General features: G+C 40.1%; 4 protein-coding genes and 1 long non-coding RNA gene across 6 annotated transcripts in view; 4 read left to right on the top strand and 1 right to left on the bottom strand.

The window, feature by feature from the left end:
- Positions 1 to 1,247, bottom strand: part of LOC146442020 (uncharacterized) — a 6,581-nt gene extending 5,334 nt beyond the window's left edge. The window contains exon 1 of the long non-coding RNA XR_014849548.1: positions 1,170 to 1,247. This is a non-coding gene — a long non-coding RNA (uncharacterized LOC146442020). The remainder of the gene's footprint in view (positions 1 to 1,169) is intronic.
- A 6,588-nt stretch (positions 1,248 to 7,835) lies between these two features.
- LOC146442019 (epidermal retinol dehydrogenase 2-like) lies at positions 7,836 to 18,830 on the top strand. Its single transcript, XM_085052878.1, has 6 exons — positions 7,836 to 8,535; positions 12,150 to 12,281; positions 13,748 to 13,847; positions 15,803 to 15,947; positions 16,889 to 17,011; positions 17,516 to 18,830. Exons 1-6 carry the CDS (start codon positions 8,209 to 8,211, stop codon positions 17,607 to 17,609), a joined length of 921 nt encoding a protein of 306 aa, XP_084909004.1. The 5' UTR covers positions 7,836 to 8,208; the 3' UTR covers positions 17,610 to 18,830.
- Positions 18,831 to 24,999: 6,169 nt separating this feature from the next.
- LOC146442018 (epidermal retinol dehydrogenase 2-like) lies at positions 25,000 to 36,512 on the top strand. 2 transcript variants are annotated; one of them, XM_085052875.1, is made up of 6 exons: positions 25,000 to 25,445; positions 29,180 to 29,311; positions 30,769 to 30,868; positions 32,532 to 32,676; positions 33,648 to 33,770; positions 34,280 to 36,512. In XM_085052875.1, the coding sequence occupies exons 1-6, from the start codon at positions 25,119 to 25,121 to the stop codon at positions 34,371 to 34,373; spliced, it is 921 nt and encodes a 306-aa protein (XP_084909001.1). In that variant the 5' UTR covers positions 25,000 to 25,118; the 3' UTR covers positions 34,374 to 36,512. The 2 variants fall into 2 exon arrangements, with proteins under 2 accessions (XP_084909001.1, XP_084909002.1); XM_085052876.1 differs by having other exon boundaries at positions 25,000 to 25,450; positions 29,185 to 29,311.
- A 4,683-nt stretch (positions 36,513 to 41,195) lies between these two features.
- LOC146442017 (epidermal retinol dehydrogenase 2-like) lies at positions 41,196 to 52,160 on the top strand. The gene is made up of 6 exons (XM_085052874.1): positions 41,196 to 42,194; positions 46,003 to 46,134; positions 47,602 to 47,701; positions 49,352 to 49,496; positions 50,432 to 50,554; positions 51,098 to 52,160. The coding sequence occupies exons 1-6, from the start codon at positions 41,868 to 41,870 to the stop codon at positions 51,189 to 51,191; spliced, it is 921 nt and encodes a 306-aa protein (XP_084909000.1). The 5' UTR covers positions 41,196 to 41,867; the 3' UTR covers positions 51,192 to 52,160.
- A 6,535-nt stretch (positions 52,161 to 58,695) lies between these two features.
- LOC146442016 (epidermal retinol dehydrogenase 2-like) lies at positions 58,696 to 68,469 on the top strand. Its single transcript, XM_085049819.1, has 6 exons — positions 58,696 to 59,303; positions 63,155 to 63,286; positions 64,754 to 64,853; positions 66,523 to 66,667; positions 67,606 to 67,728; positions 68,258 to 68,469. The coding sequence occupies exons 1-6, from the start codon at positions 58,977 to 58,979 to the stop codon at positions 68,349 to 68,351; spliced, it is 921 nt and encodes a 306-aa protein (XP_084905945.1). The 5' UTR covers positions 58,696 to 58,976; the 3' UTR covers positions 68,352 to 68,469.
- Positions 68,470 to 71,169: the final 2,700 nt, after the last annotated feature.

Raw genomic sequence — 71,169 nt, 5'->3', positions numbered from 1 at the left:
GACTCAAGGAATTTCACCATCACTGTATAAAATGAATCTGTTCACAGCATCAGGATTATTCAGAACATGTGGGATCTGCAAATGCCTTTTAAACTCACTAGCTTCACTGTCCCAGCACCAATCCTTGCAGACCCTCAAAAGGATATGGTTACCAAAAAGGTGGCATCATGACAACAAATCTGAACTACCTTATTTGTGTGAGTCTGGATACCATCACCATCATCATTCAGTTTCTTGGTATCTGAATGAGAAGAGTAATTCAATCACTAAATTACCTTAACCTGAGGCAAAATAAATAGGCATAGCAGTAGGCAAAGATAAATTCTTAGAGGAAATCCTTTTCCGAATAATATCCCTCACTACTGAAAACATCTTCCCCTCCAATTCTCGCACTGTTTTGAGGTTTTTTGTGGTTTCCTGGCACTGTTAGGGTACTCCAGCTGTTCTGGTCTCGTGGTTGCATTTCTTCCTGGCATAGTTACTCTCTGGTTAGTGATTTTCAGACTATTTGATTATTCAAGTTCAGCAGGTGCATTGAGTCACACCTTGAGGAAACTTCAGCTTTCATAAAACAGCAATGTGTCAGTCTAGGTACCCAGACATCCATGAGTACATACCCTTTGCCTTCTGCTTTGCACTGTTGGAGTTTAGGGTCCCTAATCCAACACAATCCCTGATCTCAGCAAGTGGTCTCAGCAAAGGGATCCTTCCTGAGCAGGAATGCCATCTTTCCTTCCCCTTACTATTAGGTTGCACATCGCTACAGTTACTGCCTGATCACGATGATGTGCTGAGGCCTGAGCAGCAGGCCTCAGACAGAGCTGACTTACAAGATGGATCTGGGCACTGTGTGACTAACACCAGCAGTATTATTTAGCTAAAAATAAATTACAAAGACACTTATGCTAGGTCTTTTTTATATTGTGTAGTTATCTGCAAGAAATGTATCATATTAAGAAACTTTCCCAACTGACGGGAACAGACGCTTGTTTGTAGGTATTTTAGGGGCAAACCCTCCTAGTCAAGGCCTGGGCTCTGGCCAAGCCCTAGCCCTGGCTGCTATCAGATCCAGGAGTTTCTGTGCTAAAAATATCATCAAGTCACTTCAACTTGCTGATTTGGGCCTATAAAAGCTGGACCCACTTTCAGGTCAAGTTTAGAGACCTCACCTATGGGTGGACACTCTGCTTAGGATTTTCCCAATTGCCAGGAAGGATTCTCTAGGTCCTCCCTGCAAAACTGTGCTCCCCTGCGGCTGTGGACTATAGATGATGGTAAAGTATTTTAGGCAATTGGTGATATATCTTTCTCAATCACTATCCTTCCTCTCCTGTAGTACTGATAAGGTGCATTACCTTGCTTATTTTTGCTTGTTGCTAAAGCCAAGCACATAGTTTCATTGAATGTATCATTTTATTTTTGTGTTACCTTAATATTCATAATAAAATAAGACCACTCTTTCCATTGGTGTCTGTGCCCTTTAAATCACCCCTGTCAATTGGCAGAGCACACTATTAGGCTCTACAGCTGCACAGTGACACTGAATACTGTTTGGTCAGGCTAAAAAAGATCAGGTAACCCATTTCTGTAGTCCTCAGCACTACCATCACATAAATAAGAACTCATTTTTTCAGTATATAAGAAAAAATGTAAATTATTTATGAGTACATAAAAGTGCCATTATACCTACATGTAAATAAACAATCCATCCTGGTAAATAGCCTAAATACTTGTCATTCAAGTTGAAAAGTGTTAAAGGGGTTATTTCAGCCTTTCAATTAATTGGGAGGAAGGGAATACCATTTGACAGGAAGAACTGGTCAGACTACATACAAAACAACTTTGTATGTCTGACTAGCTTACAGAAGACATCGTTCTCTTCCCTGGCTTCTTTTGGGGAATATGATATTCCTGGGAAACAAAGCTAGTTTTCCACATACAAGAAAAAGCTTTATAGTTTTGTCTTCTCCTCATTTGTCTAAAATTGTCTCCAAGATACCTGCTCCTTCCTTGTGAGGAGCGGAGTCCTCCAGCAGCTTTTCCCAAATGCCACGCGTTTCTAGGGATGTGAGGTTCTGCAGCTTAAATTCTTAAGTCTCTTTAGACACAGTAATGACAGGCTCAGTGCTTTGTACCCTCTTTCTAGAGAATGGTACCATCAGCTGTGTGTTTTCATTGGAATGAAGCAGCAGACAAGCACTGGTGCCCTTACACCAGATATGACTGCACTTTCACAGATACCACACCTGGATGTGTGCCAGGTCACCTTTGTGCCAGGTCACAAAGCTGGAGCTGACAAGGCACATATTCCAAGCACTTTCCCAGTCACGGGGTGGAGTTGCCCTTTGACTGACATTGTAATTACCAATTGGCAGAACATTAAACACCTGCAGGGTTAGATGTGGATGCAGATAAGCAACATCTTTGAAGATGGATATGGCATGTACAGGCCTGCAGAGGGATCCCTGCATATCTACACAGCGTAGAGCTGCAGTGTCTCTGTAGGCTCAGTGTAGGATAAAATTCATTAGCTAAGGATTTTCTTTACAGTGTTGAACATTTTTCTTACGTGCCTATGAGAAGTCCAAACCCTCCCATAGCTGCAGTAGCATATAGCTATCTCCTGGATCATGCCCCAGCAGAATTACAACACCTATCTGATACAGCAACTACTAATTTTCAGTTCAGTGAAGATTAAATTAGTTTGGCTGACTGTGTCCTGAAGTGTATTGAACCAATTAGAAGGAAAAAAAATAAACATAGGAGAGGCAGTCCTCTGTTCTCCCTACTATTCCTTGGAAAGCAAGCAACTCATATTTTCATTCAGGATACAAGATCAAAGTTTTGTGAGCTGGAACTCCTTTTCTTCTTCATTTATAGAGTATACAGACACTTCCTACATCTCTCTCCTCAACTTCATCTTGAGATAGGACAATAGGTTCACTGCAGAGTGCATTGCCTCATGGGTGCTCCATTGTAGTCCTGAGTTTTGGCCAAAGCTGTTAAAAAGAATATGCATAGATACCAGGGATAAATTAAATTTGTGCTGAGGATTTTGTTTCCTTCTGATGAATTAATAAAACTGCTACTTGTATTTCATTTAACATAAATCAGAGCTATCTGGTGAGATTTCAGGCTGATGCCTTTGACCTCTATGGATCAGAAGCATGTTTTGACATATTTAGGAAATAATTGGAGTTTCTTTCTGCCCTTCTGAAAGTTAAAATTATTAAAATTGGACAGTTTAAATTATTTACACTGGGAGTGTTGCATATACTGTGTAGTAAGGGATTCCCACTTCTCATCTTGTATTCTGTGCTGGATTACTCTTAAAAGTCAATTACAAGACTAAATTCACTATTGTAAACAGACACTATATACTTCTATTTTGGGTACTTATAAACCTGGACATTTTATTTTAATAATATCAATTCAATAACTTCAACAAATACTAGTGACCTACAGAGAGCTGATTTCCTCACCAGTCTACACCAGTGTTAAATAGTTCACCTTTTGAGGAATTGTGTATATTTGTGGGGTTTTTTGCTTCCCCAAATATATGAATGAAAATTGCTGTATGATCTGAGCAGCTACATTAACTGTTAGCGCTGATATGGTATCAAACCATTTTGATTGTCAAATAAAATTCTTCCACAAAGTCAGCAGAGACCTAAAGAGCTGTCAGAGTCTGCAGATGTGGGTTTTGTTGGAAAATGTTAATTTATCAAAGCATATTTTTTCACATCTCTTTGCAGCGTATGAATGGCTTATATTAAATTTTAAAAAGAAAAACATAAGCCATTCAGCTGGCCAGTAAGATAATTATTCATCAAGCACTTTAATAAAGTAATCTCATTCTACTAAATCCATACTTTTCTTTTTGGCAGTAGAGTTTTAAGTTTTACATGCTGATAATACACGAATATCTTATTAATATATTGATAAATACGCAATTACCATTTATTAAAAGTGGTGGGATATAATAATTACTAGTAATTAATAACATATATGTAACTGCACCTATGGCAGCTCAGCAATGAAGATACTTTTCAACACCATTTACTTCGGCACCTTGCAAGTTATCATCTTCATATTTTTATTAACAAAAACTATTGGTCAATGTGTAATCCACCAGAAATATTCAAAAGGTCCAGCTGGCTTGAGGACAAGGGGTAATTCTCTAACTCTAATCTTTATTACCAATCAAAAGGCCAGTAAAATAAATTCTACTTACATTTACTATGCATGGCCTATAGCAGTTGAGACAATTTCATGTATCACAACAAGCATGTACTCACTGAAATACTGTCATCTCTATCACCTTGACAATTGCAAGTGTGCCAGAGTATATACACTGTGGGAAAACCTCAGCCAGATCCCTCACTATCTGGGTAGATTTTAGCATACATGTTTGACTGATTCTTAAGCACGCAAAAAAAGGATAGTGAATTATTGTAATAGATATGCTTGACAGACTTGATAGAATTCATTTGATATGCCTCTGTCCTAGTTTTGGCTAGGGTAGACCTAATTTCCCTCACGGTGGCTAGTATGGGGCTGTGTTTTGGATTTCTGCAGAACACAGAGTTGATAATGTAGAGATGGTTTTGTTACTGCTTGGCAGGACTTACACAGAGCCAAGACCTTTTCTGCTTCTCTTACTGCCATGTTGGCAAGGGAGATGGGAGTGAATGGCAGGCTGGGTGGAGAAACAGCCAGGACAGCAACCTCAACTGACCAAGGTGAAATTCCAGACCATATGCATCATGTGCAATATATAATATAGGGGGATAAAGGAGGAAAGAGACCTTTGGAGTGATGGTGTTTGTCTTCCCAAGTACCCATTACACATGATGGGGCCCTGCTCTCCTGGAAATGGCTGAACATGTGCCTGCCCATGGAGCAGTGAATTAATTCCATGTTTTACTTTGCTGGTGTGTGCAGCTTTTGTTTTCCCTGTAAACTGTCTCTATCTCACAAGTTTTCTAGTTATTGCACTCCCAGTTCTCTCCCTGATCCTACTGGTGGGGAGTGAGTGAGCAGCTGAGTGGTGCTTGGCTCCTAGCTGGGGTTAAACCACAACAGCCTCCTATGACATTTCTTAAATTCAAATAGCATGGAGTGTATACAAATTGCAGAGAGGTGAATAAAGATGCTGGTGAATTGTCATTTTCAGGCATTCTTAGTTGTGTGGTTATCCCTGCTCTTGATATTGTTAGTGATGTACTTTTAATTTTAAATTGATTTATCTGTGCTTTTGCCCTGTTTCCTACATTTAATAGATTTTTTCTGATTAAAAAAAGTGCCAGACATGTGAAGGTGAGTTACTGAAAGATCAATAATAAAAATACCACTCACAGAACTGTTTCTGTGGCTTCTCTTCCTGCAGCAGTTTTATTTGGGTTTTTTTCTTCAGTGCAGTCAATGATGAGGAGAATTTCATTCTTGTGTTTTTACTGTCACTTAGGAAATGGAGGAATGGCAGAAATTCAAAGTCAAGAGAAAGATAAATTTGGGGCTAGAGACTACTTACAGTGCATACATCAGTCAGGAGAATACCATTCTCTTTGACAGCAAAATTCGGTGTTTTGAAACACTGGGAAAAAACTGAGACAAAAAGCCACACAAATACTTAACTTCAAAATGCTACACAATTCTCTACAGGAATCATCAAATCTAGCTGGCAGTGAACAGAATGCAAGCTCTCCTAAATCACTGTGTGTCCCCAAAGACCTTGTCACTTCCCACATCCACTCTTTAACTAAAGATAGAAATGAGCTGTAACATTCCACTACCACACAGAAGCATCTAATTTAGGTATATAAATTCTTAATCATCATTGTTATTTTCATTACTTATACAATGACAGCTGGCTGCTCCTTTGGTCAGTTCTGCAAAAGAGCAGGGAAGTTACATATTTTCATACCTGCATAAGCACGTGCTTTAGAAACAGGCTGCTACTGTTTACTTAGAGCTGGCAAAGTTCTGGTTGCAACACCATTCCTCACTGATGTGGTTCACCTTGAAATGTCATCATAATAAACAAGCATCCTCTCTGGTTTGTTTCATAACCAGGAATTCATTGCTGAATCATTTCAGCTTCCCCTCACTGTAATCTGCTGCTTTTGCCACATAATTCCTGATTGCAGCATGGGACACTTGGAGTTAGGTTACCCACCTGTTTTGCATAGTTTGACACTTTGTTTGCAACCACAGCACATTGAGGCTTTTGAGATCTACCTTTGTCCTCAGTGGTTGTATTTCAGCTTCCCCTTTTGCTGGCACCTAAATAGAATGTTCAACAGTTAACTGTGCATAGAAGGATCTCCTTTCCCTACAAATATTCACACTGACAGTGTACTCTTTTCCACCATATTCCTGGGAGTAAATGACATCAAATTTTGTCATTCTGTCTATCGTTTTATTTTAGCTCAACTGAAAAATATCTTATGAATCCTCATAAACTGTAAACTGAATAGTGTATGCAATATGGATGTGTGGATAAGAGCACACTCTGAATTCCTTCCATTTCTTTCCTTTTATGATTGGCCAATAAACAAGACCATTAGTGTAACATTTGAAATGCAAAGTAAAGCAAATAAGTAATATTCTCTTTATTAATTTTTACATAAACAGTGTGTGGAAGATGTTACAGTGATGGAGACAAGCTGATGTCATAGGAAAAGCACATTCTTACAGTCCTAAGTAGGTGTGTGGCCTTCTAGTCAAACTTTGAAAAAAAATATTGAAAATACAGTGGTGCAGGAATGTAGTTTATAAGTCAGATAACACATGAATGGGAAACTGAGGACTCACAAATGCCATTTTAAAGTTGTAAATTGATAATCGGGAGATTCCCTGTTTTAGGGAGGCACATTTATGATTAGCATCTGCCTTTTTGCTCCCATCCCGCCAAACTGGAGAACAACAATTCAGGATAGAAACTAAGAAGTCTTTAACTTTGTACCTCCAGCGAAGTAGCAGCAGAGAGAGAAAAGAGCACACTTTCTCTCCGAGCCCTCGGCCGGGTGTTTGCCCAGGCGGGATGGAGCCTGCGGTGCCTCCCCGCTGGCAGGGCTGAAGGGGTGTGGGAGAGCCACGGATGTGGCAGCAGCAGCGGCAGCAGCAGCGGCAGGATGTCCCGCCGTGGCAGCGGGCGCTGCCGCCCACCAGGTGCCCTCGGGAAGCCACCCAGGCTCGGTGCCCTGTGCCGCAGAGCCGGCTGGCCCCGCTGGCATCCCGCAGCCGCCCGGCCGGGAAGCGCCGCCTGCCCAGCCCCGCAACCGCAGCTCCCCGGGCCGCCTCCGCACCCACCCCCGCCCCAGCAGGGAACCAAGCCCTCGGGGCAGGAAGGGCAGAGCCAGGCCAGTCCTGGTCTCTGCGTGCAGGAAGGTGTGGGGCAGTCGGGAGCCGGCGGTGAGCGTGCGGGGAGCGGGAGCAGGTAGGGGACGGAGATGTCACCACTGCGGCAGGGCCGGGAATGGACCAAGGGGCCGCAGGGACGGGGCGGGACGGGAGGGGACGGGGCGGGACGGATCTGCCGCGTCAGTGCGGGCACTTTTTCTCCTAAGCCTCTCCTGTCCCGTCCCAAGCACGGTACAGGGAGTGCTGCTGCCTAATGCAGGATGAAAACCAAGGCTCAGAACTGCCAGGCCAGGCTGTTCCCTGCAGCACGTCACTGGCTGGCAAATGGAAATACGTGCTGTGATTTCGGTCGGACGGCACTGGGAAATACCCATGTTGCGGGAATGTTCCGATTGCCTGCCTTCCAAAACAGGTCACAAAGTTTCCTGAGAAGGAGGTCACCTTCCTTCCTAAGCTTGCTATCACACCAGTGTGTTCAGTATTTTTTTGTTCACCTTGCATCACCTGGCTGTGAAAACAAAGAGCTCTACAGCTACTGTCGCAACATACCTGCCTAAAATGTATGTCACTTAGCCTCATTACAAAGCGAGATGGAAGCTGAGGCATCCGGGATGAAACGGGCCTGCAGGGTCTAGAGGAAGTCATTTGCTTTAATCCTACTAGTAAAGGCAGCTTTAAAAACCAAGTCTTTAATAATGTATTTTGTACCCACACAGAAGAACACTGCGAAAGAACTTGCTGTTTGAAGATCAACATCTTTTTTACAATCCAGATCTCAGTGTTGCAACGTATTGTGTTTCTGGGTTTACACAACAGAAGAGTGGTGCTTCTACCTGAAAAATCATGTGCAACTTCAGAGGCATCCAGAAATTACTGCAATACATGAAAAAAATTTTTGTTTTACTCATTGAGAGCATCTTCTCTATATTTTCTCTACGCAAAAAATCTTTTGCTGGTGAAATAGTACTTATTACTGGCTCTGCAAATGGGATCGGAAGGCAGGTTGCCTTAAAACTGGCGCCTTTGGGAGTAACCCTGGTTCTCTGGGACATCGATGATGAAGGCAACAAAGAAACAAGCAGATTAGCCCACCAGAAGGGAGCCAGCTGCGTGTTTGTGTACCATTGTGACTGCAGCAATAGGGAGGAGGTCTATGAACAGGCAGAGAAGGTAAGGTCTGACTTCTTGCTTCTTTTTAATAGAATACTGGATTGAATTTATTGCTTTTTTAGAAATCTGACTATTCCCTAGAGGGAAGTTATCACATTGGGCAATGCCTCTCTCTTTTTGACAAGTAGTTTCCAGATGGAACTTAAACTATGGTTGCTACAAAGTATCTGGGTTTAGTCAGTTCCGTTGAGATTTATCCATTTCCAATCGTCACTGTGAGATGATAAAGTTTAGATTAAGAGTATTGTAAAACACACAGCAGAGATTAATTTCCATATATCAGCTTATTCAGACTTTAAAATTTCTTTTAGATATCAATAAATAATTTGAAAATAAATAAATCAGTAAATATTGTAAAAGGAAGGTTATTTCCTTTGCCTATTTCTTTAGAAAACTGTAGTTCTTTAAGGTTGATGTGGGATGTAATGTTTTCAGAAATGTCATTTTGGATGTGGTTGGTCTCAAGTCAAAATGATGATTCATTTTCAGTTCATTTTCTGATTAATACAAGTAGAAAATAAGGTAGAGAAGAGATCCATTTTTTCTGAAATTCTTCTGCTGTTCTGACATATGGTTTTTAAAGTATTCTTTTTTTTTTATTATTATATTGTCAGAGTTCAGAAGTTGGACACTGAAGTAACATTATTAATTTTTACTTTTCCTTAAACTGCTTGAGAATACTTCCTAATATAACTTCATTTATAATCCAGATAGCTACTCTTTCACTTTATCCAAGTGAAAACTTCTGCTAAATTCTCAATGTATTTGCTTATATATTCATGCCTATCAAGTCACATCTTTGGCATTTTGTGTCTGAAGGCATACATCAGAGGAAACAGCTAAAATATTTCATGACATATGGATGTTGATAGATTGTTTTAGAATAGTCTTCAAATGTAACATTAACTTTCTACAAATTGTAAGTGGAAAGAGTAGTTAATTTTAACTAAATCAGATTAAGTCTTTCTGAGTGAGGTTATGAAGTTTGAAACACTTTTTTTGCTCAATAAACATCCCTGAGAAAAAGTACTTCTAACGAGTAAGTTGGATTCAGGATCTGTAAATATTTGGAACTGCAGTTCTCACACTTGCAGTCAGCAAGGGATTATTTTACCCATTCTCGTAATTATCATGTGGGGCACAGGTCACTAACACTGCACAGAAAAATATTCCACTTGGGGCCATTGGTGCTAGGTGTTGAGCACCACAGGTGGTATCCTGGAATTACCTGGGAAGTAGTAATGAGGATATATTTATTGTACCATAATAGTATGTCCGCAGAGATGAGCAAGATGCTGAGTGTTCAGTCCTGTGCTGACGCAATGTGCAGTGCTCAAGGATGAGGATCTTTGCCAGGGGCTTGGTCAGTACATGTGATGTGATCCTCTCACCTGGGTGAGACATTGATAATAACTGTGAAAAATTTGGAAGCAGTAATTTCAGCAATCTTAATATCTGTTATCGCTTTGCAGTGAGATAAAAATTCTATCTGAGCAAATTGTGGGCAGTACTTCATATGTGACTTTCGATCCTAATTTGGAATTGTACCATAAATCAAACAGATTTGCTTCTTGAAATTTCTTTTGGAAAGTACAAAAAAAAAAACTTATCCTACAATCTACCAAGATTAAATCTCTTTTAAAAAATTTAAATAGGCATTTAATGCCTATTTCCATAAATACTATCTCTTTCTTGCAAAGACATGCACCAAATGAGTAATTTACACTCATGTAGTTAATTTCTTTGTTGGACTTCATTATCCATACTGTACATTTTGAAATAGTTTCTTTGCCCTTATTTTAGCTCAGTATTAAAAGGTTTGTTTTGTGCCCTCAAGTAATTTTTGTCTCCAAACACATTGACCAAATCAGGTACTGGACTCCAGCCTTCAGAATCTGCTGTGCCCACATCAACAAACACTATTCTGAAGTGTGCAGACTGACCTGCCAACAGAAACTTAAAGAGCAGTTTACAATTTAAAAATTGATGTTAACAGATCAAATTATTGTTAACAATTCCAACATATTCATAGGTATTTGCATGTATTGATCAGTCATGGTGGAGACAGACATTAGATCAAGAGTTTTTCTATTATGGGCCTACTCTACTCTTGCAAATACCTGCAAAATTTTGATTGGCAATATGAAATGCCTTGAGCTTGGATACAGAAGAGAAAGCAATAGCAAGAAAGTTCAATTGAGTGTTTTAATTTGGTATACTCAGTGCAGAAAAACCTAGGTATTTTCCCATAACGTAAATTTTCTTTCTAGGAAACAAAAGAGTCCATTGAAGTCCCTAAAGAAGAGGTTTTAGAGTAAACTGGTCAAGTGAACAGCAACTAATTTCCAGGAACAGGCAGTATCAGTTTGGGAATTCTGACGGAAATCAGACATGGATTTGAGGGACTAGAAATGCAGGATATGTGTTTTGTTGTAACAGAGGATCAAGGAACAAAGCTCAGTAAATATGCCAAAGAGCAGTTGAGAGGTTACAAATTACAAACCTATCTTACACAAATTGGTAGAAATTACATTAATAGAAGAATTAACAGACACCTAAAAAAATGCATAATGTAGGATTATCAGCTTGACTTCTTCTAAATGGAAGCCAAGCTTCGAGTATATTTTGTAGTAGTGAGTAAACAGGACAAATGATGCCATGGTAAATTAAATGCTGTTAATGATTAAAATATAGTCTTTACTGAACTCTAAGCTTCTCTGAGAGAGCAAAAGGAACGTCAAATGTTTGGGCATCAGATCCAAGCACCTGTTTCCAGCACATGTGGGATTTTTATGTTTTGGTGATCATACTATAATTTTTGAGACCCCCAGATAACAATCCAAATTCAGCACAGAAATCTGTGAGACTGATTCTTCATACTATTAGTAAATCTTGACCATCTGTTTTGATATAACTCCAAATCATGGGACAAAAACTTTTGGAAAAGAGCCAAGTGGACCTAATGATCATTCTGTCTGTCTGTCTATCTATCTATCTATTTATTTCATGGTAGATGCTTTTGTACTCAGGGGATTGGTATCCCCTAGTTATCTGTGCTGAATTTTCCCCAGTTAATTAAAAATTACAGGGAAAAGGAGTTGAACAGCCTTGGCAGAGGAATTCAGGTTCTCACAATACCAAAACAGGGAACTGGAAATATTCTGATTGCAGTTAAAGCATGCTCACAGGGCCTGCTAAAGCTTTGTCAATTACTATCTCAGGTTTTTTTAGAAGCTAAAAGTATTCTGGAGTTCAGGGAGCAATTAGACAAATTCAGGGATGGGGCAGGGTGGAGAATCACTGTGAAATATTAAATAGAATGACACAGATATATTATAGCTCTCAAAAGATCCTAAGTTGCAGCACATCAAAAGTTAAGTACTCCAGAGACCTTAGAGCCTGGGTCCCTTTGTCATTGTTTTCCACCATGAGACAGGGGCAAGGGGGCCTTATGTAGACCTTTGATCTGATGCAATAGCAAAGTTCTTACATACTTGTGTTTACAGAAGAGATATCAATTATTGTAAATATTACCAAACATTTTCATAAATGAAGCACAAGAGGCAAGTCTACCTTCTAAAGTTTTCTGTTTATTCTTTTTTTTTTTAATTCAGGTTAGAAAAGAGGTTGGGGATGTTACTATTCTAATCAATAATGCTGGCATACTGATTGGGAAAAAGTTCTGTGAGCTTACAGATGAAGATTTTGAAAAGACCTTCAGAACCAACTTCTTCTCACAAGTCTGGGTAAAGTTTTTTGTGGTTTTTTCACTTCTGAGTAACCAAAGGGTACAGACAAGTATGTTGGTGTGAAAATCACCTTGGTTGCATCTACCTTAAAAACTCAGCTTGGAATAGGGATATGAAGGACCTCAGCTGGGGGAATATATGTTTTCATAATTATCCTGTAATTAGAGACACAGCACACTGACAGTCTCCCCAGGATGTCTCAGTAAGATTAGCACAAACCTGCCTGGGCACTCTGGTAAATCAAAGTTTGTGCAACTGTATCATGAAATATGCTCTACCTGTAGCAGCTGTGATTGAAGGTAGTGCTGATATGATGGCACATGACTTCCCTGCTCCTGATGTTTGCTGGCATCAGAAGGCTTTGCCTAACAGACTTGCAGCATTCAATGAGACATAGCCATGGTTTACTGGCAGACTTGGCAGTGTTACATTTAGAGGTGGACTCAATGATCTCTAAGGTCTTTTCCAGCCTAGATGATTCCATGGGTTTTATGTTGCACATGTTGGTGTCAGTCTTCAGGCTGTGCTTTCATTCCTAGTCACCATCTGATTAAATGAAATGACATCGAAAACTAATCTGGCTAGTAAGAATTTGTTTTGTTTTCTTACCTGTGAAAGAATTTGCTGTTATTTAGTATCTCAGTTGAATTTAGGAGGTTTTTTATGGGAAAGAGTGTTACTATTGCCCCCTCTTACACTTTTTGGTTACATGCCTGAGTGAACAGCCTGCATCAGGGAATAATATGGGATTACAAATCCTTTGTTAAAAGACAGTTCTCTATAGGAAATTATTGCTGAGAGAAGTTCTCTAAGCATTCCCCAGCCACACTGCATCATTCTTCCAAATACGTGAGGAAAATTAACTCACAAAGGTGTTTCTCCTGATAGGTCTGAAGAAACACAGGGCAGGAGGACAGTGAGGTGCTAGGCACTCACTTCTGGAGCTGAACAGGATTTCTCAGCTATTGAAAAGAAATTACTACTCTTGTCTCTTTTCCTTATCTTCCCCTTCATAAAACACCAGCATTTTTCCCAGCTAGTATCACCCACAGTGGTGTTCTGGAGGGCTGGAATTGCCAGTTCAGTTTGTAATATACAAGGCTCACAAACAGCTGAACACCCCTCCATGTGTTGACTTCTGGCTCCCTCTTGTGTATCAAACATTTGGCAACAGTCTCAAAGAGACAAACCGTGAGGAACCACGAAGCAGAGAAAATACAAACTTTGCTGCTTTGAATAAGATTATTTTAATGCTGTTGGATCTTGATATAGAGGACAGTCATTCATGGGAATGCTGTCTCTCATATAAAAATTCTTAGAGAGATAAAAGGTCAGTTGGACTTCATGTATAATGAAGGCCCAGAAAGCAAATCAGGTTGTGTAGCCTAATTCCGGAATGCAATATTTTTGTCATGCCTGTTTATAAAGGGGATTTTCAAATAAATATATTTCTATTCCTTTAGACTTGCAAGGCCTTTCTTCCAGCCATGGTGGCCTGCAACCGTGGGCATCTGGTTAGCACAGCCAGTGCAGCTGGATTAATTGGAAGCTACAGGGCATCAGGTCAGTATTGTTAACTGCCATTACAAATTAGATCTACATAAATAATCACTTTTCTCAGAGACCACATAAATGCTTGGCTTAAGCAGCCTGAACTGACAAGACCCTGTGCATGCCAAAGGTGGTGGTGTACTGAAGTGTGATGGTGTCACATTGCCTGACTGACACAGGGAGCTCTCTGCAGATTTTACAGTCTCATTTACAGAGTCTTTACTCCACAGAAGAAGGACAACACAGCTAATACATGAGAACGGGGAGGGAGCTTTGTATACAGGTTGTCTAACTCTTCCTCATGAGAGGTTTTCTACAGATGAATCCTCAGGGACCTGAGACCCACACATGTGTCACTGTTGAACCACTAGCAGAGAGAAAGAGTGAGGCTTCCAAATGTGGCAGAGTTCTAGTTTTATTAATTAATTCCAACTTTTATAAACTTTCAAAGATCACCCGGATTGGGCCAGTTCAAAACCTCCCCCTAAGCTGATTGGCTAGGCTTGAACTGCCTGTGTGTCCAGACACATTAATAACATTTCAATAACATCCAAACTTTATCTTTCTTTATAAAACACAGTAAGAAGAAGAGAAAAAAATCACACAGGAAAGAGTCTGTGCTTGCCACACACATGGGTATTACCAGGAACAATACATTTAGTTGGAGAATGGTTTTCAAATGCAGAAAGCATTTTGGCAGAATTTTCAATAAAATTAATTTGAATGAAGGTTGCTTTAAGCTATTTCACAGCTCAGTAATCTCAGGTGTTTCTCTCAGGAGAGCAGTCTGCTACAGTCCTGCCTATTTCATCAGTCTGGTTCTGCTGCCCAGTCTCTGCTCAAGCCTCTCTTACATGCTGATTGTATCTCTGAGGTCACTCTATGGGAATTCGAACCTGAGTGTAATAAGTGTCTCTTCCTTCTTCTGCTGATTGGTGGCATTACTGTAGTGTTTATTTGCCACCTCTTATTGAGGGCTTGTATTTGGTACTGATAATATGGGTCACGTTCAGCTGTCATCATGTAACTGTAAGGCTTATGGGAGAGGACCTGCCCATGCATGCATTATAACCTTTTACACCTTAGATATGTATTTTTAGGCTGTGTGATTCCATCATTCACTGGGGGTGAACTCCTGAAGAATAGCAAACTGCCTCTGGTGCCAGTCTCTGAAATCAGTCTTTTAGCAAAATTGGATTTTATTGTACCTAACAATTACTTTCATACAGGTTTGAAAAAGCCTAGGAAACCGCACATGAAGCACTGTATTAAAATACTTTCTTACAGTTGGAAAATTATAGAATAATTTGTGTTGGAAGCAATCTCTGAAGGTCATTTGCTCCATATCCCCATTTAAACAGGCCCAGCTTAGATCAGGTTGCACAGGGCTGTGTGAGGGCAAGTTTGGATCACCTCCAACAATGGAGTTCCATATGTTCATCAAACAAGAAAAATCAGACAAGATTCAGTCTTTCTGGGCAAACAAAATGGTATTGTAGTTGCAGCGCAAATCAGAAGTAATAGGCTGAAGCAGCATTTATAAGAAGGGTATCTCTACTTTAACATTAGAAATAGTCTTTTCTGAAAGGAAACCTGTAATATTAGAAGTTGAAGACATTCTGCACTGAAAGAATGCCTGGTTTGTATTTGAGTATCCGGAAATGCACAGAAGATGCTGAATAAGCTCATATTCCTATATCCCTTAACGGTGCACTGAAAAAAAACAAAAAAAACTTCTCTGTAAAGGATTCATTTTATCTTTAGGCAATTGTTCATCATTCATGAGAAGATCCAAGAATCTTCAGGTAGCATCACTAATATGGTTTAAATACTAATTACATGACTGCTAACGATAGAACTCAATAATACTGTCAGTCACATAGTATTACAACCAATTAAAATCTATATTGAGCTTTTACTGTGGTGCTTTTGACATTTTGCATTTTTCTTCTTCCTTCACTTTTCAGATTATTCTGCAACTAAGAGTGCAATCATTGGAATGATGGAAGCCATAAATTCAGAACTCTACCATGGAGGAAAATGTGGCATTAAAACCACAATCATTTGCCCTTATTTTATCAGTACTCGGTTAGCTAAAGGTTTCAAAAGCGCGTAAGTAAAGCTTAGGTCTGGTACTATTTCATATGTCAAAAATAATCAACACTCACCAGGTATATCCTATTTGGCTTCTGGCTGGTTGGTTTGATTTTCAGTTCAGTATTTTTTCCTTGTTGGCACAAACAACTATGTCTTTGACATAAGGAAATGCAAGTCTTGAATACAGTTAATAACAGAGACTATGTAATAACCTCCCAGCCAAGGAACAGTTAGGGATTCACAGCACTATTTAAGGGCTAAGGGAATCTTATTTGTCAGAGGAGTGGCCACTGCTGATGTTCTCTGCCCCAAGGGATTTTGGCAGTGTAATTACAGTTAGGGCTGTCAGGGTAGCCATGACCTGTCCTTATTAACTGTGCCCCACTGCCTGAACTAGCACATACTGTGCTTGGGAGTGACAATGGCTGTGGTGATGCTATCTGCTGGCTGCTCTGTGGCTGCAGTGATGGCAGAGGCTGCAAGCACTCAATGAGCCATTGCAAGAGTGCAGTACCTGTGATCTTGGCTTTTCAGTGCCCTGCTCCTGCTTCCACCATCCCTCATTGTGCAGCAGCAGATGTATGCAGAGCAGAGCCCTTCTCCTGCCTGCTGACAAGCCTGGTCCTCCTGTGTATTTAGCTGTCACCTCAGCATTTACTGTAGAAAAGAATCGCTGGAGCAACGATGCCTAGAATAACACAAAATATGGCTGAGCTCAGAAGTTTCCAAAGCTGCAATCACAGTCAGCTTACAAAAAAAGTCTTAAAACATAATATAATCAATGTGTTTTCAATTGATTTTGATGATAGCAGGAACAAAAAGATTTGGAGATTCCTTATCAAGACTACCTCAGGGGATGAGGGGATATGCATCAATCATTTAATTATGTATGTGTGTGTATTTATCTAAAAAATGAAGCTTTTATAATCTCATAAATATTTTTTCTTGTTTTACAGAAAACCCTGGTTGCTTCCTGTTTATGATCCAGAGTATGCAGCCTGCAGGATTGTGGATGCAATTAAAAAGGAAAAATTTTATCTAATCTTTCCTCCAGCTGTATACATTTATGGTGTGAAAATGTAAGCATGTGACTTGTCTTCTGACATTACCTTCTTTCCTTTGCTATATGCCTGTAAAATCAGCAGGAAAGTTTAGTCCAAACAGTCCTTTAGTTAGTATTCCTGCAGTCAATCCAGTAAGATATATCCAGTTTCAAAAAAACAGTGGGTTTGATTTTTTTAGTAACCTAGGTGAATAACATTCCTCTGGCCACTTCTGTGTCTAAGAAATGTAATAATCTACAGTTGGGTACAGAAAATTCAAAATTTTTCCTGAGACAGTACACTAGGAGCAATGCCTTGTCTAGCACTTTCTGCTTCCAGTCACTGCCTCCACTGCAGGCTGGGCTTTCACAAAATGTCTTAGTCTGTCATTTGTTTCCCTATTTATAACATTAAAGAACCAAATGTGTTATTGCCAGAAATTAGAAATAGTAAGCTCACACCATGTATTTGTCATTTCTTTATTCATAGGGTACTTTTTTTAAAAAAAATATTAGGCTAACTCAATTTTTGTCTCATCAGTTTCCTCCCTAGAATAGTGACACTACTCCTCGAGTCTTACGTTAAATTCCCTGAGAGCATGGACAAAGCCTTTGGTCAGAAGAAAAAGGATTGAAACCAAAAGTATTCTGAAGACTTCAAGTGCCATCTAATGGAACATTTTCAGTAAAAAAAGCACTTTTAATCATGTATATTCTTTGACAGAAAATCTACTTCTTTTATGCCATTTTACATTGGTCAGCACACCATTTAATTCTTCACAACTGTATTTTCTGTCTTCACTTATGGAAATTTTCTGAGTAATTTTTGAAAAAGCACTAAAATTTTAAATTACATAGGTATTATGTTAAGCCACCAAGCAACAACTTTACATGGACTGTAGTGTTTCCAGAAGGAAACTTCAATGAGGTGTCCTGTTTTTACTGTGGAAAAAGATACTGTTGCAAATCGTGGGAAACAAAATAAAGACAGGAAAAATAGCTCATGTATTCTAGGAAAATTAAGGGAAAAATCTCCTCTTATATTTGGAGAGAACTCACACCCATGACCTGGAACTGTCTTTAAATGAAATTACAACCTAAAGATCTTAAAGAACAAAAAAACTCCCCAACAACAGAAGTTCAGAGGTTAGTTACACAAAATATGTGCTTGTACTTAATGTAAGTTTTCAGAAAATGCTAACATAAAATGTTCATAATTGGCTTAATTTAAAAATAAATTAATTAACTGTAGAGCAGAATAGAGAATCTACAAACCTAGTTTATAAAACTCTGAGGAATTACAGAGAACATTTAACAACTGTCTACTGCCCACACTTGCCATCATATTTCAATTGTACTAAACTAAACCCATACTTACAGGCTCCCAGCAACAAATCCTTTTAAGAGTGCACACTGTTGAAACCCCAGTGTTTCCAGAGTATGCATGCATTCAATAAATTCTTTCAGGTATCTGTAGATATTACAGGGAAAACTTTAACTGACAGAAGGAGAACTCTAGCTGAAGTTTGGCTCTTCGAAAAGCAAGGCTTTATTGATTTATATTTTTTAAAACTCTCGAGGAGATGACTAATTGAAACATTATTTTCTTCCTGTAATGACACAGAAGCAAAGTCTAAATTGGCCCTTGCAGACAACCACGGTTTCCTCAATTGCAGGCAAATATGTTGAGTATTGGGATTTCCTTATTCTGCATGAATGTTACCGTTTGGCTATAGATCTATGATTGTTTTTAAATATGATTCCAGGAGTCAATGCAAATTGACATGACACTGTACATGTGAATGTACTGTGGGCCTGAATATCTTAATCCATAATTTCATTGCTGGTGCTGCAGAATTTAACAGGACTCATGAGGTGAGAGAAATACATTTTAAAATTACTTGTGAAATGAGACTCCCACTTGAAGTCATGTCACCTGCTAGTGACATTAATACATTGTTCAACTACCCATCATTTAAAATCTGAGGTTTCAGGATGAAATATTTGCAGCCAAGGAGCTCATTGTAAGGGCTCACTTTCCAGGATCCTTTTCTTATTTTCACCTTCTCTAAGTAAAATTTTTAAACCTTACCACCTACATCTGCAGTTGTAAATTCACCAACTGTATAGGCAGGACATGAGTAGATTAACAACAACATAAAGGAAATAATAGTCTTACTTTCTAAACTACATTTCACACCTCTTCTGCACAACAACCCTGCAAAACCTTATTCTGCATTGCTGCAACCTCAGCCAAGGGTATTCTTGCCTCTATCTTCTTGTCAGGCTAATCTGCTTGTCTCAAGAAGGAATTTGTAAAGCTTATACTTTCTAAGTCTCACACTGATTGGTTAGATCTTCTTATCAGTCCTAGAAATAATAACTCGTTCTTTTCCAGGAAAGTAGTTTCAGGGTTTGGGGTTGGTTGTTAGTGGTGGTGGTGTTATTTGGGGGGAGTAGTTTCTCTTTTTTGTACAGAACAGAAGTGTGATAGGTCCAGTAATAGTAAAATAAAATTGTAAGCCAAAACCTTCCTGGTAAAGCACAGAAGATGCATTTGGATGATGCTCCTGTTTTTCAATAGAAAATTATCTTCATATTTTGAAATACAGTGTGCCAATTAAAAAGTATCTGAGAGTTACCAACAACTCCTGAGAAATGTGTCCTTTCCTTCCTTGAGGTTTTCATCTTATTTGTATTTCCTCCATGACACAAACATTTTTCACAGGAGAAATTCTGTTACTTCAGAAGCTGCAAATCAGACTGGAATACAGTTTATCTTCATTTTTTCTCATTTGGCAGCACTCCTTGTTCTCTGCAAAACTGATGAAGAAGAGACCTGTGTTGTTGCACCGATAGTGAGATAATCTGTATGTCAGATACAATATGATTTCTTGCTCTTGTTTTATGCCCATTGGTACAATATCCCTCTTCAGAGCACATTTTTCTTATAAATGAAATTGTAGTATTGAATATCTGTTGAAAAGCATTAATGATATTCAAATTATAACCACTTTGATAAGGAACATTTGAATGATGCTGGATCACTTTGTAATCTAATATCTTTCAATAAACCTTAGAAGCATCTATATGAAAGTTTGATTTCTCATCAATTTCTGTAACCGCTGGGATATTTCAGTGCCACTCCATTCCTCTGACAGTACCTGAGCAACTAAGTGAGGGCTCATTTGGTTTGGTTTGTACATTGCTCCCTTGTGCCTCCTTAATACCCAGGGGATGAAGAAGAGAGAGGCTGATTGTAGCACCCTGTCCCATTAAGCCCCCTGACTGCATGGCTCAGTGTAGTTAATTTCCTGCCCTGTGTTAAAGTTCCTCCTGAAGGAAGAGCATTTTAAAGAATCTGCAGAAAGCAGAGAATGTCATATATATGATAAAAAGATATCATACACTGCACCATAGGCATCATGGTGTGATTCTTGGAGCTGTCCTGTGGAGGGCCAGGAGCTGGACTTTGATGATGCCTGTGGGTCCCTTCCAACCCACGATATTCTGTGATTCTATGAACATTATACAGCAGCCTTCCAGGTCCAGACCCAAAATATCTGCACTTCTTTCTGGGCAAACAATACACTGTCATAGCCAAACTGGCATCTGAAATATACAACTCTAGGGAAGACAGACACTACATGGACATGAAGATACGTTACATATATTCTCCTACATTTCTTAGTTTCTCTTTTACTTCAGACATGAGTGTTTCCCACAAATTCATAATGTGCTCCCCATAAGTCATTATTAAAGTTTCTCATTGTCTTGGTTTGTTAGACAGGTGTCTGCAAAGGAAGGTGGGAACCTCCCTTGGAATGGAAAATACGACCCTCTTCCCTCCGCGTTATTGTAACGTTGAAATTCAGGGGGCTTTCAGGCAAGATGTGGAAAAAAGGAATACCAGTTCTTTACTCGTATGTATATGTATAACAAGGCAAAAAACCAACACCAGCAGCAACAACAACAAACAAAACCGGAAACTCAGTAACAGCTTTCCCCGTCGGTGCAGTTACGGTCACTGCCGGCAGAGGCGCTGTTGGCTCCCGGCCGGGCAGGGCCGCTGCGATGCTTCCCCCGCGCCTGCAGGGGGCGCTGTGGCGCGAGATCAGTCGCGTCTCCCTCATGAGGGTAATGGCGGGCACAGCCGCAGAGCAGATGGAAAAAAGGCTTTCTTTACAAACTCACCGTGGGCAGGCGATCCCTGTGCCCCTCTGGAGAGCGAAAAAATGAGCCGTAGCAGGAACCCCGAGCAGCGGCTGGAACGGCAGGGGCTGGCTCACCCGGGGGTAACGAGCAAAATGTAGCAGAAACTGCGGGCCGTGCCCGAAGCTGTGGGGTGTCCTCGTGTCGGGTCACAGAGTAACCAGAAGCCCTGAAGCAGCGGCACAGAACAGCAGCACTGGGCAGGGGATCGCTGCCCTGGATAGCTCACCGGCTCTGGCAGCTCCCTGGGTCCGGGCTGTGCAGGGCAGAGGTGACCCCGGGCGGGGAACGGGCTGCTCCCAGTCCTGTGTCCCGGCGCGGCACGCACTGCCGCTGGGCTCCAAGCAGCACAGAAGCTGAGAAAGAAGGCAGTAAGCTCCAGTCACAGTGCCGAACGGCAAGGGAAAAAGGGGCAAAAGCCAAACGGTAACCGTACCTCTCCTCAGAGAGATCCCACCCCGTGCGTGGGCAGACCAAATCACCCCACCGGAAAAAAGCAATCGCCCCTCGCCCCCCATTACTCTGGCAGGAAATCCCAGACTGACTCTCACCCATCGCTGTACTCCCGGGGCCGGCTGGGGCAGGGGCACAGCAGCAACTACTCCGGACACAAAACAAACCCAAAAATGGATGTGGGATAAAAAGACCCATTCTCAAGACACTCATATGTGCGCAAATTCTTCATTCATATACTTAAGCATGTAACAAAAGCTTGGAGACACTGAGATGCAACTTGCAGCAAATCATGGAGAGACCTCGTCTTTCCCAGAAATTCTCATAGCCTGTTCTGCTTAATCACCTGAATTGCATTACCACATTACATTTTAAAACATTCCCAGGAAAAACTCAGTCCTTCTAAAGGTCTGATTACCCTCTATTATTTTAGAAGAACATCTTATACAGAAGACACTCTAAGAATACTCAAAGCTAATATGGGGCTAGTTTTATATACTAAAAGTGAAAAACATATTTCCAAATCCTGCAATGTTTTAAGTCTTTCCCATGGGTAACTTGTATTTTTTAAGCCTCTGACTGGAGAGATGTTTAGTTGACAGTTCCCACAGGTAATGGAACAATTGTGGAGGGATGGATTTGGCACTGGAAGTCAGGAAATCCCCTGTTTCCCAGTCACTACCTTTGTCTTTCACCTTACTTATGCCCTGAGAAACACAAAAAGTAGTGAAAGTTGCATAAATTCTGTCCCTGTTCCTCGTAGTTTCCTGTATCTGATGTTTAATAGATTTGTTATGATTAAAACAAATCCCAAACATGTGAATGTATGTCACTTGAAGATCATTAATATAAATACAACTGAGAGAAATGTTTCCCAAAAAGCCACACAAATACCGAATTTCAAAATGCTAAACAATTCTCTAAAGAAATCATCAAATCTAGCTGGCAGTGAACAGAATGCAAGCTCTCCTAAATCACTGTGTGTCCCCAAAGACCCTTGTCACTTCCCACATCCACTCTTTACCTAAAGATAGCAATGAGCTGTAACATTACACAGCACACAGAAGCATCTAATTTAGGTATATAAATTATTAATCATCATTGTCATTTCCATTACATATGGAATGATAGCTGGTTGCTCCTTTGGTCAGCTCTGCAAAAGAGCAAGCAAGTTATATCTTTTGATACCTGCATAAGCACATGCTTTGGGAACAGGCTCCTCCTATTAACTTAGAGCTGGCAAAGTTCTGGTTGCATCAGCATTCCTCACCGATGTTGTTCACCTTGAAATGTCATCATAATAAACAAGCATCCTCTCTGGTTTGTTTCATAACCAGGAATTCATTGCTGAATCATTTCAGCTTCCCCTCACTGTAATCTGCTGCTTTTGCCACATAATTCCTGATTGCAGCATGAGACACCTGGAGTTAGGTTACCCACCTGTTTTGCATAGTTTGACACTTTGTTTGCAACCACAGCACATTGAGGCTTTTGAGATCTACCGTTGACCTCAGTGGTTGTATTTCAGCTTCCCCTTTTGCTGGCACCTAAGTAGAATATTCAACAGTTAACTGTGCATAGAAGGATCTCCTTTCCCTACGACTATTCACACTGACAGTGTACTCTTTTCCACCATATTTCTTGGAGTAAATGACATCAAATTTTGTCATTCTGTCTATCGTTTTATTTTAGCACAACTGAAAAATATCTTATGAATCCTCATAAACTGTAGTCTGAATAGTGTATACAACATAGATGTGTGGATCAGAGCACACTCTGAATTCCTTCCATTTCTTTCCTTTTATGATTGGCCAATAAATAAGACCTTTAGTGTCACTTATTTGAAATGCAAAGTAAAGCAAATAAGTAATATTCTCTTCATTGCCTTTTTACATAAATAGTGAGTGGAAGATGTCACAGTGATGGAGACAAGCTGATATCACAGGAAAAGGACCTTCTTACAGACCTAAGTAGGTGTGTGGCTTTCTATTCAAACTTTGAAAAATAATATTGAAAATACAGTGGTGCAGGATTGTAGTTTATAAGTCAGATAATACATGAATGGGAAAAACTGAGGACCCACAAATGCCATTTTAATAGTGTGAAATGATAATCGGGAGATTCACTGTTTTAGGGAGGCACATTTATGATCAGCATCTGCCTTTTTGCTCCCATCCCGCCAAACTGGAGAACAATAATTCATGATAGAAATTAAGAAGTCTTTAACTTTGTACCTCCAGCGAAGTAGCAGCAGAGAGAAAAGAGCACACTTTCTCTCCGAGCCCTCGGCCGGGTGTTTGCCCAGGCGGGATGGAGCCTGCGGTGCCTCCCCGCTGGCAGGGCTGAAGGGGTGTGGGAGAGCCACGGATGTGGCAGCGGCAGCAGCAGCGGCAGCAGCAGCGGCAGGATGTCCCGCCGTGGCAGCGGGCGCTGCCGCCCAGCAGGTGCCCTCGGGAAGCCACCCAGGCTCGGTGCCCTGTGCCGCAGAGCCGGCTGGCCCCGCTGGCATCCCGCAGCCGCCCGGCCGGGAAGCGCCGCCTGCCCAGCCCCGCAACCGCAGCTCCCCGGGCCGCCCCCGCACTCGCCCCAGCACGGAGCCAAGCCCTCGGGGCAGGAAGGGCAGAGCCAGGCCAGTCCTGGTCTCTGCGTGCAGGAAGGTGTGGGGCAGTCGGGAGCCGGCGGTGAGCGCGGGGTGACCGGGAGCAGGTAGGGGACGGAGATGTCACCACTGCGGCAGGGCCGGGAATGGACCAAGGGGCCGCAGGGACGGGGCGGGACGGGACGGGAGGGGACGGGGCGGGACGGATCTGCCGCGTCAGTGCGGGCACTTTTTCTCCTAAGCCTCTCCTGTCCCGTCCCAAGCACGGTACAGGGAGTGCTGCTGCCTAATGCAGGATGAAAACCAAGGCTCAGAACTGCCAGGCCAGGCTGTTCCCTGCAGCACGTCACTGGCTGGCAAATGGAAATACGTGCTGTGATTTCGGTCGGACGGCACTGGGAAATACCCATGTTGCGGGAATGTTCCGATTGCCTGCCTTCCAAAACAGGTCACGACGTTTCCCGCGAAGGAGGTCACCTTCCTTCCTAAGCTTGCTATCACACCAGTGTGTTCAGTACTTTTTTGTTCACCTTGCAACACCTGGCTGTGAAAACAAAGAGCTCTACAGCTACTGTCGCAACATACCTGCCTAAAAGGTATGTCACTTAGCCTTATTACAAACAGAGATGGAAGCTGAGGCATCCGGGATGAAACAGGTCTGTAGAATCTAGAGGATGTCATTTGCTTTAATCCTACTAGTAAAGGCAGCTTTCAAAAAACAAATCTTTAATAATGTATTTTGTACCCACACAGAAGAACACTGCGAAAGAACTTGCTGTTTGAAGATCAACATCTTTTTTACAATCCAGATCTCAGTGTTTCAACGCATTGTGTTTCTGGGTTTACACAACAGAAGAGTGGTGCTTCTACCTGACAAATCATGTGCAACTTCAGATGCATCCGGAAACTCCTGCAATACCTGAAATTTACATTTTTTTTACTCATTGAGAACATCTTCTCTATATTTTCTCTACGCAAAAAATCTTTTGCTGGTGAAATAGTACTTATTACTGGCTCTGCAAATGGGATCGGAAGGCAGGTTGCCTTAAAACTGGCTCCTTTGGGAGTAACCCTGGTTCTCTGGGACATCGATGATGAAGGCAACAAAGAAACAAGCAGATTAGCCCACCAGAAGGGAGCCAGCTGCGTGTTTGTGTACCATTGTGACTGCAGCAATAGGGAGGAGGTCTATGAACAGGCAGAGAAGGTAAGGTCTGACTTCTTGCTTCTTTTTAATAGAATATCCGATTGAATTTATTGCTTTTTGGAAATCTGAATATTCCCTAGAGGGAAGTTATCACATAGGGCAATGCCTTTCTTTATTTGACAAGTAGTTTTCAGATGGAATATAAACTATGGTTTATATTCCATATGGCAATAAAGTATCTGGTTTTAATCAGGACTGTTGAGATTTATCCATTTCCAGTCTTCACTGTGAGATGATAATTTTAGATTAAGAGTATGGTAAAACACACAACAGAGAATAATGCCATATATCATCTAATTTGAGTTTTAAAATTTTGTAAGAAATCAATAAATAATTTGAAATTAAAACAACCTATCATTAGATATTATAAAAGGAAGGTTATTCCCTCTGCCTATATGTTCAGAAAACTGTAGTTCTTTCAGGTTGATGTAGGGTGTTATGTTTTCAGAAATGTCTTTAGGATGTGGTTGGTCTCAAGTCAAAATGATGATTCAGCTTCAGTTCATTTTTTCATCAATACAGATGGAAAATAAGGTAGAGAAATGATCCATTTTCAATGAAAGTCTTCTGCTGTTCTGACATATGCTTTTTAACCTATTCCTTCTTTATTTTTTTTTAATTGTCAGAGTTCAGAAGTTGGACATTGAAGTAACATTATTAATTTTTACTTTTCCTTAAACTGCCTGAAAATACTTCCCACTATAACTTCACTTATAATCCAGTTAGCTACATTTTCACTTTATCCAAGTGAAAACTTCTGCTCAATTCTCAATGTATGTGCTGATATATTCATGCCTATCAAGTCACATCTTTGGCATTTTGTGTCTGAAGGCATACATCAGAGGAAACAGCTAAAATATTTCATGACATATGGATGTTGATAGATTGTTTTAGAATAGTCTTCAAATGTAACATTAATCTTCTATAAATTGTAAGTGGAATGAGGAGTTGTAGGGGAGTTCGGCACTTCATTTTTCAGTTGTTGCTTTTAATCTTTAACCAAATCAGATTAAGTCTTTCTGAGCAACAATATGAAAGTTTGAAACACTTTCTTTGCCCAAGAAACATTCCTGAGGAAAAGTACTTCTAACAAGTAAGTTGGATTCAGGATCTGTAAGTATTTGGAACTGCAGTTCTCACGCTTGCAGTCAGCAAGGGATTATTTTACCCATTCTCGTAAATAGCATGTGGGGCACAGGTCATTACCATTGCACAGAAAAATATTCCACTTGAGGCCGTTGGTGCTAGTTGTTGAGCACCACAGGTGGTATCCTGGAATTACTTGGGCTGTGGTAATGAGGATATATTTATTGTACCATAATAGTATGTCTGCAGAGATGAGCAAAGTATTCAGTGTTCCATCCTGTGCTGACTCAACATGCAGGGCTTGAGGAAGATAATTTTGCCAGGGACTTGATCAGCATGGATGATATGATCCTCTCACCTGGGTGAGATATTGATAATGACTGTGAAAAATTTGGAAGCAGTAATTTCAGCAATCTTAATATCTAATATAACCTTACAGTGAGATAAAAATTCTATCTGAGCAAATTGTGGGCAGTACTTCATATGTGATGTTTGATCTTTATTTGGAATGGTACCATAAATCAAACAGCATTTCTTCTTGAATTTTCTTTTGGAAAGTACAAAAAAATACTTATCCTACAATTTATCAAGATCTAATCTCTGAAAAAAAAATTAAAAAACATTTTAAATAGGCATTAAATGCCTATTCCCACAAATACAATCTGCTTCTTGCAAAGACATGTACCAAAAAGAGTAATTTAAGCTTATGTAGTTAATTTCTTTGTGGCACTTCATTATACATATTGTACATTTTGAAATAGTTTCTTTGCTCTTATTTTAGCTCAGTATTAAAAGGTTTGTTTTGTGCCCTCCAGTAATTTTCAGTCTCCAAGCACATTAACCAAATCAGCCACAGGACTCCAGCCTTCAGAATTTGCTCTGCTGTGCCCACATCAACAAACACTATTCTGAAGTGTGCAGACTGACCTGCCAACAGAAACTTAAAGAGCAGTTTACAATTTAAAAATTGATGTTAACAGATCAAATTATTGTTAACAATTCCAACATATTCATAGGTATTTGCATGTATTGATCAGTCATGGTGGAGACAGACATTAGATCAAGAGTTTTTCTATTATGGGCCTACTCTACTCTTGCAAATACCTGCAAAATTTTGATTGGCAATATGAAATGCCTTGAGCTTGGATACAGAAGAGAAAGCAATAGCAGGAAAGTTCAATTGAGTGTTTTAATTTGGTATACTCACTGCAGAAAAACCTAGGTATTTTCCCCTAATGTAAATTTTCTTTCTAGGAAACAAAAGAGTCCATTGAAGTCCCTAAAGAAGAGGTTTTAGAGTAAACTGGTCAAGTGAACAGCAACTGATTTTCAGGAACAGGCAGTGTCAGTTTGGGAATTCTGACGGAAATCAGACATGGATTTGAGGGACTAGAAATGCAGGATATGTGTTTTGTTATAACAGAGGATCAAGGAACAAAGCTCAGTAAATATGCCAAAGAGCAGTTGAGAGGTTACAAATTACAAACCTATCTTACACAAATTGGTAGAAATTACATTAACAGAAGAATTAACAGACACCTAAAAAAATGCATAATGTAGAATTATCAGCTTGACTTCTTCTAAATGGAAGCCAAGCTTCAAGTGTATTTTGTAGTAGTGAGTAAACAGGACAAATGATGCCATGGTAAATTAAATGCTGTTAATGATGAAAATATAGTCTTTACTGAACTCTAAGCTTCTCTGAGAGAGCAAAAGGAACGTCAAATGTTTGGGCATCAGATCCAAGCACCTGTTTCCAAATTGCCATGTGGGCAATGTGGGATTGCAGCAGCTCATGTGGGATTTTTATGTTTTGGTGATCATACTATAATTTTTGAGACCCCCAGATAACAATCCAAATTCAGCACAGAAATCTGTGAGACTGATTCTTCTTACTGTAAGTAAAACTTAAATATCTCTTTTGATATAACTCCAAATCATGGGACAAAACTTTTGGAAAAGAGCCAAATGGACCTAATGATCATTCTGTCTGTCTATCTATCTATCTATCTATTTATTTCATGGTAGATGCTTTTGTACTCAGGGGATTGGTATCCCCTAGTTATCTGTGCTGAAATTTTTTCCAGTTCATTAAAAATTACAGGGAAAAGGAGTTGAACAGCCTTGGCAGAGGAATTCAGGTTCTCACAAAACCAAAACAGGGAACTGGAAATATTCTGATTGCAGTTAAAGCATGCTCACAGGGCCTGCTAAAGCTTTGTCAATTACTATCTCAGGTTTTTTTAGAAGCCAAAAGGATTCTGGAGTTCAGGGAGCAATTAGACAAATTCAGGGACGAGGCAGGGTGGAGAATCACTGTGAAATATTAAATACAATGACACAGATATATTATAGCTCTCAAAAGATCCTAAGCTGCAGCACGTGAAAATTTAAGTACTCCAGAGACCTTAGAGCCTGGGTCCCTTTGTCATTGCTTTCCACCATGAGACAGGGGCAAGGGGCCTTATGTAGACCTTTGATCTGATGCAATACCAAAGTTCTTACATAAGTATGCTTTCATACATATCAATTATTGCAAATATTACCAAACATTTTCATAAATGAAGCACAAGAGGCAAGTCTACCTGCTAAAATTTACTGTTTACCCTTCTAAAATTTACTGTTTATCCTTTTTTTTAATTATTCAGGTCAGAAAAGAAGTTGGGGATGTTACTATTCTAATCAATAATGCTGGCATACTGACTGGGAAAAAGTTCTGTGAGCTTACAGATGAAGATTTTGAAAAGACCTTCAGAACCAACTTCTTCTCACAAGTCTGGGTAAAGTTTTTTCTGGTTTTTTCACTTCTGAGTAACCAAAGGGTACAGACAAGTATGTTGGTGTGAAAATCACCAAAGTTGCATCTACCTTAAAAACTCAGCTTGGAATAGGGATATGAAGGACCTCAGCTGGGGGAATATATGTTTTCATAATTATCCTGTAATTGGAGACACAGCACACTGACAGTCTCCCCAGGATGTCTCAGTAAGATTAGCACAAACCTGCCTGGGCACTCTGGTAAATCAAAGTTTGTGCAACTCTATTGTGAAATATACTCTACCTGTAGCAGCTGTGATTGAAGGTGGTGCTGATATGATGGCACATGACTTCCCTGCTCCTGATGTTTGCTGGCATCAGAAGGCTTTGCCTAACAGACTTGCAGCATTCAATGAGACACAGCCATGGTTTACTGGCAGACTTGGCAGTGTTACATTTAGAGGTGAACTCAATGATCTCTATGGTCTTTTCCAGCCTAGATGATTCCATGTGTTTTATGCTGCACATGTTGGTGTCAGTCTTCAGGCTGTGCTTTCATTCCTAGTCACCATCTGATTAAAATATACAGAAAACTAATCTGGCTAGCAAAAATTTGGTTTTGCACCGCTGAAGGAATTTGCAGTCATTTGGGGTTTCAGTTGAATTTAGGAGGCTTATTATGGGAAAGAGTGTTATTATTGCCCCCTCTTGCACTTTTTGGTTATATGCCTGAGTGAACAGCCTGCATCAGGGAATAATATGGGATTACAAATCCTTTGTAAAAAGACAGTTCTCTATAGGAAATTATTGCTGAGAGAAGTTCTCTAAGCATTCCCCAGCCACGCTGCATCATTCTTGCAAATACGTGAGGAAAATTAACTCACAAAGGTGTTTCTCCTGATAGGTCTGAAGAAACACAGGGCAGGAGGACAGTGAGGTGCTAGGCACTCACTTCTGGAGCTGAACAGGATTTCTCAGCTATTGAAAAGAAATTACTACTCTTGTCTCTTTTCCTTATCTTCCCCTTCATAAAACACCAGCATTCTTCCCAGCTAGTATCACCCACTGTGGTGTTCTGGAGGGCTGGAATTGCCAGTTCAGTTTGTAATAAAAAGCGCTGACAAACAGCTGAACACCCCTCAAGATGTGTTGACTTCTGGCTCCCTCTTGTGTACCAAACATTTGGCAACAGTCTCAAAGAGACAAACCGTGAGGAACCAGGAAGCAGAGAAAATACAAACTTTGCTGCTTTGAATAGATTGTTTTAATGCTGTTGGATCTTGATATAGAGGACAGTCATTCAAGGGAATGCTGTCTCTCATATAAAAATTCTTAGAGAGATAAAAGGTCTGTTGGACTTCTTGTATATTGAAAGCCCAGAAAGCAAATCAGGTTGTGTAGCCTAATTCTGGAATGCAATATTTTTGTCATGCCTGTTTATAAAGGGGATTTTCAAATAAATATATTTCTATTCCTTTAGACTTGCAAGGCCTTTCTTCCAGCCATGGTGGCCTGCAACCGTGGGCATCTGGTTAGCACAGCCAGTGGAGCTGGATTAATTGGATTCTATAGGATGTCAGGTCAGTATTGTTAACTGCCATTACAAATTAGATCTACATAAATAATCACTTTTCTCAGAGACCACATAAATGCTTGGCTTAAGCAGCCTGAACTGACAAGACCCTGTGGATGCCAAAGGTGATGGTGTACTGAAGTGTGATGGTGTCACATTGTCTGAGTGACACAGGGAGCTCTCTGCAGATTTTACAGTCTGATTACAGACTGTTTTTCTTCACATGAGAAGGACAACAGAGCTCATACATGTGCATGGGGAGGGAGCCCTGCATACAGATTGTCTAACTCTTTCCCATGACAGGTTTTCTGCAGGTGAATGATCAGAGATTTGAGACCCACACACGGGATATACCTGGAACAACAGGTTTACTTGGGAAATGGTTTTCAAGTGCAGAAAGCATTTTGGCAGAATTTTCAATAAAATTAATTTGAATGAAGGTTGCTTTAAGCTATTTCACAGCTCAGTAATCTCGGGTGTTTCTCTCAGGAGAGCAGTCTGCTACAGTCCTTCCTATTTCATCAGTCTGGTTCTGCTGCCCAGTCTCTCCTCAAGCCTCTCTTACATGCTGATTGTATCTCTCAGGTCACTCTATGGGAATTCGAACCTGAGTGTAATAAGTGCCTCTTCCTTCTTCTGCTGATTGGTGGCATTACTGTAGTGTTTATTTGCTACCTCTTATTGAGGGCTTGTATTTGGTACTGATAATATGGGTCACGTTCAGCTGTCATCATGTAACTGTAAGGCTTATGGGAGAGGACCTGCCCATGCATGCATTATAACCTTTTACACCTTAGATATGTATTTTTAGGCTGTGTGATTCCATCATTCACTGGGGGTGAACTCCTGAAGAATAAGAAACTACCTCTGATGCCAGTCCTTGAAATCAGCCTTTTAGCAAAATTGGATTTTATTGTACCAAACAACTACTTTCATACAGGTTTGAAAAAGCCTAGGAAACCACACATAAAACACTATACTAAAATACTTGCTTACAATTGGAAAATTGTAGAATAATTTGTGTTCGAAGCAATCTCTGAATTTAAGTTGGTCCATAACCCCAAATTAAACAGGCCCAGCTTAGGCCACAATGCACAGGGCTGTGTGAGGCAAGTTTGGATCATCTCCAACAATGGAGTTCCATATGTTCATCAAACAATAAAAATCAGACAAGATTCAGTCTTTCTGGGCAAACAAAATGGTATTGTAGTTGCAGCGCAAATCAGAAGTAAAAGGCTGAAGCAGCATTTATAAGAAGGGTATTTCCATTTTACCACTAAAATAGTTCTTTCTGAAATGAAACCTGTAATATTAGAAGTTGAAGACATTCTGCACTGAAAGAATGCCTGGTTTGTATATGAGTATCCAGAAATGTACAGAAGATGCTGAATAAGCTCATCTTCCTATATCTCTCCATAGCACACTGAAAAAAGAAACTTCTCTGAAAAAGATGAACCCTATCCTTAGGCAACTGTGCTTCATTCCATAGAAGAGCCAATAATCTCCAGTTAGCATCCCTAATATGCTTTAAATACTAATTACAAGAGGGTTATAGATAGAACTAAATAATATTGTGGCTTACATAGTATAACGAAGAGTTTGATTCTGTATACAGCTTTTACTGTGGTGCTTTTGACATTTTGCATTTTTCTTCTTTCTTCACTTTTCAGATTATTCTGCAAGTAAGAGTGCAATCATTGGAATGATGGAAACCATAAATTCAGAACTCTATCATGAAGGAAAACGTGGCATTAAAACCACAATCATTTGCCCTTATTTTATCAGTACTCGGTTAGCTAAAGGCTTCAAAAGCGCGTAAGTAAAGCTTAGGTCTGGTACTATTTCATATGTCAAAAATAATCAACACTCACCAGGTATATCCTATTTGGCTTCTGGCTGGTTGATTTGATTTTCAGTTCAGTATTTTTTCCCTGTTGGCACAAACAACTACATCTTTGACATAAAGAAATGCAAGTCTTGCATACAGTTAATAATAGGGACTATGTAATAACCTCCCAGCCAAGGAACAGTTAGGGATTCACAGCACTATTTAAGGGCTAAGGGAATCTTATTTGTCAGAGGAGTGGCCACTGCTGATGTTCTCTGCCCCAAGGGATTTTGGAAGTGCAATTACAGTTAGGGCTGTCAGGGTAGCCATGACCTGTCCTTATTAACTGTGCCCCACTGCCTGAACTAGCACATACTGTGCTTGGGAGTGAGAATGGCTGTGGTGATGCTATCTGCTGGCTGCTCTGTGGCTGCAGTGATGGCAGAGGCTGCAAGCACTCAATGAGCCATTGCAAGAGTGCAGTACCTGTGATCTTGGCTTTTCAGTGCTCTGCTCCTGCTTCCACCATCCCTCATTGTGCAGCAGCAGATGTATGCAGAGCAGAGCCCTTCTCCTGCCTGCTGACAAGCCTGGTCCTCCTGTGTATTTAGCTGTCACCTCAGCATTTACTGTAGAAAAGAATTGCTGGAGCAGTGATGCCTAGAACAGCATAAAGTATGGCTAAGCTTGGAAGTTTCCAAAGCTGCAGCCACTGTGGACATCAACCTCATTGGGGTTACATCAGCTTACAAAGAAGTCATTAACTTCAAAACATCACCACAGTGTTTTTATTTTATTTTGAAGATAGCAGGAACAAAAAGATTTGGAGATTCCTTATCGAGACTACTTGAGTGGACGAGGGGAAATGCATCAATCATTTAATTATATATGTGTGGTGTGTGTGTTTTCTAAAAAGTGAAGTTCTATAATTTTACAACCCTTCTTTCTCTTTTTACAGAAAACCCTGGTTGTTTCCTGTTTATGATCCAGAGCATGCAGCCAAAAGGATTGTGGATGCAATTAAAAAGGAAAAATTTTATCTAATCATGCCTCCAGCTGTTTACTTTTTTGGTCTGAAAATGTAAGTATGTGACTTTTCTTCTAGCATTACCTTCTTTCCTTTGACATATGCCTCTAAAATCAGCAGGAAAGTTTAGTCCAAATAGTCCTTTAGTTAATATTCCTTCAGTATATCCAGTTAGACTTACCCAGTTTCAAAGAAACAGCGGGTATGATTTTTTTTTTTCTAATCTAGGTGAATAATGTTCCTCTGGCCACTTCTGTGTCTAAGAAAGGTATTAAGCTACAGCTGGGTTTAGAAACTTCAAAAATCTTCCTGGGACAGTGAACTGGGAGCAATGCCTTGTCTAGAACTTTCTGCTTCCAGTCACTGCCTCCACTGCAGGCTGGGCTTTCACAAAATGTCTTAGTCCGTCATTTGTTTCCCTATTTCTAACACTGAAGAACCAAATATGTTATTGCCAGATATTATAAGTAATAAGCACATATAATGTATTTGTCATTTCTTCATTCATAGAGTACTTTAAAAGAAAAAAAAACATTAGCCTAACTCAATGTTTGCGTTATCAGTTTCCTCCCTAGAATAGTGTTCCTACTCCTCGAGTCTTATGTTAAATTCCCTGAGAGCATGGAAGAAGCCTTTGGTCAGAAGAAAAAGGATTGAAACCAAAAGTATTCTGAAGAACTCAAGCGCCATCTAAGGGAACATTTTCAGTAAAAAAATTTTAAATCTTACATTCTTTGACAGAATATCAAAATTTCTTTTATGCCACTTAACACTGGTCAGCACACCATTCAAATATTAACAACTGTCTTTTCTGTCTTCATGTTTGGAAATTTTCTGAGTAATTTTTGAAAAATCACTAAAAATTTAAATCACATAGGTATTATGTTACATGACCAAGCAACAGCTTTGCATGGACTGTAGTGTTTTCAAAACGAAACTTATATGAAGCATCCTTTTTTTACTGTGGAACAAAATTTCTGTTGGAAATCATCGGAAAAGAAATATAGACAAGAGGAATAGCTCATGTATTCTAGGAAAATTATGGGCAAAATCTCCCCTTATATTTGGAGAGAACTCACACCCATGATCTTCAACAGTCTTTAAATGAAATTACAACATAAAGGTCCTAAAGAACAAAATAATCCCCTACAACAGAAGAAGTTCAGAGATTAGTTACACAAAATATGTGCTTGTACTTAATGTAAGTTTTCAGAAAATGTTAACATAAAATGTTCATAATTGGCTTAGTTAAAAATAAATTAATTAACTGCAGAGCAGAATAGAGAATCTACAAAGCCCAGTTTATAAAACTCTAAGGAATTACAGAGAACATTTAACAACTGTCTACTGCCCACACTTGCCATCATATTTCAATTGTACTAAACTAAACCCATACTTACAGGCTCTCAGCAACAAATCCTTTTAAGAGTGCACACTGTTGAAACCCCAGTGTTTCCAAAGTATGCATGCATTCAATAAATTCTTTCAGGTACCTGTAGATATTACAGGGAAACATTTAACTGACAGAAGGAGAACTCTAGCTGAAGTTTGGCTCTTCGAAAAGCAAGGCTTTATTGATTTATATTTTTTAAAACTATCGAGGAGATGACTAATTGAAATACTATTTTCTTCGTACTGATGAGACAGGAGAAAAGTCTAAATTAGCCCTTGCAGACAACCACGGTTTCCTCAATTGCAAGCAAATATGTTGACTACCGGGATTTCCTTATTCTGCATGAATGTTACAGCTTGGCTCTGGATCTATGATTATTTTTAAATATGATTCCAGGAGTCAATGCAAATTGACATGACACTGTACTTGTGAATGTACTGTGAGCCTGAATATCTTAATCCATAATTTCATTGCTGGTGCTGCAGAATTTAACAACAGGGCTCATGAGGTGAGAGAAATACATTTTAAAATTATTTGTGAAATGAGACTCCCACTTGAAGTCATGTCACCTGCTAGTGACATTAATACATTGTTCAACTACCCATCATTTAAAATCTGAGGTTTCGGGATGAAATATTTGCAGCCAAGGAGCTCATTGTGAGGGCTCACTTTCCAGGACCATTTTCTTATTTTCACCTTCTTTAAGTAGAGTATATCAACCTTACTGTCTAGATATACAGTTGTAAGTTCACCAACTGTATAGACAGGACATGAGTAGATTAAGAAAAATGTAAAGGAAATAAGAGTCTTACTTTCTAAACTACATTTCACACCTCTTCTGCACAACCACCCTGCAAAACCTTATTCTGCATTGCTGCAACCTCAGCCAAGGGCATTCTTGCCTCTATCTTCTTGTCAGGCTAATCTGCTTGTCTCAAGAAGGAATTTGTAAAGCTTATACTTTCTAAGTCTCACACTGATTGGTTAGATCTTCTTATCAGTCCTAGAAATCATAACTTGTTCTTTTCCATGAAAATAGCAGGAAATAAGTTTCTGGGTTTGGGGTTGGTTGTTGGTGGTGCTGGTGTTATTTGGGGGGAGTAGTTTCTCTTTTTTGTACAGAAGTTATATAGATCCAGTAATATAATTCTAAAATTGTAAGCCAAAACCTTTTCTGGTAAAGCAAAGAAGACGCATTTGGATGATGTTCCTGTTCTTCAATAGGAAATTATCTTCATATTTTGAAATATAGTGTGACTTAAGCCACGTAGGAAGTACCTGAGAGTTATCAACAACTCCTGAGAAATGTGTCCTTTCCTTCCTTGAGGTTTTCATCGTATTTGTAATTCCTCCATGACACAAACATTTTTTACTGGAGAAATTCTGTTACTTCAGAAGCTGCAAATCAGACTGGAATACACTTTATCTTCATTTTTTTCTCATTTGGCAGCACTCCTTGTTCTCTGCAAAGCTGATGGAGAGGAGATCTGTGTTGTTGCACCAATAGTGAGATAATCTGTGATGTCACATAAAATATGATTTCTTGCTCTTGTTTTATGCCCATTGGTACAACATCCCTCTTCAGAGCACATTTTTCTTATACATGAAATTGTAGTATTGAGCATTTGATGAAAAACATTAATAATATTCAAATTATAAGCATTTTGATAAAGAAACATTTGAATGATGCTGGATCACTTTGTAATCTAACAAATATCTTTCAATAAACCTTAGAAGCAACCATATAAAAATTTGATTTCTCATCAATTTCTGTAACCGCTGAGATATTTCAGTGCCACTCCATTCCTGTGAGCAACTAAGTGAGGGCTCATTTGGTTTTGTTTGTACATTGCTCCCTTGTGCCTCCTTAATACCCAGGGGATGAAGAAGAGAGAGGCTGATTGTAGCACCCTGTCCCATTAAGCCCCCTGACTGCATGGCTCAGTGTAGTTAATTTCCTGCCCTGTGTTAAAGTTCCTCCTGAAGGAAGAGCATTTCAAAGAATCTGCAGAAAGCAGAGAATGTCATATATGTGATAAAAAGATATCATACACTGCACCATAGGCATCATGGTGTGATTCTTGGAGCTGTCCTGTGGAGGGCCAGGAGCTGGACTTTGATGATGCCTGTGGGTCCCTTCCAACCCACGATATTCTGTGATTCTATGAACATTATACAGCAGCCTTCCAGGTCCAGACCCAAAATATCTGCACTTCTTTCTGGGCAAACAATACACTCTCATGGCCAAACTGGCATCTGAAATATACAACTCTAGGGAAGACAGACACTACATGGACATGAAGATACGTTACATATATTCTCCTGCATTTCTTAGTTTCTCTTTTAGTTCAGACATCAGTGTTTCTCCCAAATTCATTATGTGCTCCCCATAAGTCATTATTAAAGTTTCTCATTGTCTTGGTTTGTTAGACAGGTGTCTGCAAAGGAAGGTGGGAACCTCCCTTGGAATGGAAAATACGATGCCCCTTCCCTCCGCGTTATTGTAGCGTTGAAATTCAGGGGGCTTTCAGGCAAGATGTGGAAAAAAGGAATACCAGTTCTTTACTCGTATGTATATGTATAACAAGGCAAAAAACCAACACCAGCAGCAACAACAACAAACAAAACCGGAAACTCAGTAACAGCTTTCCCCGTCGGTGCAGTTACGGTCACTGCCGGCAGAGGCGCTGTTGGCTCCCGGCCGGGCAGGGCCGCTGCGATGCTTCCCCCGCGCCTGCAGGGGGCGCTGTGGCGCGAGATCAGTCGCGTCTCCCTCATGAGGGTAATGGCGGGCACAGCCGCAGAGCAGATGGAAAAAAGGCTTTCTTTACAAACTCACCGTGGGCAGGCGATCCCTGTGCCCCTCTGGAGAGCGAAAAAATGAGCCGTAGCAGGAACCCCGAGCAGCGGCTGGAACGGCAGGGGCTGGGTCACCCGGGGGTAACGAGCAAAATGTAGCAGAAACTGCGGGCCGTGCCCGAAGCTGTGGGGTGTCCTCGTGTCGGGTCACAGAGTAACCAGAAGCCCTGAAGCAGCGGCACAGAACAGCAGCACTGGGCAGGGGATCGCTGCCCTGGATAGCTCACCGGCTCTGGCAGCTCCCTGGGTCCGGGCTGTGCAGGGCAGAGGTGACCCCGGGCGGGGAACGGGCTGCTCCCAGTCCTGTGTCCCGGCGCGGCACGCACTGCCGCTGGGCTCCAAGCAGCACAGAAGCTGAGAAAGAAGGCAGTAAGCTCCAGTCACAGTGCCGAACGGCAAGGGAAAAAGGGGCAAAAGCCAAACGGTAACCGTACCTCTCCTCAGAGAGATCCCACCGCGTGCCTGGGCAGACAAATCACCCCACCGGAAAAAAAGCAATCGCCCCTCGCCCCCTATTACTCTGGCAGGAAATCCCAGACTGACTCTCACCCATCGCTGTACTCCCGGGGCCGGCTGGGGCAGGGGCACAGCAGCAACTACTCCGGACACAAAACAAACCCAAAAATGGATGTGGGATAAAAAGACCCATTCCCAAGACACTCATATGTGCGCAAATTCTTCATTCGTATACTTAAGCACAGAACAAAAGCATGGAGACACTGAGATGCAACTTGCAGCAAACCATGGAGAGACCTCGTCTTTCCCAGAAATTCTCATAGCCTGTTCTGCTTAATCACCTGAATTGCATTACCGCATTACCTTTTAAAACATTCCCAGGAAAAACTCAGTCCTTCTAAAGGTCTGATCAACCTCTATTACTTTAGAAGGATGGCTTTTATAGAAGACACTCTAAGAATACTCAAAGCTAATATGGGGCTAGTTTTATATACTAAAAGTGAAAAACATATTTCCAAATCCTGCAATGTTTGAAGTCTTTTCCATGGGTAACTTGTATTTTTTAAGCCTCTGACTGGAGAGATGTTTAGTTGACAGTTCCCACAGGTAATGGAACAATTGTGGAGGGATGGATTTGGCACTGGAAGTCAGGAAATCCTCTGTTTCCCTGTCACTACCTTTGTCTTTCACCTTACTTCTGCCCTGAGAAACACAAAAAGTAGTGAAAGTTGCATAAATTCTGTCCCTGCTTTTCCAAATTTCCTGTATCTGATGTTTAATAGATTTGTTATGATTAAAACAAATCCCAGACATGTGAATGTATGTCACTTGAAGATCATTAATATAAATACAACTCGGAGAACTGTTTCCCAAAAAGCCACACAAATGCCAAATTTCAAAATGCTAAACAATTCTCTAAAGAAATCATCAAATCTAGCTGGCAGTGAACAGAATGCAAGCTCTCCTAAATCACTGTGTGTCCCCAAAGACCCTTGTCACTTCCCACATCCACTCTTTACCTAAAGATAGCAATGAGCTGTAACATTACACAGCACACAGAAGCATCTAATTTAGGTATATAAATTATTAATCATCATTGTCATTTCCATTACATATGGAATGATAGCTGGTTGTTCCTTTGGTCAGCTCTGCAAAAGAGCAAGCAAGTTACATCTTTTCATACCTGCATAAGCACGTGCTTTGGGAACAGGCTCCTCCTATTAACTTAGAGCTGGCAAAGTTCTGGTTCCAACACCATTCCTCACCGATGTTGCTCACTTTGAAATGTCATCATAATAAACAAGCATCCTCTCTGGTTTGTTTCATAACCAGGAATTCATTGCTGAATCATTTCAGCTTCCCCTCACTGTAATCTGCTGCTTTTGCCACATAATTCCTGATTACAGCATGGGACACCTGGAGTTAGGTTACCCACCTGTTTTGCATAGTTTGACACTTTGTTTGGAACCACAGCACATTGAGGCTTTTGAGATCTACCGTTGACCTCAGTGGTTGTATTTCAGCTTCCCCTTTTGCTGGCACCTAAGTAGAATATTCAACAGTTAACTGTGCATAGAAGGATCTCCCTTCCCTACAAATATTCACACTGACAGTGTACTCTTTTCCACCATATTTCTTGGAGTAAATGACATCAAATTTTGTCATCCTGTCTATCGTTTTATTTTAGCTCAACTGAAAAATATCTTATGAATCCTCATAAACTGTAAACTGAATAGTGTATACAACATAGATGTGTGGATAAGAGCACACTCTGAATTCCTTCCATTTCTTTCCTTTTATGATTGGCCAATAAACAATAATAAGTGTCACTTATTTGAAATGGGAAGTACAGCAAATAAATAGTGTTTTCATCATTGCCTTTTTACATAAACAGTGAGTGGAAGATGTCACAGTGATGGAGACAAGCTGATGTCACAGGAAAAGCACATTCTTACGGACCTAAGTAGGTGTTTGGCTTTCTATTCAAACTTTGGGAAAACAATATTGATGGTACAGTGGTACAGGATTGCAGGTTACAATTGGATAATGCCCGTATGGAAAACTGAGGACCCACAAATGCCATTTTAATAAAGGTGTAAATTGATAATCGTGAGATTCCCTGTTTTAGGGAGGCACATTTATGATCAGCATCTGCCTTTTTGCTCCCATCCCGGCAAGCTGGAGAACAATAATTCATGATAGAAATTAAGAAGTCTTTAACTTTGTACCTCCAGCGAAGTAGCAGCAGAGAGAAAAGAGCACACTTTCTCTCCGAGCCCTCGGCCGGATAGTTCCCCAGGCGGGATGGAGCCTGCGGTGCCTCCCCGCTGGCAGGGCTGAAGGGGTGTGGGAGAGCCACGGATGTGGCAGCAGCAGCGGCAGCAGCAGCGGCAGGATGTCCCGCCGTGGCAGCGGGCGCTGCCGCCCAGCAGGTGCCCTCGGGAAGCCACCCAGGCTCGGTGCCCTGTGCCGCAGAGCCGGCTGGCCCCGCTGGCATCCCGCAGCCGCCCGGCCGGGAAGCGCCGCCTGCCCAGCCCCGCAACCGCAGCTCCCCGGGCCGCCTCCGCACCCACCCCCGCCCCAGCAGGGAACCAAGCCCTGGGGGCGGGACGGGCAGGGCCAGGCCCGTTTTAGTCCCGGCGGGCAGGAAGGTGTGGGGCAGTAGGGAGCCGGCGGTGAGCACGGGGTGACCGGGAGCAGGTAGGGGACGGAGATGTCACTACTGCGATGGGGCCGGGAATGGACCAAGGGGCCGCAGGGACGGGACGGGACGGTGCCGGCGCTTCTTCTTCTAAGCCTCTCCTATCCCGTCCCAAGCATGGTACAGGGAGTGCTGCTGCCTAATGCAGGATGAAAACCAAGGCTCAGGTCAGGTCAAAACTGCCAGGCCAGGCTGTTCCCTGCAGCAGGTCACTGGCTGGCAAATGGAAATACGTGCTGTGATTTCGGTCGGACGGCACTGGGAAATACCCATGTTGCGGGAATGTTCCGCTTTCCTGCCTTCCGAAACAGGTCACAAAGTTTTCCGCGAAGGAGGTCACCTTCCTTCCTAAGCTTGCTATCACACCAGTGTGTTCAGTATTTTTTTGTTCACCTTGCAACACCTGGCTGTGAAAACAAAGAGCTCTACAGCTACTGCCGCAACATACCTGCCTAAAATGTGTGTTACTAAGCCTTTTTAAAAACAGAGATGGAAGCTGAGGAATCCGGGATGAAACAGGTCTGCAGAATCTAGAGGATGTCATTTGCTTTAATCCTACTAGTAAAGGCAGCTTTAAAAAACAAGTCTTTAATAATATGTTTTGTACCCACACAGAAGAACACTGCGAAAGAACTTACTGTTTGAAGATCAACCTCTTTTTTACCGTCCAGATCTCAGTGTTGCAACGTATTGTGTTTCTGGGTTTACACAACAGAAGAGTGGTGCTTCTACCTGACAAATCATGTGCAACTTCAGATGCATCCAGAAATTTCTACAGTACCTGAAATGTTCAATGTTTTTACTCATCAAAAACATCTTCTCTGTATTTCCTCCATGCAAAAAATGTTTTGCTGGTGAAATAGTACTTATTACTGGCTCTGCAAATGGGATCGGAAGGCAGGTTGCCTTAAAACTGGCGCCTTTGGGAGTAACCCTGGTACTTTGGGACATCGATGATGAGGGCAACAAAGAAACAAGCAGATTAGCCCACGAGAAGGGAGCCAGCTGCGTGTTTGTGTACCATTGTGACTGCAGCAATAGGGAGGAGGTCTATGAACAGGCAGAGAAGGTAAGGTCTGACTTCTTGCTTCTTTTTAATAGAATACTGGATTAAATTTATTGGTTTTTAGAAATCTGAATATTCCCCAGAGGGAAGTAATCATCTCTTTGACAAGTAGTTTCCAGATGGAACTTAAACTGTATTTGCTGCAAAGGCACTGGGTTTAGTCAGTTCTGTTGACATTTATCCATTTCCAGTCTTCATTGTGAAATAGTATTGTTTAAGAGCTGCAGAAATTATCTCCATATATCAGCTTATTTAGGCTTTAAAATTTCGTTAAGGTATAAATAAATAATTTAAAAAATAAATGACCAGTTAGTGGATATTGTAAAAGAGAGGTTCCCTCCTTTCCTTGTTTCTTTTGAAAACTAATTCTTTAAGGTTGATGTAGGGTGTTATGTTTTCAGAAATGTCATTAGAATGTGGCTGGTCTCAAGTCAAAATGATGATTCAGCTTCAGTTCATTTTCTGATCCATACAGATGGAGAATAAAGTAGGGAAGAGATCCATTTTCAATGAAACCCTTCTGCTGTTCTGACATATGCTTTTTCAACTATTACTTCGTTATTATTATTATTTTCAGAGTTCAGAAGTTGGACACTGAAGTAACATTAATTTTTACTTTTCCTTAAACTGCCTTAGAATAATTCTCAGTACAACTTCACTAATAATCCAGATAGCTACTCTTTCACTTTATCCAAGTGAAAACTTCTGCTAAATTCTCAATGTATGCGCTTATATATACATGCCTATCAAGTCACATCTTTGGCATTTTGTGTCTGAAGGCATACATCAGAGGAAACAGCTAAAATATTTCATGACATATGGATGATGATAGATTGTTTTAGAATAGTCTTGAAATGTAACATTAATTTTTTACAAGTTGCAAGTGAAAAGGTGGGGAGTTGGGGGCCTAAGCCTTCTATTATGTTGATGTTGCTTTTAATGTTAACCAAATCAGATTAAGTCTTTATGAGCAAGGTTATGAAAGTTTGAAACAATTGTTTTGCTCAAGAAATGTTCTTGAGGAAAAGTGCCTCTAACCATTACGTTTGATTCAGCATCTGTACGTATTTGGAACTGCAGTTCTCACGCTTGCAGTCAGCAAGGGATTATTTTGCCCATTCTCGTAATTAGCATGTGGGGTACAGGTCATTAACACTGCACAGAAAAATATTCCACTTGGGGCCATTGGTGCTAGGTGTTGAGCACCACAGGTGGTATCCTGGAATTACCTGGGCAGTAGTAATGAGGATATATTTATTGTACCATAATAGTATGTCTGCAGAGATGAGCAAAGTATTCAGTGTTCCACCCTGTGCTGACTCAACATGCAGGGCTCGAGGAAGATAATTTTGCCAGGGACTTGGTCAGTACATGTGATGTGATCCTCTCACCTGGGTGGGACATTGATAATGACTGTGAAAAATTTGGAAGTAGTAATTTCCACAATCTTAGTAGCTATTATCACTTTACAGTGAGATGAAATGTCTGTCTGAGCAACTTGTGGGCAGTACTTCAAATGCAACATTTGATTTACTGGGATCAACAAACAGCATTTCTTCTTGAAATTTCTTTTTGCAAGTACAAAAATACCCTACAATTTACAAAGATCAAGTCTCTTTAAAGATAATATTTTAAATTGGCAATTAACCCTTATTCCCATGAATACTATCTCCTTCTTGCAAAAACATGCACCAAAATGAGTAATTTAAGCTTATGTAGTTAATTTCTCTGTTGGACTTCATTATCCATACTCAACATATTGAAATTGTTTCTTTGCCCTTATTTTAGCTCAGTATTAAAAGGTTTGTTTTGTGCCCTCAAGTAATTTTTGTCTCCAAACTCATTGACCAAATCAGGTACTGGACTCCAGCCTTCAGAATTTGCTGTGCCCACATCAACAAACACTAATCTGAAGTGCACAGACTGACCTGCCAACAGAAACTTAAAGAGCAGTTTACAGTTTAAAAATGGATGTTAACAGATCAAATTATTGTTAACAATTCCAACATATTCATAGATATTTGCATGTATTGATCAGTCATGGTGGAGACAGACATTAGATCAAGAGTTTTTGTATTATGGGCCTGCTCTACTCTTGCAAATACCTGCAAAATTTTGATTGGCAATATGAAATGCCTTGAGCTTGGATACAGAAGAGAAAGCAATAGCAAGAAAGTTCAATTGATTGTTTTTATGTGGTATACTCACTGCAGAAAAACCTAGGTATTTTCCCACAATGTAAGTTTTCTTTCTAGGAAACAAAAAAAGACTACTGAGGTCCCTAAAGAAGAGGTTTTAGAATAAACTGGTCAAGTGAACAGCAACTGATTTTCAGGAACAGGCAGTGTCAGTTTAGGAATTCCAAAGGAAATCAGACATGCATCTGATGGGCTAGAAATGCGGGATATATGTTTTACTATAACAGATAATCAGAGAAAAAAGCACAGTAAATATGGCAGTCTTAAAGGGCATTTGAGAGAACACAAACCAGCTACAAACCTATCTTACAGACACTGGTAGAAATTACATACGGAGAAGAATTAATGAATACCCAAATAAATACATAATGTAGAATAATCAGTTTGACTTTTTCTAAATGGAAGTCAATCTTTACGCATATTTTGTAGTAGTGAGTAAACAGGACAAATGATGCCATGTTTAATAAAATGTTGCCATTGGTGAAGATATGTTGTTATGTGAAGGAAGAGAGGATCATCACATGGATTGACATAGCAGTTAAAACAGTGGAAAGTACAGATGTATTCCACAAAGGAAGAATTGAGTATTCCAGCCATACCCAGCAGTGTTTAGATTTGCATTTGTCTGTGCAGGTGGAAAGGTGCAAGTATCTGAGTCCTACTTGTCTATGACAATAAAATAGCAAACAAGTCTTCCCTGAACGCTAAGGTTCTCTGAGAGAGCAAAAGGAAGGTCACATGTTGAGGCATCAGATTCAAGCACCTGTTTCCAAATTGCCAGACAGCAACACATGTGCAATTTTTATGTGTTGGTGCTCATACTATCATTTTTGAGGCCCCCCAGATATCCATCCACCTTTAGCAAGGAATTCTCTTCAGTAAGACTGATTCTTCATACTACAAGTAAAACTTGGATATCTGCTTTCATAAAAATCGAAATCATGGGACAAAATCTTTTAAAAAAATCTCAAATGGAGCTAATGGTGATTTTAGCTCTCCATTGCATGGTAGATGCTTTTGTACTCAGAGGATTGGTATCCCCCAGTTATTTGAGCTGAATTCTTTCCAGTTCAGTAAAAATTAAAGGGAAAATAGGTTGAACAGCCTTGGCAGAGGAATTCAGGTTCTCACAATACCAAAATAGGGAACTGGAAATATTCAGATTGCAGTTAAAGCATGCTCACAGGGCCTAAGCTTCATAACTTACTACCTTAGGTTTTTGTGGAAGCCAAAATATCCTGCAGTTCAAGTAGCAATTAGACAAATATAGGGAGGGGGCAGGGTGGATAATTGCCGGGATATATTAAATACAATGATGTAGATACCTTATACTTATAAAAAGATCCTAAGTTGCAGCACGTGAAAAGTTAAGTACACCAGAGACCTTAGAGTCTGGGTCCCTTTGTCATTGCTTTCCACCATGAGACAGGGGCAAGGTCTTGCCTTATGATGTGGACCTTTGATCTGATGCAATACCAAAGTTCTTACATACTTATGTTTACAGAAGAGATATCAATTATTGTAAATATTACCAAACATTTTCATAAATGAAGTACAAGAGGCAAGTCTACCTTCTAAAGCTTTCTGTTTATCCTTTTCTTTTAATTATTCAGGTCAGAAAAGAAGTTGGGGATGTTACTATTCTAATCAATAATGCTGGCATACTGATTGGGAAAAAGTTCTGTGATCTTACAGATGAAGATTTTGAAAAGACCTTCAGAACCAACTTCTTCTCGCAAGTCTGGGTAAAGTTTTTTGTGGTTTTTTCACTTCTGAGTAACCAAAAGGTACAGACAAGTATTTTTGTGTGAAAATCACCATGGTTGCATCTACCTTAAAAACTCAACTTGGAATAGGGATATGAAGGACCTCAGTTGGGGGAATATATGTTTCCATAATCATCCTGTAATTAGAGACACAGCACACTGACAATCTCCCCAGGATGTCTCAGTAAGGTTAGCACAAACCTGCCTGGGCACTCTGGTAAATCAAAGTTTGTGCAACTGTATCATGAAATATGCTCTACCTGTAGCAGCTGTGATTGAAGGTAGTGCTGATATGATGGCACATGACTTCCCTGCTCCTGATGTTTGCTGGCATCAGAAGGCTTTGCCTAACAGACTTGCAGCATTCAATGAGACACAGCCATGGTTTACTGGCAGATTTGGCAGTGTTACATTTAGAGGTGGACTCAATGATCTCTAAGGTCTTTTCCAGCCTAGATGATTCCATGGGTTTTATGTTGCACATGTTGGTGTCAGTCTTCAGGCTGTGCTTTCATTCCTAGTCACCATCTGATTAAATGAAATGACATTGAAAACTAATATGGCTTGTAAGAATTTGTTTTGTTTTCTTACCTCTGGAGGAATTCGCAGTTATTTGGGGTTTCAGTTGAATTTAGGAGCGTTAACATGTGAGAGAGTGTTACTATTGCCCCCTCTTACACTTTTTGGTTACATGCCTGAGTGAACAGCCTGCATCAGGGAATAATATGGGATTGTAACTCCTTTGTTAAAAGGCAGTTCTCTATAGGAATTCATTGCAGATAGAAGTTCTCTAAGCATTCCCCAGCCACACTGCATCATTCTTCCAAATACGTGAGGAAAATTAACTCACAAAGGTGTTTCTCCTGATAGGTCTGAAGAAACACAGGGCAGGAGGACAGTGAGGTGCTAGGCACTCACTTCTGGAGCTGAACAGGATTTCTCAGCTATTGAAAAAATAATTGTTGCTGCTCTTGTCTCTTTATTTCCCCCTTCATAAAACACCAGCATTCTTCCCAGCTAGTATCACCCACTGTGGTGTTCTGGAGGGCTGGAATTGTCAGGCAGCTCAGTTTCTAAGAAAAAGCGCTCACAGACAGATGAACACCCCTCGATGTGTTGACTTCTGGCTCCCTCTTGTGTATCAAACATTTGGCAAGTCTCAAAGAGACAAACTGTGAGGAACAAGGAAGAAGAGAAAATACAAACTTTGCTGCTTTGAATAAGATTATTTTAATGCTGTTGGATCTTGATATAGAGGACAGTCATTCATGGGAATGCTGTCTCTCATTTAGAAATTGTTACAGAGACAAAAGGTCAGTTGGGCTTCATGTATAATGAAGGCCCAGAAAGCAAATCAGACTGTGTAGCCTAATTCTGGAATGCAATATTTTTGTCATGCCTGTTTATAAAGAGGATTTTCAAATAAATATATTTCTATTCCTTTAGACTTGTAAGGCCTTTCTTCCAGCCATGGTGGCCTGCAACCGTGGGCATCTGGTTAGCACAGCCAGTGCAGCTGGATTAATTGGACTCTATAGGATGTCAGGTCAGTATTGTTAACTGCCATTACAAATTAGATCTACATAAATAATCACTTTTCTCAGAGACCACATAAATGCTTGGCTTAAGCAGCCTGAACTGACAAGACCCTGTGGATGCCAAAGGTGATGGTGTACTGAAGTGTGATGGTGTCACATCGCCTGAGTGACACAGGGAGCTCTCTGCAGATTTTACAGTCTTATTGCAGACTGTCTTTACTCCACAGAAGAAGGGCAATAGAGCTAATACATGTGCACTGGGAGGGAGCCCTGCATATAGGTTTTCTAACATGACAGGTTTTCTGCAGATGAATGTTCAGACACTTGAGACCCAGACATGGGTTATACTGGGAACTATACATTTACCTGGAAAATGGTTTTCAAGTGCAGAAGGCATTTTGGCAGAATTTTCAATAAAATTAATTTGAATGAAGGTTGCTTTAAGCTGTTTGTAAACTCAAAATTCTCAGCTGTTTCTCTCAGGAGAGCAGTCTGCTACAGTCCTGCCTATTTCATCAGTCTGGTTCTGCTGCCCAGTCTCTCCTCAAGCCTCTCTTACATGCTGATTGTATCTCTGAGGTCACCCTATGGGAATTCAAACCTGAGTGTAATAAGTGTCTCTTCCTTCTTCTGCTGATTGGTGGCATTACTGTAGTGTTTATTTGCCACCTCTTATTGAGGGCTTGTATTTGGTACTGATAATATGGGTCACGTTCAGCTGTCATCATATAACTGTAAGGCTTATGGGAGAGGACCTGCCCATGCATGCATTATAACCTTTTACACCTTAGATATGTATTTTTAGGCTGTGTGATTCCATCATTCACTGGGGATGAACTCCTGAAGAATAAGAAACTACCTCTGATGCCAGTCTTTGAAATCCGTCTTTTAGCAAAATTGGATTTCATTGCATCTAACTATTTTCACACACCTTTGAAAAAGCCTAGGAAAACAAACGTAAAGCAGTATACTAAAATACTCTCTTACAGTTCAGGAATTGTAGAATAATTTGTGTTGGAAGCAATCTCTGAAGGTCACTTGCTCCATATCCCCATTTAAACAGTCCCAGCTTAGATCAGGTTGTACAGGGCTGTGTGAGGGCAAGTTTGGATCATCTCCAAAATGCAGTTGCATACATTCATCAAACAAGAAAAATCAGACTAGATTCAGTCTTCCTGGGCAAACAAAATGGTATTGTAGTTGCAGCGCAAATCAGTAGCAATAGGCTGAAGCAGCATTTATAAGAAGGGTATTTTTACTTTACCACCAGAAACAGCTCTTTCTGAAATGAAACCTGTAATATTAGAAGTTGAAGACATTCTGCACTGAAAGAATGCCTGGTTTGTATATGAGTATCCAGAAATGTACAGAAAATTATGAATAAGCTCATCTTCCTATATCTCTCCATAGCACACTGAAAAACTAAACTCTTCTGAAAATATTTTTCTCCATTTGCAACTGTGTGTCATTCATGGGAAGAGCCATTCATCTCAGGAGTTGGCATCACCAATATGCTTAAAAAAAAATTACAAGAGGGTTATAGATAGAACTAAATAATATTGTGGCTTACATAGTATAACGAAGAGTTCGATTCTGTATATAGCTTTTACTGTGGTGCTTTTGACATTTTGCATATTTCTTCTTTCTTCACTTTTCAGATTATTCTGCAAGTAAGAGTGCAATCATTGGAATGATGGAAGCCATAAATTCAGAACTCTACCACGGAGGAAAATGTGGCATTAAAACCACAATCATTTGCCCTTATTTTATCAGTACTCGGTTAGCTAAAGGCTTCAAAAGCGCGTAAGTAAAGCTTAGGTTTGTACGATTTCATATATAAACAATAATCCCCACACACCAGGTATATCCTGTTTGGCTTCTGGCTGGTTGGTTTGATTTTCAGTTCAGTATTTTTTCCCTGTTGGCACAAACTATGTCTTTGACAAAAAGAAATGCAAGTCTTGCATACAGTTAATAACAGAGACTATGTAATAACCTCCCAGCCAAGGAACAGTTAGGGATTCACAGCACTATTTAAGGGCTAAGGGAATCTTATTTGTCAGGGGAGTAGCCACTGCTGATGTTCTCTGCCCCAAGGGATTTTGGCAGTGTAATTACAGTTAGGGCTGTCAGGGTAGCCATGACCTGTCCTTATTAACTGTGCCCCACTGCCTGAACTAGCACATACTGTGCTTGGGAGTGAGAATGGCTGTGGTGATGCTATCTGCTGGCTGCTCTGTGGCTGCAGTGATGGCAGAGGCTGCAAGCACTCAATGAGCCATTGCAAGAGTGCAGTACCTGTGATCTTGGCTTTTCAGTGCCCTGCTCCTGCTTCCACCATCCCTCATTGTGCAGCAGCAGATGTATGCAGAGCAGAGCCCTTCTCCTGCCTGCTGACAAGTCTGGTGCTCCTGTGTATTTAGCTGTCACCTCAGCATTTACTGTAGAAAAGAATTGCTGGAGCAACGATGCCTAGAATAGCACAAAATATGGCTGAGCTCAGAAGTTTCCAAAGCTGCAATCACAGTCAGCTTACAAAAAAGTTTTAAAACATAATATAGTCAATGTGTTTTCAATTGATTTTGATGATGGCATGAACAAAAAGATTTGGAGATTCCTTATCAAGACTACTTGAGGGGACGAGGGGAAATGCATCAATCATTTAATTATGTATGTGTGTGTATTTATCTCAAAAGTGAAGTTGTATAATTTCATAACCCTTTTTTCTAATTTTACAGAAAACCCTGGTTGTTTCCTGTTTATGATCCAGAGTATGCAGCCTGCAGGATTGTGGATGCAATTAAAAAGAAGAAATTTTATCTAATCATGCCTCCAGCTGTATACTTACTTGGTCTGAAAATGTAAGCATGTGACTTTTCTTCTGGCATTACCTTCTTTCCTTTCCCATATGCTTCTAAAATCAGCAGGAGCATTTAGTCCAAATAGTCCTTTAGTTAATATTCCTTCAGTATATCCAGTTAGATGTACCCAATTTCAAAGAAACAGCAAGTTTGATTTTTTTCATAATCTAGGTGAATAACATTCATATGATGACTTCTGTCTTCTGTCTCTGGCTACTTAAAACACTTAAGTTAAGTGCACTTAAGTCTTAAGCTGCACTTGGGTATAGAAAATTCAAAAATTTTCCTGAGACAGTTCACTGGGAGCAATGCCCAGTCTGGCACTTCCTACTTCTAGTCACTGCCTCCACTGAAGGCTGGCCTGTCACAAAATGTTTTGGTCTGTCATTTGTTTCCCCATTCATAATATTGAAGAATGAAATGTGATATTGACAGACATTAGAAGTATTGAGCACATATATTATATTTGTCATTTCTTTATTCCTAGAGTACTTTTTTTGTAAAAAAACCAAAAATATGCTAACTCAATGTTTGTCTCCTCAGTTTCCTTCCTAGAAAAGTGACACTATTCCTCGAGTCTTACGTTAAGTTCCCTGAGAGCATGGAAGAAGCCTATGGTCGGAAGAAAAAGGATTGAAACCAAAAGTATTCTGAAGACCTCATCTAATGGAACATTTTCAGTATAAAAGCACTATAAATCATGTTTATTCCTTGGCAAATATTTACTTCTTCTATGCTATTTTACATTAGTCAGCATTACTTTTAAATCTTCAGAGTTTTCTTTTATGACTTCATGTTTGGCAATTTTATGAGTAACTTTTGAAAAATCACAAAATTTAAACTCACATATGAATTTTTTTAAGTGACCAAGCAACAACTTTGCATGGACTGTACAATTTTCAGACTGAAACTTCAATGAGGTGTCCTGTTTGTCCGTGTCGAACACAATTATGTTCTAAATCATGGGAAAAGGAATACTGGAGGAATACCTACAGTATTCTTGGAAAGCTATTAACAAAATTATTTCTTATATTTGGAGAGAAGTCACACCTATAACCTTCAACTGATTTTGAATGAAATTATAACCTAAAGGTCCTAAAGAACAAAAAAAAAAAACTTCACAGTAGCAGAAGTTCAGAGATTAGCTACACAAAATATGTGCTGGTACTTAATTGATAAAAAGCAGTTCTTATGTAAATATTCAGAAAATGGTAACATAATGGTAAAAAAATGTTCATAATTAACTTAATTTAAAAATAAATTAATTAACTGCAGAGCAGAATAGTGAATCTACAAAGCCTAGTTTATAAAACTCTAGGGAATTACAGAGATCATTTAACAGCTATCTACTGCCCACATTTGCAATCATATTTCAATTGTACTTAACTAAACCCATATTTACAGGCTCCCAGTAACAAACACTTATAAGAGTGCACACTATTGAAACCCCAGTGTTTCCAAAGTATGCATGCATTCAATTCTTTCATGTACCTGTAGATATTACAGAGAAAACTTTAGCTGACAGAAGGAGAACTCTAGCTGAAGTTTGGCTCTTCGAAAAGCAAGGCTTTATTGATTTATATTTTTTAAAACTCTCGAGGAGATGACTAATATTTTCTTCGTACTAATGAGACAGGAGCAAAGTCTAAAGTGGTCCCTGCAAATTCAAGTCACTTCCTCAATTGCAAGCAAATATGTTGAGTATTGGAATTTCCTTATTCTGCATGAATGTTACAGTTTGGCTATAGATCTATGATGGTTTTTAAACATTATTCCAGGAGTCAATGCAAATTGACATGACACTGTACTTGTGAATGTACTGTGGGCCTGAATATCTTAATCCATAATTTCATTGCTGGTGCTGCAGAATTTAACAACAGGGCTCATGAGGTGAGAGAAATACATTTTAAAATTACTTGTGAAATGAGACTCCCACTTGAAGTCATGTCACCTGCTGGTGACATTAATACATTGTTCAACTACCCATCATTTAAAATCTGAGGTTTCAGGATGAAATATTTGCAGCCAAGGAGCTCATTGTAAGGGCTCACTTTCCAGGATCCTTTTCTTATTTTCACCTTCTTTAAGTAGAGTTTATCAACCTTACTGTCTAGATATGCAGTTTTAAGTTCACCAACTGTATAGACAGGACATGAGTAGATTAAGAAAAATGTAAAGGAAATAAGAGTCTTACTTTCTAAACTACATTTCACACCTCTTCTGCACAACCACCCTACAAAACCTTATTCTGTACTGCTGCAACCTCAGCCAAGGGCATTCTTGCCTCTATCTTCTTGTCAGGCTAATCTGCTTGTCTCAAGAAGGAATTTGTAAAGCTTATACTTTCTAAGTCTCACACTGATTGGTTAGATCTTCTTATCAGTCCTAGAAATCATAACTCGTTCTTTTCCATGAAAATAGCAGGAAATAAGTTTCTGGGTTTGGGGTTGGTTGTTGGTGGTGCTGGTGTTATGTGGGGGGAGTAGTTTCTCTTTTTTGTACAGAAGTTATACAGATCCAGTAATATAATTCTAAAATTGTAAGCCAAAACCTTCCTGGTAAAGCACAGAAGACGCATTTGGATGAAGTTCATGTTCTTCAATAGGAAATTATCTTCATATTTTGAAATATAGTGTGACTTAAGCCACGTAGGAAGTACCTGAGAGTTATCAACAACTCCTGAGAAATGTGTCCTTTCCTTCCTTGAGGTTTTCATCGTATTTGTAATTCCTCCATGACACAAACATTTTTCACAGGAGAAATTCTGTTACTTCAGAAGCTGCAAATCAGACTGGAATACACTTTATCTTCATTTTTTCTCATTTGGCAGCACTCCTTGTTCTCTGCAAAACTGATGGAGAGGAGACCTGTGTTGTTGCACCAATAGTGAGATAATCTGTGATGTCACATAAAATATGATTTCTTGCTCTTGTTTTATGCCCATTGGTACAACATCCCTCTTCAGAGCACATTTTTCTTATACATGAAATTGTAGTATTGAGCATTTGATGAAAAACATTAATAATATTCAAATTATAAGCATTTTGATAAAGAAACATTTGAATGATGCTGGATCACTTTGTAATCTAACAAATATCTTTCAATAAACCTTAGAAGCAACCATATAAAAATTTGATTTGTCATCAATTTCTGTAACCGCTCGGATATTTCAGTGCCACTCCATTCCTGTGACAGTACCTGAGCAACTAAGTGAGGGCTCATTTGGTTTTGTTTGTACATTGCTCCCTTGTGCCTCCTTAATACCCAGGGGATGAAGAAGAGAGAGGCTGATTGTAGCACCCTGCCCCATTAAGCCCCCTGACTGCATGGCTCAGTGTAGTTAATTTCCTGCCCTGTGTTAAAGTTCCTCCTGAAGGAAGAGCATTTTAAAGAATCTGCAGAAAGCAGAGAATGTCATATATGTGATAAAAAGATACCATACACTGCACCATAGGCATCATGGTGTGATTCTTGGAGCTGTCCTGTGGAGGGCCAGGAGCTGGACTTTAATGATGCCCGTGGGTCCCTTCCAACCCACGATATTCTGTGATTCTATGAACATTATACAGCAGCCTTCCAGGTCCAGACCCAAAATATCTGCACTTCTTTCTGGGCAAACAATACACTGTCATACCCAAACTGGCATCTGAAATATACAACTCTAGGGAAGACAGACACTACATGGACATGAAGATACGTTACATATATTCTCCTACATTTCTTAGTTTCTCTTTTACTTCAGACATGAGTGTTTCCCACAAATTCATTATGTGCTCCCCATAAGTCATTATTACAGTTTCTCATTGTCTTGGTTTGTTAGACAGGTGTCTGCAAAGGAAGGTGGGAACCTCCCTTGGAATGGAAAATACGATGCCCCTTCCCTCCGCGTTATTGTAACGTTGAAATTCAGGGGGCTTTCAGGCAAGATGTGGAAAAAAGGAATACCAGTTCTTTACTCGTATGTATATGTATAACAAGGCAAAAAACCAACACCAGCAGCAACAACAACAAACAAAACCGGAAACTCAGGAACAGCTTTCCCCGTGGGTGCAGTTACGGTCACTGCCGGCAGAGGCGCTGTTGGCTCCCGGCCGGGCAGGGCCGCTGCGATGCTTCCCCCGCGCCTGCAGGGGGCGCTGTGGCGCGAGATCAGTCGCGTCTCCCTCATGAGGGTAATGGCGGGCACAGCCGCAGAGCGGATGGAAAAAAGGCTTTCTTTACAAACTCACCGTGGGCAGGCGATGCCTGTGCCCCTCTGGAGAGCGAAAAAATGAGCTGTAGCAGGAACCCCGAGCAGCGGCTGGAACGACAGGGGCTGGGTCACCCGGGGGTAACGAGCAAAATGTAGCAGAAACTGCGGGCCGTGCCCGAAGCTGTGGGGTGTCCTCGTGTCGGGTCACAGAGTAACCAGAAGCCCTGAAGCAGCGGCACAGAACAGCAGCACTGGGCAGGGGATCGCTGCCCTGGATAGCTCACCGGCTCTGGCAGCTCCCTGGGTCCGGGCTGTGCAGGGCAGAGGTGACCCCGGGCGGGGAACGGGCTGCTCCCAGTCCTGTGTCCCGGCGCGGCACGCACTGCCGCTGGGCTCCAAGCAGCACAGAAGCAGAGAAAGAAGGCAGTAAGCTCCAGTCACAGTGCCGAAGGGCAAGGGAAAAAGGGGCAAAAGCCAAACGGTAACCGTATCTCTCCTCAGAGAGATCCCACCCCGTGCGTCGGCAGACCAAATCACCCCACCGGGAAAAAAGCAATCGCCCCTCGCCCCCCATTACTCTGGCAGGAAATCCCAGACTGACTCTCACCCATCGCTGTACTCCCGGGGCCGGCTGGGGCAGGGGCACAGCAGCAACTACTCCGGACACAAAACAAACCCAAAAATGGATGTGGGATAAAAAGACCCATTCCCAAGACACTCATATGTGCGCAAATTCTTCATTCGTATACTTAAGCACAGAACAAAAGCATGGAGACACTGAGATGCAACTTGCAGCAAATCATGGAGAGACCTCGTCTTTCCCAGAAATTCTCACAGCCTGTTCTGCTTAATCACCTGAATTGCATTACCGCATTACATTTTAAAACATTCCCCGGAAAAACTCAGTTCTTCTAAAGGTCTGATCACCCTCTATTATTTTAGAAGAACATCTTATACAGAAGACACTCTAAGAATACTCAAAGCTAATCTGAGGCTAGTTTAATATACTGAAAGTGAAAAACATTATTTCCAAATCCTGCAATGTTTGAAGTGTTTTTCATGGGTACCTTGTATTTTCTCAGCCTCTGACTGGAGAGATGTTTAGTTGACAGTTCCCACAGGTAATGGAACAATTGTGGAGGGATGGATTTGGCACTGGAAGTCAGGAAATCCCCACGTTTCTCTGTCACTACCTTTGTCTTTCACCTTACTTCTGCCCTGAGAAACACAAAAATAGTGAAAGTTGCATAAATTCTGTCCCTGCTTTTCATAATTTCCTGTATCTGATGTTTAATAGATTTGTTATGATTAAAACAAATCCCAGACATGTGAATGTATGTCACTTGAAGATCATTAATATAAATACAACTCAGAGAAATGTTTCCCAAAAAGCCACACAAATGCCAAATTTCAAAATGCTAAACAATTCTCTAAAGAAATCATCAAATCTAGCTGGCAGTGAACAGAATGCAAGCTCACCTAAATCACTGTGTGTCCCCAAAGACCCTTGTCACTTCCCACATCCACTCTTTACCTAAAGATAGCAATGAGCTGTAACATTACACAGCACACAGAAGCATCTAATTTAGGTATAAAAATTATTAATCATTGTGGCTAGCACAGGCTTTTCTCATGAGAATTCTTCTTGTGTTTATAAATAAAGATAAAGTTTGGGTGTTATTGGAACAGTGTACCAGAACTTGGACGGTGCAGGCCTGGCCAATCAGGCTTGGGGGAAGGCTTCTGACCGACCAATTTGGGTGACTTTTGAAAACTCTATATATATGATGAAATCAAAACAATAAAAGTCATTGCTTCTTACCACTGAGAACTGGTGCTTTCTTTACTCTGCTAGCTGCTCAAGAGCGACAAATCATCATTGTCATTTCCATTACGTATGGAATGATAGCTGCTTGCTCCTTTGTTCAGCTCAGCAAAAGAGCAGGCAACTCATGTGTTTTCATACCTGCATAAGCACATGCTTTAGAAACAGGCTCCCCCTGTTAACTTACAGTCAACAAAGTTCTGGTTGCATCAGCATTCCTCACCGATGTTGTTCACCTTGAAATGTCATCATAATAAACAAGCATCCTCTCTGGTTTGTTTCATAACCAGGAATTCATTGCTGAATCATTTCAGCTTCCCCTCACTGTAATCTGCTGCTTTTGCCACATAATTCCTGATTACAGCATGAGACACCTGGAGTTAGGTTACCCACCTGTTTTGCATAGTTTGACACTTTGTTTGCAACCACAGCACATTGAGGCTTTTGAGATCTACCTTTGTCCTCAGTGGTTGTATTTCAGCTTCCCCTTTTGCTGGCACCTAAGTAGAATATTCAACAGTTAACTGTGCATAGAAGGATCTCCTTTCCCTACGACTATTCACACTGACAGTGTACTCTTTTCCACCATATTTCTTGGAGTAAATGACATCAAATTTTGTCATCCTGTCTATCGTTTTATTTTAGCTCAACTGAAAAATATCTTATGAATCCTCATAAACTGTAGTCTGAATAGTGTATACAACATAGATGTGTGGATCAGAGCACACTCTGAATTCCTTCCATTTCTTTCCTTTTATGATTGGCCAATAAATAAGACCTTTAGTGTCACTTATTTGAAATGCAAAGTACAGCAAATAAGAAGTATTCTCCTCATTGCCTTTTTACATAAATAGTGAGTGGAAGATGTCACAGTGATGGAGACAAGCTGATGTCACAGGAAAAGCACATTCTCACGGACCTAAGTAGGTGTGTGGCTTTCTATTCAAACTTTGGAGAAACAATACTGATGGTACAGTGGTACAGGATTGCAGGTTACAATTGGATAATGCCCGTATGGAAAACTGAGGACCCACAAATGCCATTTTAATGGTGTAAATTGATAATCGTGAGATTCCCTGTTTTAGGGAGGCACATTTATGATCAGCATCTGCCTTTTTGCTCCCATCCCGGCAAGCTGGAGAACAATAATTCATGGTAGAAATTAAGAAGTCTTTAACTTTGTACCTCCAGCGAAGTAGCAGCAGAGAGAGAAAAGAGCACACTTTTTCTCCGAGCCCTCGGCCGGATAGTTCCCCAGGCGGGATGGAGCCTGCGGTGCCTCCCCGCTGGCAGGGCTGAAGGGGTGTGGGAGAGCCACGGATGTGGAAGCAGCAGCGGCAGCAGCAGCGGCAGGATGTCCCGCCGTGGCAGCGGGCGCTGCCGCCCAGCAGATGCCCTCGGGAAGCCACCCAGGCTCGGTGCCCTGTGCCGCAGAGCCGGCTGGCCCCGCTGGCATCCCGCAGCCGCCCAGCCGGGAAGCGCCGCCTGCCCAGCCCCGCAACCGCAGCTCCCCGGGCCGCCTCCGCACCCACCCCCGCCCCAGCAGGGAATCAAGCCATTGGAGAAGGAAGGGCAGGGCAGAGCCAGGCCAGTCCTGGTCTCTGCGAGCAGGAAGGTGTGGGGCAGTAGGGAGCTGGCGGTGAGCGTGCGGGGAGCGGGAGCAGGTAGGGGACGGAGATGTCACCACTGCGGCAGGGCCGGGAATGGACCAAGGGGCCGCAGGGACGGGGCGGGACGGGACGGGACGGTGCCGGCGCTTCTTCTAAGCCTCTCCTATCCCGTCCCAAGCACGGTACAGGGAGTGCTGCTGCCGAATGCAGGATGAAAACCAAGGCTCAGAACTGCCAGGCCAGGCTGTTCCCTGCAGCACGTCACTGGCTGGCAAATGGAAATACGTGCTGTGATTTCGGTCGGACGGCACTGGGAAATACCCATGTTGCGGGAATGTTCCGATTGCCTGCCTTCCAAAACAGGTCACGACGTTTCCCGCGAAGGAGGTCACCTTCCTTCCTAAGCTTGCTATCACACCAGTGTGTTCAGTACTTTTTTGTTCACCTTGCATCACCTGGCTGTGAAAACAAAGAGCTCTACAGCTACTGTCGCAACATACCTGCCTAAAATGTATGTTACTTAGCCTTTTTAAAAACGGAGATGGAAGCTGAGGAATCCGGGATGAAACAGGTCTGCAGAATCTAGAGGATGTCATTTGCTTTAATCCTACTAGTAAAGGCAGCTTTCAAAAAACAAATCTTTAATAATGTATTTTGTACCCACACAGAAGAACACTGCGAAAGAACTTGCTGTATGAAGATCAACCTCTTTTTTACAATCCAGATCTCAGTGTTGCAACGTATTGTGTTTCTGGGTTTACACAACAGAAGAGTGGTGCTTTTACCTGAAAAATCATGTGCAACTTCAGATGCATCCAGAAATTACTACAGTACCTGAAATTTTTAATCTTTTTACTCATCGAGAACATCTTCTCTATATTTCCTCCATGCAAAAAATGTTTTGCTGGTGAAATAGTACTTATTACTGGCTCTGCAAATGGGATCGGAAGGCAGGTTGCCTTAAAACTGGCGCCTTTGGGAGTAACTCTGGTACTTTGGGACATCGATGATGAGGGCAACAAAGAAACAAGCAGATTAGCCCACGAGAAGGGAGCCAGCTGCGTGTTTGTGTACCATTGTGACTGCAGCAATAGGGAGGAGGTCTATGAACAGGCAGAGAAGGTAAGATCTGACTTCTTGCTTCTTTTTAATAGAATATCCGATTGAATTTATTGGTTTTTAGAAATCTGACTATTCCCTAGAGGGAAGTTATCACATAGGGCAATGCCTATCTCTTTTTGACAGGTAGTTTCCAGATGGAAATTAAACGCTGGTTGCTAAAAAGGAACTGGGTTTAGTCAGTTTAGTTGAGATTTATCCATTTCCAGTCTTCAGTGTGAAATGATATTGTTTAGATTAAGAGTACAGTAAAAGGTGTGGCAGAAATTATCTCCGTATATCAGCTTATCTAGGCTTTAAAATTTCGTTAAGATTTCAATAAATAATTAGAAAATAAATACATCAATATGTATTGTAACAGGAAGGTTCTTCCCTTTGCCTATTTGTTTAGAAGACTGTAGTCCTTTCAGGTTGATGTGGGATGTAATGATTTCAGAAATGTCATTAGGATGTGGCTGGTCTCCAGTCAAAATGATGATTCAGTTTCAGTTCATTTTCTGATCAATAGCACTGGAAAATAAGATAGAGAAGAGATCTATTTTCAATGAAACTCTTCTGCTGTTCTGACATATGCTTTGTGAATTACTACTTTATTATTTTTTTTTTTAGTAATTATTGTCAGAGTTCAGAAGTTGGACATTGAATTAATATTATTAATTTTTACTTTTCCTTAAACTGCTTGAGAATACTTCCCACTATAACTGCACTTATAATCCAGTTAGCCACTCTGCTACTTTATCCAAGTGAAAACTTCTGCTAAATTCTCAATGTATGCGCTTATATATACATGCCTATCAAGTCACATCTTTGGCATTTTGTGTCTGAAGGCAAACATCAGAGGAAATAGCTAAAATATTTTATGATGTGAATGTTGATAGGTTGTTTCAGAATATCCTTGAAATGTAACAATGATTTTCTATGCATTGTGGGTGGAAAAGTGTGGACATGGCAGGGCTCGGCTCTTCATTTTGTGGTTGTTGCTTTTAATTTTAATCAAATCAGATTAAGTCTTTATGAGCAAGGTTATGAAAGTTTGAAACAATTTTTTTGCTCAAGAAATGTTCTTGAGGAAAAGTGCCTCTAACCATTAAGTTTAATTCAGCATCTGTACATATTTGGAACTGCAGTTCTCACACTTGTAGTCAGCAAGGGATTATTTTGTCCATTCTCCTAATTAGCATGTGGGGCACAGGTCACTAACACTGCACAGAAAAATATTCCACTTGGGGCCATTGGTGCTAGGTGTTGAGCACCACAGGTGGTATCCTGGAATTACCTGGGCAGTAGTAATGAGGATATATTTATTGTACCATAATAGTATGTCTGCAGAGATGAGCAAGATGCTGAGTGTTCAGTCCTGTGCTGACGCAATGTGCAGTGCTCAAGGATGAGGATCTTTGCCAGGGGCTTAGTCAGTGCATGTGATGTGATCCTCTCACCTGGGTGAGACATTGATAATGACTGTGAAAAATTTGGAAGCAGCAATTTCCGCAATCTTAATATCTATTATCACTTTACAGTGAGATGAAATGTCTGTCTGAGCAACTTGTGGGCAGTACTTCAAATGCAACATTTGGTCTTTACTGGGTTAAACAAACAGCATTTCTTCTTGAAATTTCTTTTTGCAAGTGCAAAAAACACCACTTACATTAGAATGTACCAAAATCAAATGTCTTTAAAAAAAAAAAAATTTAAATTGCCATTAAATCCCTATTCCCATAAATACTATCTCCTTCTTGCAAAAACATGCACCAAAATGAGTAATTTAAGCTTATGTAGTTAATTTCTCTGTTGGACTTCATTATCTATACTGAACATTTTGAAATATTTTGTTCTCTCTTATTTTAGCACAGACTCAAAAAGTTTGTCTTGTAATTTTTGTCTCCAAACATATTAACCAAATCAGCCACAGGACTCCAGCCTTCAGAATTTGCTCTGCCCACATCAACAAACACTATTCTGAAGTGCATGGACTGACCTGAAACAGAAACTGAAAGAGCAGTTTAAAATTTAAAAATTGATGTTAATGAATCAAATTATTGTCCACAACACCAACATATTCATAGATATTTGCATGTATTGATCAGTCATGGTGGAGACAGACATTTTCTTAGATCAAGAGTTTTTGTATTATGGGCCTGCTCTACTCTTGCAAATACCTGCAAAATTTTGATTGGCAATATGAAATGCCTTGAGCTTGGATACAGAAGAGAAAGCAATAGCAAGAAAGTTCAATTGATTGTTTTTATGTGGTATACTCACTGCAGAAAAACCTAGGTATTTTCCCACAATGTAAGTTTTCTTTCTAGGAAACAAAAAAAGACTACTGAGGTCCCTAAAGAAGAGGTTTTAGAATAAACTGGTCAAGTGAACAGCAACTGATTTTCAGGAACAGGCAGTGTCAGTTTAGGAATTCCGAAGGAAATCAGACATGCATCTGATGGGCTAGAAATGCGGGATATATGTTTTACTATAATAGATAATCAGAGAAAAAAGCACAGTAAATATGGCAGTCTTAAAGGGCATTTGAGAGAACACAAACCAGCTACAAACCTATCTTACAGACACTGGTAGAAATTACATACGGAGAAGAATTAATGAATACCCAAATAAATACATAATGTAGAATAATCAGTTTGACTTTTTCTAAATGGAAGTCAATCTTTACGCATATTTTGTAGTAGTGAGTAAACAGGACAAATGATGCCATGTTTAATAAAATGTTGCCATTGGTGAAGATATGTTGTTATGTGAAGGAAGAGAGGATCATCACATGGATTGACATAGCAGTTAAAACAGTGGAAAGTACAGATGTATTCCACAAAGGAAGAATTGAGTATTCCAGCCATACCCAGCAGTGTTTAGATTTGCATTTGTCTGTGCAGGTGGAAAGGTGCAAGTATCTGAGTCCTACTTGTCTATGACAGTAAAATACCAAACAAGTCTTCGCTGAACGCTAAGGTTCTCTGAGAGAGCCCAGGAAGGTCAAATGTTGAGGCATCAGATCCAAGCACCTGTTTCCAAATTGCCAGACAGCAGCACATGTGCAATTTTTATGTGTTGGTGATCATACTATAATTTTTGAGACCGCAGATAACCATCCACCTTTAGCAAAGAACTCTCTGCAGTGAGACTGATTCTTCATAATATAGTACAACTTGGCCTTCCGCTTTGATTGAAGACCAAATCATGGGACAAAATCTTTTGAAAAACACCCAAATGGAGCTAATGGTGACTTTAGCTCTCCATTTCATGGTAGATGCTTTTGTACTAAAAGGATTGATATCCCCCAGTTATCCATGCTGAATTCTTTCCAGTTCAGTAAAAATTACAGGGAAAAGAAGTTGAACAGCCTGGGCAGAGGAATTCAGGTTCTCACAATACCAAAATAGGAACTGGAAATATTCAGATTGCATTTAGAGCTTGCTAATTGTGCACACTAAAACAGCGTAATTTATTACCTCAGGATTTTGTGGAAGCCAAAAGGATTCTGGAGTTCAGAGAGCAGTTATACAAATTCAGGGAGGGAGCAGGGTGGAGAATCGACGGGCTGTATTAAATATAATTATGTGGATACCTTATAGCTCTCTAAAGATCCCAAGTTGCAGAACGTGAGAAGTTAAGTACACCAGAGACCTTAGAGCCTGGGTCCCTTTTTCATTGCTTTCCACCATGAGACAGGGGCTAGAAGGCTTAGATGGACCTTTGATCTGATGCAATAGCAAAGTTCTTACCTACTTATGTTTACAGAAGAGATATCAATTATTGTAAATATTACCAAACATTTTCATAAATGAAGCACAAGAGGCAAGTCTACCTTCTAAAGCTTTCTGTTTATACTTTTAATTATTCAGGTTAGAAAAGAAGTTGGGGATGTTACTATTCTAATCAATAATGCTGGCATACTGACTGGGAAAAAGTTCTGTGATCTTACAGATGAAGATTTTGAAAAGACCTTCAGAACCAACTTCTTCTCACAAGTCTGGGTAAAGTTTTTTCTGATTTTTTCACTACTGAGTAACCAAAAGGTACAGACATGTATTTTGGTGTGAAAATCACCTTGGTTGCATCTACCTTAAAAACTCAACTTGGAATAGGGATATGAAGGACCTCAGTTGGGGGAATATATGTTTTCATAATTATCCTGTAATTGGAGACACAGCACACTGACAATCTCTCCAGGATGTCTCAGTAAGGTTAGCACAAACCTGCGCAGGCACTCTGGTAAATCAAAGTTTGTGCAACTCTATTGTGAAATATACTCTACCTGTAGCAGCTGTGATTGAAGGTAGTGCTGATATGATGGCACATGACTTCCCTGCTCCTGATGTTTGCTGGCATCAGAAGGCTTTGCTTAACAGACTTGCAGCGTTCAATGAGACACAGCCATGGTTTACTGGCAGATTTGGCAGTGTTACATTTAGAGGTGGACTCAATGATCTCTAAGGTCTTTTCCAGCCTAGATGATTCCATGCGTTTTATGCTGCACATGTTGGTGTCAGTCTTCAGGCTGTGCTTTCATTCCTAGTCACCATCTGATTAAATGAAATGACATTGAAAACTAATCTGGCTAGTAAGAATTTGTTTTGTTTTCTTACCTCTGAAAGAATTCGCAGTTACTTAATATCTCAGTGGAATTTAGGAGGTTTTTTTATGTGAAAGAGTATTACTATTACCCCCTCTTGCACTTTTTGGTTATATGCCTGAGTGAACAGCTTGCATCAGGGAATAATATGGGATTACAAGTCCTTTGTTAAAAGGCAGTTCTCAGCGGAAAATCATTGCTGAAGAAGTCCTCTGAGCCTTCCCCAGCCACACTGCATCATTCTTGCAAAATCTTGAGGAAAACAGACTAGGAGAGGTGTTCCCCTTTACAGGTCTGAAGATACATAGGGCAGGAGGACAGTGAGGTGCTAGGCGCTCACATCTGGAGCTGAACAACATTTCTCAGCTATTGAAAAGAAATTACTACTCTTGTCTCTTTTCCTTATCTTCCTCTTCATAAAACACCAGCATTCTTCCCAGCTAGTATCATCCACAGTGGTGTTCTGGAGGGCTGGAATTGTCAGTTCAGTTTGTAATAAAAAAGGCTCACAAACAGCTGAACACCCCTCGAGATGTGTTGACTTCTGGCTCCCTCTTGTGTATCAAACATTTGGCAACAATCTCAAATAGACAAACCGTGAGGAACCAGGGAGCAGAGAAAATACAAATTTTGCTGCTTTGAATAGATTGTTTTAATGCTGTTGGATCTTGATATAGAGGACAGTCATTCATGGGAATGTTGCCTCTCATATAAAAACTGTTAAAGAGATAAAAGGTCAGTTGGTCTTCTTGTATATTGAAGGCTAAGAAAGCAAATCAGTTTGTGTAGCCTAATCCTGTAATGCAATATTTTTGTGCTGTCTATTTATAAAAGGGATTTTTAAATAAATATATTTCTATTCCTTTAGACTTGTAAGGCCTTTCTTCCAGCCATGGTGGCCTGCAACCATGGGCATCTGGTTAGCACAGCCAGTGGAGCTGGATTAATTGGACTCTACAGGTCATCAGGTCAGTATTGTTAACTGCCATTACAAATTAGATCTACATAAATAATCACTTTTCTCAGAGACCACATAAATGCTTGGCTTAAGCAGCCTGAACTGACAAGACCCTGTGCATGCCAAAGGTGATGGTGTACTGAAGTGTGATGGTGTCACATTGTCTGAGTGACACAGGGAGCTCTCTGCAGATTTTACAGTCTGATTACAGACTGTCTTTTCTTCACATGAGAAGGACAACACAGCTCATACATGTGCATGGGGAGGGAGCCCTGCATACAGATTGTCTAACTCTTTCCCATGACAGGTTTTCTGCAGGTGAATCTTCAGGGACCTGAGACCCACACACGGGTTATAACTGGAACAATACATTTAGTTGGAAAATGGTTTTCAAATGCAGAAAGCATTTTGGCAGAATTTTCAATAAAATTAATTTGAATGAAGGTTGCTCTAAGCTATTTCACAGCTCAGTAATCTCAGGTTTTTCTCTCAGGAGAGCAGTCTGCTACAGTCCTGCCTATTTTATCAGTCTGGTTCTGCTGCCCAGTCTCTCCTCAAGCCCCTCTTACATGCTGATTGTATCTCTGAGGTCACTCTATGGGAATTCAAACCTGAGTGTAATAAGTGTCTCTTCCTTCTTCTGCTGATTGGTGGCATTACTGTAGTGTTTATTTGCCACCTCTTATTGAGGGTTTGCATTTGGTACTGATAATATGGGTCACGTTCAGCTGTCATCATGTAACTGTAAGGCTTATGGGAGAGGACCTGCCCATGCATGCATTATAACCTTTTACACCTTAGATATGTATTTTTAGGCTGTGTGATTCCATCATTCACTGGGGATGAACTCCTGAAGAATAGCAAAATAGTCTTTTTGCAAAATTGGATTTCATTGCATCTAACAACTATTTTCATACAGGTTTGAGAAAACCTGGGAAACCACACATAAAACACTATAATGAAATTGTTTCTTACAATTGGAGAATTGTAGAATAATTTGTGTTGGAAGCAATCTCTGAAGGTCACTTGCTCCATATCCCCAAATAAAACAGGCCCAGCTTAGATCAGGTTGCACAGGGCTGTGTGAGGGCAAGTTTGGATTGTCTTCAAAGATGGACTTCCATATATTCATCAAACAAGAAAAATCAGACAAGATTCAGTCTTCCTGGGCAAACAAAATGGTATTGTATAAACAAAATGCTATTGTACAAAATAGTATTTGCAGTGCAAATCAGAAATAATAGGCGGAAGCAGCATTTATAAGAAGGGTATTTCCATTTTACCACTAGAAGTAGCTCTTTCTGAAATGAAACCTGTAATATTAGAAGTTGAAGACATTCTGCACTGAAAGAATGCCTGGTTTGTATATGAGTATCTGGAAATGCACAAAAGATGCTGAATAAGCTCATCATCCTGTATATCCTAATGGTCCACTGAAAAAAAACCTTCCCTGTAAAGGATTAATTTTATCCTTAAGCTATTGTTCATCATGCATCAGAAGACCCAAGAATCTCCAGTTAGCATCACTAATATGCTTTAAATACTAATTACAAGATGGTTATAGATAGAACTAAAAAATATCGTGGCTTATATAGTATAACAAAGAATTCAATTCTGTATATAGCTTTTACTGTGGTGCTTTTGACATTTTGCATTTTTCTTCTTTCTTCACTTTTCAGATTATTCTGCAAGTAAGAGTGCAATCATTGGAATGATGGAAGCCATAAATTCAGAACTCTACCACGGAGGAAAATGTGGCATTAAAACCACAATCATTTGCCCTTATTTTATTAGTACTCGGTTAGCTAAAGGCTTCAAAAGCGCGTAAGTAAAGCTTAGATTTGTTCTATTTCATATGTCAAAAATAATCAACACTCACCAGGTATATCCTATTTGGCTTCTGGCTGGTTGGTTTGATTTTCAGTTCAGTATTTTTTCCCTGTTGGCACAAACAACTATGTCTTTGACAAAAAGAAATGCAAGTCTTGCATACAGTTAATAACAGAGAATGTGTAATAACCTCCCAGCCAAGGAACAGTTAGGGATTCACAGCACTATTTAAGGGCTAAGGGAATCTTATTTGTCAGAGGAGTGGCCACTGCTGATGTTCTCTGCCCCAAGGGATTTTGGCAGTGTAATTACAGTTAGGGCTGTCAGGGTAGCCATGACCTGTCCTTATTAACTGTGCCCCACTGCCTGAACTAGCACATACTGTGCTTGGGAGTGAGAATGGCTGTGGTGATGCTATCTGCTGGCTGCTCTGTGGCTGCAGTGATGGCAGAGGCTGCAAGCACTCAATGAGCCATTGCAAGAGTGCAGTACCTGTGATCTTGGCTTTTCAGTGCCCTGCTCCTGCTTCCACCATCCCTCATTGTGCAGCAGCAGATGTATGCAGAGCAGAGCCCTTCTCCTGCCTGCTGACAAGCCTGGTGCTCCTGTGTATTTAGCTGTCACCTCAGCATTTACTGTAGAAAAGAATTGCTGGAGCAACGATGCCTAGAACAGCACAAAATATGGCTGAGCTCGAAGTTTCCAAAGCTGCAATCACAGTCAGTTTACCAAAAAGTCATTAAAACATAATATAATCAATGTGTTTTCAATTGATTTTGATGATGGCATGAACAAAAAGATTTGGAGATTCCTTATCAAGATTACTTGAGGGGACGAGGGGAAATGCATCAATCATTTAATTATGTATGTGTGCATATTTATCTCAAAAGTGAAGTTGTATAATTTCATAACCCTTTTTTCTAATTTTACAGAAAACCCTGGTTGTTTCCTGTTTATGATCCAGAGTATGCAGCCTGCAGGATTGTGGATGCAATTAAAATGAAAAAATTTTATCTAATCATGCCTCCAGCTGTATATTTACTTGGTCTGAAAATGTAAGTATGTGACTTTTTTTCTAGCATTACCTTCTTTCCTTTGCCATATACCTCTAAAATCAGCAGGAGCATTTAGTCAAACTAGTTAGTTTTGACTAACTAGTCAAAATTAGTCCTTTAGTTAACATTCCTTCAGTATATCCAGTTCTATGTACCCAATTTCAAAGAAACAGTTGGTTTGACTTTTTAATAATCTAGGTGAATAACATTCCCCTGGACCCTTCTGTTTCTAAGCAATGTCTTAAGCTGCAGTTGGGTATAGAAACTTCAAAAATTTTCCTGAGACAGTGAATTGGGTGCAGTGCCTGGTCTAGCACTTTCTGCTTCCAGTTACTTCCTCCACTGCAGGCTGGGATTTCACAAAATGTCTTGGTCTGTCACTTGTTTCCCACATTTTTAATATTGAAGAATTAAATGTGTTACTGCCAGACACTAGAAGTATTGATCACATATAATGTATTTGCCATTTCTTTATTTATTTGGTATTCTTTCTTAAAAAATTAAAATTAGGCTGTGTTTCTGTCATCAGTTTCCTTCCTAGGAAAGTGGCACTATTACTCGAGTCTTATGTTAAGTTCCCTGAGAGCATGGAAGAAGCCTTCGGTCGGAAGAAAAAGGATTGAAACCAAAAGTATTCTGAAGATCTCAACTGCCATCTAAGGGAACATTTTGAGTAAAAACTCATTTAAAATCAGATTTATTCTTTGACAGAATTTTTACTTCTTGTATGATATTTACATTAGTCAGCATGCCTTTTAATTCTTCAGAATTGTCTTCTATGACTTCGTGTTTGGCCATTTTATGAGTAACTTTTGAAAGTCACTAAAATTTAAAGTTATAAAGGTATTTTTTAAGTGACCAAGCAACAACTTTGCATGGACTGTACTGTTTTCAGACTGAAACTTCAAAGAGGTATCCTGTTTTTTAGTGTAGGACACAATTGTGTTGCAAATCATTGGGAAAGGAAGAAAGGAGAAATACCTCCAGTATTCTTGGAAAATTATGAACAAAATCACTTCTTATATTTGGAGAGAAGTCACACCCATGATCTGCAACTGTCTTTAAATAAAATTACAACCTAAAGGTCCTAAAGAACAGAAAACCTCCACCACAGCAGAAGTTCAGGGATTAGTTACAAAAATATGTGCTGATACTTAATTGATAAAAAGCGGTTCTTATGTAAATGTTCAGAAAATATTAACATAAAATGTTCATAATTGGCATCATTTTAAAATAAATAAATAAATTTTAAAATAAATTAAGAAATAAATTCTTCATAGCTGAATAGAGAATCTACAAAGCCTACCTTATAAAACTCTAAGGAATTACAGAGAAGATTTAACAGCTATCTACTGCCCACATTTGCAATCATATTTCAATTGTACTTAACTAAACCCATATTTACAAGCTCCCAGCAACAAACACTTATAAGAGTGCACACTGTTGAAATACCAGTGTTTCCAAAGTATGCATGCATTCAATAAATTCTTTCATGTACCTGTAGATATTACAGGGAAAATTTTAGCTGAATTTTATGGGGAAAATTTTAGCAGAAGGAGAACTCTAGCTGAAGTTTGGCTCTTCGAAAAGCAAGGCTTTATTGATTTATATTTTTTAAAACTCTCTAGGAGACGACTAATTGAAAAATTATTTTCTTCATATTGAGACAGTAGAAAAGTCTAAATTGGCCCTTGCCAATAAAAGTCATTTTCTCAATTGCAGGCAAATATGTTGAGTATTGGGATTTCCTTATTCTGCATGAATGTTACAGTTTGGTTACAGATCTATGATGGTTTTTAAATATGATTCCAGGAGTCAATGCAAATTGACATGACACTGTACTTGTGAATGTACTGTGGGCCTGAATATCTTAATCCATAATTTCATTGCTGGTGCTGCAGAATTTAACAACAGGGCTCATGAGGTGAGAGAAATACATTTTAAAATTATTTGTGAAATGAGACTCCCACTTGAAGTCATGTCACCTGCTAGTGACATTAATACATTGCTCAACTACCCATCATTTAAAATCTGAGGTTTCAGGATGAAATATTTGCAGCCAAGGAGCTCATTGTGAGGGCTCACTTTCCAGGATCCTTTTCTTATTTTCACCTTCTTTAAGTAGAGCATATCAACCTTACCACCTACATCTGCAGTTGTAAGTTCACCAACTGTATAGACAGGACATGAGTAGATTAAGAAAAATGTAAAGGAAATAATAGTCTTACTTTCTAAACTACAGTTCACACCTCTTCTGCACAACCACCCTGCAAAACCTTATTCTGCATTGCTGCAACCTCAGCCAAGGGTATTCTTGCCTCTATCTTCTTGTCAGGCTAATCTGCTTGTCTCAAGAAGGAATTTGTAAAGCTTATACTTTCTAAGTCTCACACTGATCTGTTAGATCTTCTTATCAATCCTAGAAATCAATAATTCATTCTTTTCCATGAAAACAGCAGGAAAATAATTTTGAGTTTGGGGTTTGTTTATGGTGCTGGTGTTATTTGGGGGGAGTAGTTTCTCTTTTTTGTACAGAACAGAAGTGTGATAGATCCAGTAATACAATTCTAAATTGTAAGTCAAAAGCCTTCCTGTTAAAGCTCAGAAGACGCATTTGGATGATGTTCCTGTTTTTTAATAGGAAATTATCTTCATATTTTGAAAGATAGTGTGTCAAGGACTATCTCAGTTATCAACGACTACTGGGAAATGTGTCCTTTCTTTCTTCAAGGCTTTCATCTTATTTGTATTTCCTCCATGACACAAACATTTTTCACAGGACAAATTCTGTTACTACAGAAGCTGCAAATCAGACTGGAATACAGTTTATCTTCATTTTTTCTCATTTGGCAGCACTCCTTGTTCTCTGCAAAACTGATGGAGAGGAGACCTGTGTTGTTGCACCAATAGTGAGATAATCTGTGATGTCACATAAAATATGATTTCTTGCTCTTGTTTTATGCCCATTGGTACAACATTCCTCTTCAGAGCACATTTTTCTTATAAATGAAATTGTAGTATTGAGCATTTGATGAAAAACATTAATAATATTCAAATTATAACCACTTTGATAAAGAAACATTTGAATGATGCTGGATCACTTTGTAATGTAACAAGTGTCTTTCAATAAACCTTAGAAGCAACCATATGAAACTTTGATTTCTCATCAATTTCATTCTCCTACATTTCTTAACTCCTCTTTTACTTCAGATATCAGTGTTTCCACCCAAATTCATAATGTGTTCCCTAGAAGTCATTATTACAGTTTCTCATATATGCTTAAATTCTTCATTTATATACTTAAGCACATAACAAAAGCTTGGAGACACTGCGATGCAATAACAGCAAGTCATAGAAATAACTGGTCTTTCCCAGAAATTCTCATAGCCTGTTCTGCTTAATCACCTGAATTGGCATTACTGCATTACCTTTTAAAATATT

This window comes from Lichenostomus cassidix, chromosome 2, assembly GCF_008360975.1.
Source record: "Lichenostomus cassidix isolate B80296 chromosome 2, HeHo_3.0, whole genome shotgun sequence".
Classification (NCBI taxonomy): domain Eukaryota; kingdom Metazoa; phylum Chordata; class Aves; order Passeriformes; family Meliphagidae; genus Lichenostomus; species Lichenostomus cassidix.
This window is presented reverse-complemented; position numbering and strand designations above follow the sequence as displayed.

Coding starts and splice junctions, on each gene's coding strand:
- LOC146442019 (XM_085052878.1), top strand. CDS start 8,209: ATGTGCAACTTCAGAGGCATCCAGAAATTACTGCAATACATGAAAAAA. Junction 8,536..12,149: donor TCTATGAACAGGCAGAGAAG/GTAAGGTCTGAC, acceptor TTTTTAATTCAG/GTTAGAAAAGAGGTTGGGGA. Junction 15,948..16,888: donor GCTAAAGGTTTCAAAAGCGC/GTAAGTAAAGCT, acceptor CTTGTTTTACAG/AAAACCCTGGTTGCTTCCTG.
- LOC146442016 (XM_085049819.1), top strand. CDS start 58,977: ATGTGCAACTTCAGATGCATCCAGAAATTACTACAGTACCTGAAATTT. Junction 66,668..67,605: donor GCTAAAGGCTTCAAAAGCGC/GTAAGTAAAGCT, acceptor CTAATTTTACAG/AAAACCCTGGTTGTTTCCTG. Junction 67,729..68,257: donor TATTTACTTGGTCTGAAAAT/GTAAGTATGTGA, acceptor TTCTGTCATCAG/TTTCCTTCCTAGGAAAGTGG.
- LOC146442018 (XM_085052875.1), top strand. CDS start 25,119: ATGTGCAACTTCAGATGCATCCGGAAACTCCTGCAATACCTGAAATTT. Junction 29,312..30,768: donor ACTTCTTCTCACAAGTCTGG/GTAAAGTTTTTT, acceptor CTATTCCTTTAG/ACTTGCAAGGCCTTTCTTCC. Junction 33,771..34,279: donor TACTTTTTTGGTCTGAAAAT/GTAAGTATGTGA, acceptor TTGCGTTATCAG/TTTCCTCCCTAGAATAGTGT.
- LOC146442017 (XM_085052874.1), top strand. CDS start 41,868: ATGTGCAACTTCAGATGCATCCAGAAATTTCTACAGTACCTGAAATGT. Junction 42,195..46,002: donor TCTATGAACAGGCAGAGAAG/GTAAGGTCTGAC, acceptor TTAATTATTCAG/GTCAGAAAAGAAGTTGGGGA. Junction 46,135..47,601: donor ACTTCTTCTCGCAAGTCTGG/GTAAAGTTTTTT, acceptor CTATTCCTTTAG/ACTTGTAAGGCCTTTCTTCC.